Consider the following 72,089-nt stretch of genomic DNA (forward strand, 5'->3'; position numbering starts at 1 on the left):
TACTCACATTAATGCAACGTCTTATTGTGAAGTCTGTGCTTTTTTAAAACACAGTGAAGGACATCTGCATGTGATGCCCAACACTGAACTTTATTTACCAAAGTTTAGTCTCTTTTAAATTCAACATGTCGCTGAAACAATCAGACAGTAAACACTTCATGTTTTCATTGGATTTAAAGGATTTCATGTGATTTGACATTCTTAGATTTGTGTCTACTGTGTGGTTATTTAACTGTTAACCATTTAGGCTTTGAACTTTTCTGTGTGTTAAAGCATGTTAACAATGTAAAACTATCACAGCCATCATTGGACGGTTCTGATCAGCTGATTAGTCGTATATTCTAACTGTGGATTTTCAGTGACTCTGACCTACACATGTTCATGTTCTTCCTGTAACACAGACGTGCACAATTCTCACATTAACTCCATGAACTCTTCTGGCTTCAACATGTCGAGCGACCAGAGATATCGAGACTCGTTCCAAACTGCTGTGGTCAAAAATGTGATTCTTCTGGCTGTTGGTCTGACAATCAGCTACATCAATGGGACCCTGATTCACACCTTCAGAAAACACCAGGTGAGAACGATTCTTTATTTTTTAAAGTTATTATTGCTGATGTTATTGCAGAGATGATTTTTATTTCATTCAATCTTTCACTGCAAAAACTTAAAATCTTACCAAGTATATTCTTCTAATTTCTAGTCAAAATATCTCATCACACTTAATATAAGACACAATTACCTAAACGGTAACATTTCAGTAAGATATTTGAACTTGTTTCTAGACGGATCATCTTGAAAACATCTTGATTTGAGTCAGATCTCAGATGAAACAAGCTTTTATTGACATGTCATAAGGTTTTTAAGCTGCTGAGTTATTTGTTTAAGATAAATCATCTTTGTTTCAAGAAACCGACTTTGCTTGAATTAAGATTAAGAAACAAATTGCTTTATTTAAGTCTGCAGGTCAACAACTCACACATTGCATGATGACTTATCCTAAGTACAGTGTGGCCATTTCCATCAAACCATGTCCATGTGATATGGAAAAAAAGACAGAGGCAAAAGCTGGAATTACGTTTCCTTTTCTGTTCTGTTGCACTCTGAACAAACTACACCAGATTATTCAAAAATGCTTAAAAACACCCACACTCTCTACAGACTCAAGAATGATGTTTGATGATGTCTGTGAGATCATACTTCACTGGAATGTACTTGTTATTATTGAAGTTTACATAGTAGTATGGTGTATAATCAACAAGACTTTTAGCATCCACAAAAATATTGGCTTGAGCTAGGTAAGGAACTTCTACCTCGTAAGCTGAATAATGATCATTCCACCCAGCTGTAGAGAAAGGTTGGCATTCAAAACAATACACTGACGCATTTACAATATAGATGTTTTTCACAAGTGCAAACTCTGGTGTATCAGTGATGACATTAGAAATAACCAAAGATTTTTCACATGTATGCTTATTTCCATGTTGCATAATCCACTTTACTGAAACTAAATGTTCAATTTGCTCTATTCCTAAAAAGTCTTGAATCTTTCCTTCAACATAGTGAACATTTTTCACCTCAGAGGCTGGGCCCATGTCAACTTCACTTGAAAAAATAGGATGTTTCTCATGCACATTCTGACTACATTCATAAAGTTGGTTGTGCTTCAGAAGAGATTTACAAATATTCTTAAAACTACTTTTCAAAGCCCACTGCTTAAAAAAAACAATGCTTTGACTCAAAGCGCATACACATATGCCTCACTGCAGGACCAAGTGCCTTAATCTGAGAAGGAAGATGCAGCAAGTAATGCTGTTTAGGAATGATATTTGCATCCAGAAACAGTTGTCTGAAATGTTTTAAGTGTTGTTCTATTAAAAGCTTCAGCCTTGAAAGAGTTGAGAAAGCAATAATAGGTGAAAACAGAATTTTGACTATCTCTAACAACTTAAGTAGCATTTGTGTGTAATCATTGTCTCCAATTTTGTCAATGAGAAATGGCAGGATCTTTAACAAAACCAGCATCTGCCCAGCTGACTGTTTCAATCTATTGTCATTTGATGACAGTGTATTGACAGATATGGGGCAAGGCTTGTCCCTCGCATCCACAGGAGAATAAGGGAAACAAATAATTGCACTGTTGAATGTGTCTAAGTCCATATCCCCTGAAAGCACAAGATGCTTAAAAACACATTTGATTTCATATGGTGCAACACCTTCAAGAATAACATGCATGATGTCCTGTGGGGTTTGATTGATTATATTAAATTGAGGAAATTCTGTTAATTTGCTTCTCCTTTTTATACCATATGTTGTTTTTAGACAGTCTTTCAGAAAGTCAGTAGTTGCCTTTTCAATGTCATTACATTGCATGTTATGACTTGCCATTGTCCTTTTAACAAACATATCTTCATTAAATTGTTTCTGCATGTCTTCAAAGTTGCATTCGCAGTGCCTGCATTTACTGTAGGCAAACCCTACTCCTTCCTTAAATCCAGCCACTTCGTGTTGAGCTAGAGTGTCTCCGCACACAGACATAAGTGCCCCATAAATTGTCCTCTCACCTTTTGCAGTGACATCCTGGACAACATCAGACAGCTCAGTTAAGTCACAGTTAATCCTCTCAAATATCTCATCAATACCACAACGGGAAAGATCTTTTGATTTTACCATGGCAAGCAATCGGATGGCAGCAAGTCTTGATCTGTATTTAGGGTTGATATTACCTAAGGTGTAATAAATCAGTAACAACCTGTTTTTTGTTCGCCCGAGATCCAAAAGGATTGCATAGCTCAATTTCATCTGTATATAAAATCAACTGCAATGCTGTGGGAACTTTCAAAAACAGTGGATGCGACTTAAAAATCTTGAAAAAATCCATCCTTGCATGGCTGTGGCCTCTCGTCAATCATTGCAAGAATTCTTGGATGTAATAGCAGCTGCTCCAAACTTTTCACCAATGGTATATAATGAAAACAATGGTCCTTAATGGTTAGAACTCTGAAGTCTCCACGTTTCGTATAACATACTGTTTGTTTTGCGACAACAATCTCGGGTTCAACTGGTTGTAACAGTTCTTTGATGGTCTTATCCTGCAAATGGTAGAAGCAATTTGACTGAAAGGGTCCACAAACTGGTCAAATACTCCAATGGCCTCACTCTTTAGTTGATCCAGGTCCCCAGAATGTCTCTCAATCATATTACTCATTTGCTGTTTTAGGTGCTCCAATAATGCAGCCTGATATTGCTGGACTCCACTCACCATTTGGTTAACAGCTCTCTGGGAAGGACACAAAAAAAAACTTCCATTAAATATTGTTAGTGACATGCAATGATCAAACTAAGTTACGTCCACCAAAACTATAATTAAATAATATTGCCTTCTGCAGCTTTTAACGTACAATATGTAAAATTTGATGACAATGTTTACATTAAAATATGTAAATTCATTAGAAATTGGCTGAAGACACATTCTTAAGTCAGGTGTTTAACTGACATACCTTAAGCTGTCCACTTGTGATTGGATCAGCCAAGATGCCAGGTCTAAACAGTGCCTAAGTCATTCTACAGTTAAAGTGCATCGCTTTTAAGCTTGCTACTAACAATTCATTGGAATTGGCTTAAATTGCTTAAATTAAATTAAATAATTTGAATGGCTTAAATTACCTGTGTCAGTCGATGGGTTTCTCTGGCTTGAAGAAGAAATGCAGTTGCATGTTTAGAAAGGTCAACATTCATGTGACCCTCACCATCTTCTTGAAATCCACTCTGAAACACATTAACAACAAACATATTTATTAAATGAAAATATTGGCATTGGTTGGTAGCTACACCAGACAATCTGACAGTAACTACCTGGGTAAGATAGATTTCTCCCTATAAAGGTACAAGATGGGTGTATTTTTACTGACTCATGTCATTATTTCAAACATGTAAAATCACAACTAAAATGGCAAATAAAATAAAACAGTACTTGAAAACAGATGAACAAGAAAAGAAAAAAGGGGAAAAAATAAAGCGAAAGGAAGAAAGGACATAGACATTTTTTATTTAATGCAGGAAAGGGAGTAGGAAAAAGGATACACTTATTTAATCCTACCCTTTTATACACTAGCTAGTTATTATCCTGAGCCTGTTTTATAATCATCTGTATATTATTTTATCTTCTTTAAATACATCTAATCGATATACAATAAACTATACATGTAAAACTGTTACAGTCATCTCTAAAAAAGTTATGACAGCTATTTAATTTTAGTGTACCTAAATTTATTTTTCTTGAAGTTACATTTGAACACATCATGATGACACTTTATATACCTTTGCCTAATAGTCATTTTACTGAGCCCACTTTGAACGCATCATTAGTAATGCTAATCACTCCTCCAGTTAGCTAATTAGCTTTTACCCTGCTGATTTCAACAATCAACACCTATTTCAATATTGGATAACTGTTCACTAAGTTTGGATGCATTTACAACAGCGGATGGATGAGTAAAAGACTGTCTGACCGGACTGCAGTTTTGTGTCTCTACCTCCTGCTGCATCTCTCATCCACTTTTCAACCAAGGTGAGTTAATCTGAGCCTCATACTGTGTGTTTGAAATCAAATGTAGGTTATGCGCTTCATTCATTGCGGAGCTGTGACCTAATGTCAAGTGACATTAGGTCACAAGTTCGATTTGGAGGGTGAGGAGTTGTAGGATGCGTTTGATGTGGTATTTAAGTCATCAGCAGCACATTGAGCTAAAAGCACATTGTGTCAAAAAAAGGGAATAATGGAGTGAGCATGTCATCAAGGACTAGTCCTCCATGTCTGACCTAAGCATATTCATGGCGTCATAACGCATATACATCTGTTTGCAAGAGTGTTTCACATTTTTATAACTAATGAACAATAATTTCTCCTTAATAAATAAATACTGGTTTATAGATGAATTGATAGGTGTTCATATAGTTGATTTCAGTTCAGTTGGTTGAGATATTCAACCTCTGAAATGGAACAGATCGTTTAGTTATACTTGTGCAGAGCTGACACTGCTACATTGCAATTTGTGTTATCACAGGGGGAAAAAGAAAAGTTGCCTTTTGCAGTAGTTCTTTATCTTTTATTTTACAGGAAACTGGCCAAGAAGACTCCAAATTACCGGCAGTTCCTCCATTAATGAATCACCCATGCGACAGACATCCAGTCCTGTGAGTGCAACTCCTGCAAAGTACGCAACCCCTGAAAAGGTTGTGAAGGTATCCTTTCCAGAATATGTATTGCACACCGACACCGAACTTGAGCAAGTCAGACAGCAATACTTTGAGTTGTCGAAGAAAGGTGAAGAGCGATGGAGAATCACACAGATATCCATCAAAACCAGAAATTACAGCAATGGCAAAGAGAATAGCACCCCATGCTGCAGGATGAAGGCATCAAGAATACATGGGTAAGTGAAGTGCATCCAGTTGATGACCAAAGTGCTTCATGTCAAGACATTTTTATTAGCGATTTGAAAAATGTATTAAATGTCTTGTGCATGTTACTGTGTATGCACAGCTATATAAAAGTTTGTAAAATGTGAGCTCCCCCAAAAAAACACTACTGGGAGACAGTCAAAGAGGTAAGGCTGCAACTAATTATTTTCATTGAAGATAAATCTGTTAATAATTTTTCAAGATTAATTGATCAGTTGTTTTATCAATAAAATGGAAGAAAGTTGTGAAAGCCCAAGGTTACGTCCTCAAATGTCTTGTTTTGTCCACAACCTATAGATATTCATTTCACGGTCATAGAGGACTAAACAAACTAGAAAATATTCACATTTCAGAAGATGAAATATAATTGGACAGTAATTTACACAAAAAAGAAAGGAATGACTCAAAATGATCAACTATGTCAAAGTACTAGGTGACTGAGTGTTCTGCCTCTAGTGATTCCTTACTTGCGATAGTGTTGTTCAGTTCCAGTATTTAATGAGTGCTCCTGTTTTAGTGTTTTATAGGACTACAAAGTGATTGCTTTCGATTTTGGTTTTTATTGTACGAAGCACTTTGTGTTACATTTTGTTTGTATGAAAAGTTCTATACAAATAAAGTTGATAGATTAATTTAATAGTTGACAACTAATTGATGAACTAACTTATCTTTGCAGCTCTACAAAGAGGCGTCGTCTTGAGCTGCCAAGAGACACAGATGAAATTGAGTCAAGTGACTCAACCATCATTCTGGATCGGTCCACAGAAGGGAGTAGCAGCCCAGACTGGAACGGTAAACAAAATGAGCTAGAAGGTGAGTTTTAACATTGCATTTACACATTTCCCCTGTGAGGTATTTATGTTTCAGATAAACTAAAAAAAAAAACATTATTGAGTCAAGATGACAGTCCTGACATGACCCAAGTAAAAGGCTTTAAAATGGACATCTGAGGATAGCCATTTACACTATATTGGTGCTGTTTTATTATCAATTCATTAATATTATTTTAGAAATTAACTCAACAGAAATCTGGCATTATACCATCAGTTTTGTGTTGTCTTGAGAAGTCAACTAAAACTATGAGGGACCTATTATGTAATTTACCGAGGGGATTTCTTGAATTAAATGACTGCTAGCTGGATTCCTTACACTATTAACTGAAATGAACTGTTAAAATTATTTGAGGGCTTCTGATAATAAGCAACTGAAATTTTTATTCTGACAGTCTAAACTTCTAAATCAAAATCAATTGTCCTCACTGTTTGGCTGTGGTAGCGAGATGTCACATCCGTAACGATCCTTAGAGTACATTATCCTGACAGAACGATGTCTGTTATGTGTTTAAGGAAAAAGAAGACCCCGAAGCCTTAGTGAAGAAGCACCCTCTCCCCTGTCCAGTCCTGATAGTGAGTTTGTCCAACTGCCTCCTACCTGTGTGTGGTGGGCGTGTGTGAATTTTTTTAGGGGTGTACTTTTGTGGCTAATTGCAATTGTATTTGACTGCATGACCATATGTGTTTATAGCAAGTTGTTATAATGCATTTAGTAAACAGAAAATAATTAAATTTTTGCTTTTTGCATTATTGAAATGAACTCGCATTCAAATGGTTAAAAATGAGAATAATGAATTAGTATTTGGTAGTAAGGATCAGGACTGAAGTTTCTTAAAATAAACTCCCTAAAAGTGTATTCTATAAATGTATGATTTTTTTATGGCAGATTTTTGACACATCTTTTGTCATTTAACAACATGAGATGAAGTTTTTTAAAGTGAGGCACATTGATTAGGTATTTTTGTATCTTCCAGCAAACAAGCCTGCAGATATTGACAGTCCAGACACTTCCAGTCCAGCAACCCTGGCCAAGCACTACAAGACCCTACAAACATTGTATAAAAGAAAAAATCCAAACCACCAAGATGTCTCTCATCTCCTGGATTTGGAATTTGTAGCTAGAAGAGCATTCATTGATTCAAATACCATTCGCGAGGAGGACAGACACGATAAAGTTCTAGAAGCATATCCTTGTTTCAAGGACATTGGACATGTAAGTCAGAAATGACTGCATGATGATGACAACCATAATGTTTAATATACCAATTTCCTCCTCCTAAGTGATACATTCAAACGTCTGTATTGGTATATTTAATAGGTGATGGAGGAGCTTCAACGCATTTTGGATAGGGATAATGGCAGCTTCATCGATGAACTGAAGGGAAGGGTGTGACTTCTGCCAGAAGGTGCAGTTTTTCGGTGTATGGAAAAAGATGCTGAAACCCTCAATGGGAATGGACCAAGGTAAGAAATGATGTTTTGGTGTTTGGTGTAGTGATCAGTATTTAGGGTGGACCTTCAGGTATGTTAATTGTCAAGTAGATGTACTAGTGTCTTGTCATCCTTTTTCATCTATGATGGCTATCCCGTCACTTGCTGAATGTTTGTTTTTTAAAGCACTGTATCGATTATATATCTTTAATCAGATTTGACAATGTGCACTTTGTCAAGTAATGAATGTTTTCCTTTACAGCTGAACAGGCTCTTGAGATCCTACGTGTGCTGCCATCACTGTTCCCCTCCATGTCTGCTCCTCCAAAGAGAGTACGGGATGCAAGTGAGGCTCTGGCGCATGTCCTTGAGGTGAGCTGTGTAAAATGTTGCAGTATTAAAAAAATTAGAACTGAAAGTGATGCCTTTGACGATTCTGTTCCTATACGGTATGTTCTAAGCCTTGTTTTTGGAAAGATGATTTTCACTGGTTACATGTCTGTGACTCTCAATGTCACAATATGTACAAAAATGGATGCATCACATGGTAGCAGATTTTATCATCCTAATAAAAGCAAGACTAGCCTAGCCTTGGTTTTCACTTCAGGCTGTAAACACTACAGAGGGTACTGGTTACAAAATACCAAAATGATCCTTGAAACAGAAGTGCATTATCCTTATAGAATGATGTCTGTGTTGTGTGTTAAAGGAAAAAGAAGACCCTAATGTCTACTTGAAGAAGCGCCCTCTCTCCTGTCCGGTCCTGATTGTGAGTCCGTCCAACTGCCTCCTAGCGGTAGGAGATGTGCCAATAACTACGTTTCCAAAAGACAAAGTTACTGAGGGTGCTTTATACCTCTTGGCGTACTATTATACACTACACCTTACGTACCCAAAGTGTGTAGCCACTCTGCTTTCAGTCATACAGATGGAGGTCCTCTTGGACAAAAGTCATGAGAGAGATCTCACATCATCTTACAAGAAGAGCATGGCTGAGTGGAGAGCTTTTATTGGCCAATAAAACCAGTGGTCAGATGTGGATGTGGTCAGAAGTGCTTCCTCTCTCCCTACAAGGCTACTACAGTCCACATTCATTGCTTTTGATTCTTGGTTGGAATTTATCCCCGTGTTAATAAGGGGCACAGGACAATGTCAACCAACATGCCGATATCCACCGTTATATCGAACTGATAAAAATATAGTGTTGTTTATTCTGTGATTAAATGCACAAGGTTAATGTTATATCTTTACAGACTGAAACTGCATATCTTGTTTAGTTTGAACAATGCAGTCCAGTCGTGCCTATCTTTAAGTTCATTTCAAGTTTTAAGTTAATGTTGAGATTTAGCAACAGTCTGTTCAACAGATGTTGCTAATTTAGGCTTTTCTAATGTGAAAGTGTTAACTGACTTAGGTTGGGATAAAATTGAACATAGCGGTATCTGTTATTGGCCAGTTGAGTTGTAAAATGTTAGCATAGCTGATATTGGAAAAAATCCATTATCGTGCATGCTTAATAGTAATAATAATACAATGGTCATTGGCGTATCGGGGACAAGTTGGTCACATGTTCATGGTAATTGAAACCTTTTAGTTTGAATGTTACAATAATAAGCACTTAGTATTAAGAATGGATGTCAGAGGCTGAGCAGTTTGTGTGCCTAGTAGTTTGTCTTGAGGGGCTCATGGGTCAGATGTTTGGATCCGACCGTAACTACTCGCTCACATATTTGGACTGTTCTGCTATGTTTACATATTGCAGTTCCATACACACAATGAGCCAAAATGTTTATAAAAAGAAAATGTCTTTCTTTATGTAGTCCTCAGTTTATGGGACTTTTTGCTGTATAAACACAAAATAAATGTGTTGGATTAATGCAAAACTAGTTTTCATTTTTTCTGTTTTGTAAGAAGTATTTGAATGTCTTGAATCTAGAACAGTATTACTATTGTAGAGCTTACAATAAGGTAGATACACTTGAAATGATTACGGGTTGGAAAATTATGGCAAAAAAAGCAATGCCTAATACTAGTAAGCAATGCTAACTTCAAGACATTTTGTCTCAAAATGCCAATTTCTAATCTTATGTCAAGTCGGTTGTGGACTTAAATCTAGAACAGTGTCACTATTATAGAACTAAAAATGAGTTTAATAGACTTCAAACGAAGAGGACAACATGCTACTTTTGAGAGGAAAAATACAAATTTTGAGCATTCTAAGCTTATTATGAGACACAAAACGTCATAATACTTGAAAAACATGGCTAAGAATGAGTTTTCCCAGCTATTTTCAAGATCTCTCCTATCTTGTAAAGCTTAAATCTAATGTCTTATTTCAAGATATCTTATCAAGTGAATTTTCACTTGTTCCACTGGCAGATTTTTTTGCTTATTACAAGCAAAAAATATCTTGTATTAATTTTTTTTAACTTATTTCTGGAGTGGCCTTTTTCAAGTGCATAAGAATAAATCTACAGCAAGCAGGTCTATTTAAAGATAAAACAGACTGTCTTAGTCGAGACCTAAAGGAGGCCTCAGAGATTAAAAGATGGAAAGCACTCCTCACTGAGATTGTTGTTGTTGTTTGTGATTTTAGTGCAAACTGAGGATGGTTTTTGACTCGTATAGAGATTTGAGGAATCAATCTTTTTGGGTGTGAAAATTCAGCTGAAGATTTATGCTAGTTGTCTGAAATAGAGATCCACATGTTTTCAGTTCCAATCTGATTCTGATTCTGATATCTTATATCATTACTATTACTATAAGACAATTACACCAATCCATGGCTCCAACAGTTGTTTTTGGTATTATGTGTGAGGCTACACAAAGCTGGAGTAAACCCAGCAGTTCGTTGCATTGTGCTGGCTTGACATACAAACAGGAAGTAGCAACAGCTGTCAAGTTTTTCAAATTAAATCTTTTTAACTGAAGTGTAAAATGTGTACTTAACATAAAGAAGGAGCGGTTCCATCTCATCTGATCGTCGTCATGGAGACGGTTTGTGGACACTTCTCTCAGTTCAGTCTGAATATCTTCAAAGTGAGACTCAGTGAGCTGAGAATGTCTGAAGAGCCCGACCATATTTCTTGATCAGTGATGTTGATCGGTGCAGTCAGTCCCATATCTGATACATAAATGACTTCAATATTGGACCAGATACCGATATAAGATCGGATCGGTCCCATCTCTACTCTGAAGGTTATCTGTATTGTTCTGGCTTTTAACTGAGGTCTTTCATGCAAAGAGACAGAGAACACTGAATGCACCATGTTGCAGACCTAGACATTTTCATTTGTCATCACTGCTGTCTTTATTGTCCTGTGAGCCCTTAAGGTGCAGGGGAAACATGTCCCGCTCTCTCTGATCAGTCCACCTCTGCTTCAACATCGGGGTTGGAAATGACCTTTTCTATCTACCTGCCACCGTGACTGGTGGATTCAGAAATCTACCAGCTACTCTTTTTTTTATTTAAATCAGCCACTTTATGTTCAGCAGTATTGTGTAAGAACATATTATTTCATAATCAAGCCTATAGTATTCAAGAATGAGGCTGTTTTATGAAGTGAAATGTTTGAGCTATATACTGACATGCTGTTTGTCTGGCTCGTAAACAGAAAGAGTTTATTATGTGTTCAGGTAGTTAGACCAGAGAAACATGTCTCTGTGTGTTAGCTTCTTACTGAAGCTGTGGGGTTTGGAGTTACTGTGGCAGCTTAGATTGGATAATGTCACACAGAGACTAAGGTGAAGACATTCAGATATGTTTGTAGCTTCATTAAAGAAAACAGGGAAAAACTATTTCTAAACGAAAAGTCCAAAAGATGATGATGATGACAGTCAACAGGAAATATTTCAGACCCACTCACTCTTTTTGTCTAGTCTCCCCTCACCCCTAATGCACAGGTAAAAATAAGGTAAGCCACGCCCACTTCTAATTACCGGAAATCCTATCAAACCCATATAAAGGAGCATAACATAACAAATAATCAACTGAGGTAAAAATACGCATTATGGCGCCTATAGGAGTTTTGTTTCTCTCCTGTGTTTGTACTTTCTGAGTTTTTTAAGTAGCTCCTGCTGAAAACATCCTATTTCCTGGTCCGGCTGCTTCAAAATAAAAGCATTTCAAAGATAGTAAATAGGGTCTTTCATGGAAAGAATTTGTTGATTTTCTATTACTCTGTCGGGAGCAACAGCATTTACAGCTGCTCCTTTGACAACAAGTCACCGCCACAGCACGTTACTTTAAATCATCTTGGACTGAAGACAACGAGACATCAGGTGAAACACCTTCAGCAGGTAGAACTGCTGAAATGGAGATGCTAACCGCGCTGCCCTGGGCTCAAGTGACACCGAGCTAAAGCATTTCAGCACAAAGCCCATGATTGTAAACACCGACACCCACTCTGACACGAGGAGGGGGCGGGGCTCTTTGGTCACTGAGCGTGCAGGATGGCCTGGATAACTTTTGTCTTCTTCTCTCCTTTAGGTATTCTACATGAATCCCCGTTACATCCTCTTCATCCACCTGGTGGTGAACGATATGATCCAGCTCACTACAACAATAAGCCTGTTTGTCTTAAGTTATATCTTCTACAGAATTAATGCTTCACTCTGCTGCCTCATCGTAACGATGGCTGTCTTCACCACTGTCAACACTCCACTAAATTTAGCCGTCATGGCGATGGAGTGCTACATCGCTGTTTGTTTACCTCTGAGACACGCTGAGTTGTGTACTATCAGAAGAACATATGCTCTGATTGGTGGGATTTGGGCCCTGAGTGCTGTCACTACACTGCCCGACGTCTTCATCTTTCTGGCAACTGAACCTGTGCAGGTGTTTCATTCTGCCATTTTCTGTGAGATTAATAACGTGTTCAGACACCCGGTACATGAGCAAAAGAAGAATGTGTGCTATACGATCTACCTGATTGGTGTTTGGCTCACACTCTTGTACACCTACGTGATGATCTTCACAGCGGCTAAAGGAGCAGACGGAGATGCAAAGAAGGCCAGGAATACAATCCTGCTCCATGGTTTCCAGCTGCTGTTGGCTATTCTCACATATGTTTACAATCTGATCAAGATGTCTCTGATCTACTGGTTTCCTAAACATTTTGTACATGTAGGCTTCGTTTTCTACATCATCATCCAGATCCTTCCCCGGTTCATCAGTCCCATCGTGTACGGCCTACGAGACAAGATGTTCAGAAAGCATTTAACTAAGTATCTGCTCTGCACAGTGAGAACAAGCATCAAACCGTGGACTGCAGCTAAACCAAGCGGCAGCATCCAGAGTTAAGAAATGAAATCAATACGGAAGTAAAAAACGCTGCAGTTCCTCAAGTTTCCACTTGGGGCTGTCAGCAGAAGTCACACACACACACACTCATGGTGAAATGCCCATTCTGACAGCAGAAATAATCAGATTCACAGCCTGGTACAAAAAACAACAACATTTGGGTCTGAAGAGTTTTGGTTAAAGCTGGCCACACACAAGACGATTCTCAAATATAAACCGATTTTAAAAATGTTGGAGACCAAAAACATGAGGACAGCTTCAGATTATTTTTAATATTAGAGTCTTCTGAACGCACACACGAGACGACTTGGCAAGAACAGGAGACCACACCTGCTGTTTGTAGAAACGACTTCACAGAAACTCGAGGGACCAAACTTCTGATTTTACATGATCAAACATGGAGGACGATCCACATTGCTAGCTGGCTCTCCTGCAGCATTCACAGGGGAAAACTGAAAAACTATACGGATGTGATCCTGGCTGGGAAGATAGATTATGAGCAGCTTTATTTAATTTGCAAGTTGAGGGTTTGTTGTCATAGTACGCAAAACCCGTTTGGTGACGGTTCCAAGTCTGCTCGCTCTCATTAGAGGTGGGAAAGAAAATCGATTCATGTAAAAATCGAGATTCTTCTTTTCTGAGATTTAAAATCGATCCAAAACGTCCAAAAATCTATTTTATTTTATCAGTCACTCCCTGCTCAGTGCTAATGCTAATGCTAGCTCTTTAACTCAGTAGAACGCCAAATGGAGAATCAAGAAGTTCAGCCAGTCTCACAGATGACTGGAGTAGATCCTGAAGTATGTACTAGGGGTGTGCACGTGTACACGTGTAACCGGTGAGTAAATCATAACCGTTTAGGAAAAATCATTCAACGAAAACCGTTTATTATTATTTTTTTTAATTATTATTTTTTATTATTTTAAAATGTTTTAGAGACACACATTCAATCATCTCTGATCAAAAATAACAAATACTATTTATTTAGAGATGAATAAAGCTACAACTGTTCCACTTTGACAACGTTACTGCACTCACAAATGCACCTATTCCGCTTCATCCGGGTAGGGGGGATTGCGCAGGGTCAGGCCCATTCGACTACGACCATATTACTAAGCGGAGGAAAAGAAACTAACGCAGAAATCCTTTGTCTCTTGTCCTTTTAAAAAATAGAGATTTCATACTCATCATGGTAGTTGTTTTATCATAGCCTTGTTATAGGCCTAAAATAAATACATACAGGTATTTGTTTTTACAAATTCTATGGCAAGTTTTCTGTGTTACTTATATAGCCTACTTCATAAAGCACAATTGTATCTGTCTGACAACTTTGAGTGGCAGCAGTGATGCGGAGGAATCTTTCTGAAAAGCGGCTGCACCCTCCATTGGTTGTATAGCATGACTGCGGTCCACTTTTCTCTTAACCGTGTACACGAAAAAAATGACGTTGTGTAACCGTTCACACCCCTAGTATGTACTCATTCATAAATAGACTTTGAATCCAGAATCGTTTTGAATCAAAAATCGAAATCAAACCGTAAGACACCCAAAGATTCCCAGCTCTACTCATTGGCTGCTTCAGGTTTTCCGTCTGAGGCAATCCGACCAGGAATCATAAATATCAGACATGTTTGACATTTATGATTCCAGAGGGGGGAGGCTCCGACTTGTTCGGGAGCAGTAATATAATCATAGTGACAACACACTCAAAAGATCGGATATGGCAGGCCTTAAATCAGAACGCGCCGCCCTGACCGTGGTGAACAGGCAAATGGGCCCAAAATCTTCAAGGGGGCCACCATCTAAAGGCTGACTGATTGAAAAAACTGGCAGTGTGATATCTTTTCTGACTGGGATAAAAAACAAAACAGGAAGTTCTACCAAATAATAAATGTAATAAATAAATGTATATTAAATGTAATGAGTTTCATGGGCTTCAATATGAGCTAAATCAACTTCATTGAACTTTACGTCTGTTACTCTTAAGGCTGCATAATATGAAAAAAAAATGTGATGTGTAATAATATTGTTGGATGTATGAAAAGTGATAAATAAACTATTATCAAGGAAACTTTGGTATTTACTTACAGCTATTTGCAACAAATTTCTCCTGAATCTAAAACAAACACGACATGGTTTTTTTTTACACTAATTTGTCTGATAACGAGCATGAACTCCATCTTACTGCATCAAAATGATTTAAGAGCCTGGCTGTTACACACTAACCTCCATTCAACATGTGAATAGTAAAGTTTAAAGATGATGAATGGAAAACAGAAATGTCAGCGTATGTGAGGAGAAGGAAAAAACTGCCAGGCGCTGCACTGATTCATGCAACCTCTCCAACACGTCTTGATGAGATTTCAACGATGAAATTTGGTTGTAAAGAGGGTCAAATCAGTCCTGAACCAGAGACTGTAGATATAACAGTCCCCTGTCTGTTCCTGCAGGGGGGCGCTGGAGTCCCATCGATGGCGGTCTCCATGTTGGAAATGCTGTCTCAGTCTAACTTTCAGTCAACCTAACGACAGGCTGAGAGCTGGAGCTGAGGCGGGTTTTCATTTTCATTTTCATTTTACCTTTATTTATTCTCGAGAAATCATTGAGGGCAACCCTCACTTACTATGACGTCGAGAGTACAATTAAAACGAATAAGAGACAAAAAGACAAAAAACAACAAAGACAAAGAAGAATAAGCAGTAAGCAGGTAACTACAGTTAATAACATTTACACTTCATGAGTACAGTGAACTGTGATCAAGTTTTAAAATTGACCCATGGTAACCATTGTATTGAGTTTGAATGTGTTTTGTATTGTGTTCCAGGTGTGTGCAGCACAATAGGTGAAGGATGTTTTCCCAAAGTTCGTTTTTACATGTGGAACCGTTAACATTAGCCAGTCACTTGATCGAGTCTGATACTGATTATCAGCCCAGATTAATAAAGAAGTGATGTATGCTGGTAGATTATCCGCAAGTGATTTATAAATAAATAGCAGCCAATGCCATTCACGTCTAACTGTTAGTGAAGGCCAACCAACTTTATCGTACAGGATGCAATGATGAGTGGAATATTTGTCACCAGTGATCTGAGGGTGGAGTGATAAACTGTGTCTAATGATTTTAGGGTGGAGGCAGAAGCATGTCTATAAATGACATCCCCGTAGTCCAGAACAGATAGGAAGATGGCTTCAATTATTCACTTTATACTCACTAAAGGGAAGTTCATTTTGTTTCTGTACAAGTATCCAATTTTCTGTCGTAGTTTAGTGGTTAATGTATCAATGTGAAATTTAAATGAAAGGGATTGATCCAACCAGATGCCAAGATATTTATAATGAGGTACTCTTTCAATATTGTGACCTTCCAGAGTTGTTATATGCAACTCATTGTCTGTGGTATTTCTGGCTCATGTAAAGAGCATGTATTTAGTTTTGTCTGCATTCAGTAATCATTTTAAGTCAAGGAGTGCATTTTGTAATTTGTGAAGTGCTTCTTGTAAAGTTTCCATTGCTAAGTGTACAGTCTCAGCAAAACAATACAAAACTGTGTCGTCAGCGTAGAGATGGGCCTTACAATTTGTAAATACAGAAGCAATATTATTAACATATAGATCGTGAACAGCACAGGACCCAATACAGAACCTTGTGGAACCCCTTTTGATAGTGGTAAGTATTCAGAGCGATCAGATCGTACAGTCACACATTGCAATCTATTAGACAGATAATTCTGGAACCATTTAAATGAGGAGTTGTCAAAACCAACATCATGTAGCCTCTGCAGGAGTATGGTGTGATCAACAGTGTCAAACGCTTTAGTTAAATCAACAAAGAGGGCAGCACAGTATTTCCCTTGATCAACAGCAGATACAATATTATTTATGACAAAGGTAATTGCTGATGTGGTGCTGTGTTTTTTTCTGAACCCAGACTGGTGAGGACTTAATATAGAATTTCTTGAAAGGAATGACATTGTTGACTAATGTCTCCAGGATTTTAGAGAGGCTGGACAGTTTGGAGATTGGCCGGTAGTTGTTGAATTTGTCTATATACACCTAGCACAGTCAATGATCTGTTACAAGAGATTTGAATTTGTAGAGCAATACATTCAAATGAGTGAGGTATAGAGACGGCATTTAAAACAGTAACAGATATAAAGTCATTTACATATATAGCCACGCCACCTCCTCGTCCCTCTCTGTCTTTTCTGTACAAATTGTAATTATTTATTGCAACTTCCGAATCATGGATACTCTTTTTAAGCCAAGTTTCTGTCAGTACAAGGATATCTGGGTCAGTTTGTGATACAAGAGTTTTCAGATGGTCTAATTTAAACTGAGCACAAAGACATCTAATATTTAAATGCATAAAACCTAAGCCATTTCTTGACTTAAAAGTCTGTGGGTTAAATAAAACTTGCTCAGAGTCACAGGAGGGCCCACTAGCAGATAGCAATGGTTTTGGTTTAATTAGAACTAAGTTATCCTGGTTACAAAACCGAGAATCTAGATCCTGTCTAATTTTAGTGGAAAGAAGTGGCTTCATGCACCAGTAGATGGAGCTAGGGAGCCATCTGGACGATGAGAGTGGTAAGGAGAGAGAGTTCCGGTCGCTAGTGTCCAGGTGTGCAGAAGGGTTAATTTGTCATTTGCATCTTGCGGAGGTGATAGCATAGAAAATGTTTGAGGCTAGCGCGTGATTGCCTTGAGGATTTGGGTGGATGCCATCTCTATTAAAAAAGGATGCACACTCCCAGAACATATTGAAGTCATCAATAAAAACAAGGTTGTTTGAGGAGCACACTGATTGTAGCCAGGTGTTCAGGCTAATCAACCTGCTGAAGCGGCCTACACCTCGATGGAATGAGGGGATCGGTCCTGAGATTAAAAACAGATTTTTTGCAGTCCTCTCTTCCTGTACAGCTCAACATGTCCATTGCATTGCATGATCAAAGAGTGTCATCTAGTGGCCAAACACTATGTTTACAACTGCAACATTTATAGACAACATTCACAAATAAAATGGAATGCACAATACTAAGTGGACTTCTCATAAATGATATAAGTGACCACCTTCCTGTTTTTGCTGTTTTTCCAAAAAAATTTGACTACAGAATGAAATCAAGTCGATCACATGCAAACTTGTTAGACTTAAAACACCAGACTACATTGCTGCCCTCAAGATGGACCTAGGGAAACAAAGTTGGAATGAGATTTGTGCTAAGGATGACCCCAAGAAAGCTTATGAGATGTTCATGACCATACTAAATGCACTATATGGAAAAAACTGTCTGTTAAGAAAACATACAAACAAACAAAACTATGCTGACAAGCCATGGATTACTAAGGGGATAGAAAACGCATGCAAAAAGAAAAAAATATTATATAAGAGATATTTAAAGAAAGAACAAAAGACTTAGAAAACAAATATAAGACTTATAAAAATAAATGAATTAGCATCATGAGATCTAGCAAGAAAGAGCATTATTATAAGTTATTGGAGCAGAATAAGAATAACATACAAGGAACATGGAGAGTGCTAAACAGTATCATTAAAAACTGAAAAAGCAGATAGCCCTATTTACTTTGTAAACGATAACAACACAATGATAAATACAACAAAAAAAATCACCAACGAATTGAATCATTATTTTGTTAATGTTTTATACAATTTAGCAAATGCTATTGTAGAGCCGACAAATAAAGAGGGAGTAGATGAAGATATTGTTTATAAAAACTCTGACACCATCTTTATTAGTGGTGTTGATGAAAAGGAAATACTTGACATCACAAACAAATTTAGAACAAAAAGTCCACTGATTGCTCTGATATTGATACTGGTCCAAGCTATTCCCGGAGCAATACAAATTAGTGTCATCAGCAAACAAAACAAATTTTAACAATTTAGACACTCAACAGATATCATTTATGTACAGTATAAATAGTTTGGGGCCATAGTTTTTCCAAAATTTTTGAGAACTGGGAAAGCAGAGAGATTGGTCTATAATTGTATGTCTATCTCCATTTTTCTAAATAGGGATGACTTTTGCTGTTTTCATTTTGTTGGGAAATATACTGTACCTGTTTGGAGGGATTGATTGCAGATATGTGTCAATGGCTTAACAATACATTCAATAATGTTTTTAACTAGCGACATATCAATATTAGGAACTTCAGGTCCGTCAATGGGTGTGGTGTGACCAAGGTTTGGAATTTTGATTTAAAGCACTTGCAGGAGCCCATTAATTGGAAAAGAGTATGGGAAAATGTATCTTTTTCATCCCGGAATTACAATTAGGGGTTAACTTACAAAAAGGGGTTAACTTGTGGAATATTTACGCCATGGAATTAAGAATGTATAGATCACTTTCCAGATTTAAATCTTTGTTTAAAAAAATGGTGTTTAACAAATATAAAAGGTCGGTTTGATTATTTTTTTGTGTAACTTCTGTTTTGTTTTTGTTTGTTTCATTTTTTTTTGTAACCAAACTAGTAGTGTCTTAAATAATAAGATTTGTAACAAGGGTAGGTGTAATAAGCTAAAGCTTCAGCCTACACCTTTTCGGTCAAAATGTATTTTTTCTTGTCTTTTCATGATTGCAAATGCCTTTATACATTTCTTTTTTTTATTCTAGCATTTCAACGCATTTCCTAATGGAAACTTTATATTAAAAGTGCGTCTGATACGGCAGATTTTAGGATAAATCCTTAGTCAGGGACAGTTTACTTTTAACCATATAGCCTAATCTGAATCTTTACGACTTTAGGGGGTGCTGGAGGCCTCCACTCTCCTGTCTCTAAAAAAGGCAGAAAAAGCCCCAAAAGGGGCGCTGGTGGATCAGTGGTTAGTGCGTGCGCCCTATGTGTGGAGGTTGTAGTCCTCAAAGTGGGCGGCCCAGGTTCAATTCCAGTGGCTCCTTTCCTGCATGTCATTCCCTACTCTCTCTCTCTCTCATTTCTGACTCTATCCACTCTCTATCCATTAAAGGCACAAAAACGCCCAAAAATACATCTTAAAAAAAAAGAAAACGCCACAAAAATTAGTCATAAAAAAATGACAACTTTATTCTCGTACTATTACGACTTTAATCTCGAAATGTGGTTTTCTCCCTGTCGGGGCCCTAATGCTTCTTCTGTAGTGGGTAAACTTTCTCTTTGTGAGGTCATCATGTTACAAACTAAACTCTGAATGCTCCGATGAGTCCCCTGATGACTGAAGTGTGTTTTCCTCTTGGAGGGGGAACAGACGGCGTTCTTCTTTAAAGGTTAAAGAGACGTGGCGGTGAGTGAAGCCTCTGATAGGAGAAACTCCTGGAGGATTCTGATTAAAGATCAGCTCCACAGGGATCAAACCCAGAGACTCATTACTGACACTGACCTTCTGAACGCCTCTCTGTGGACGCTGATGCAACGCCAGTTTGTTCATCTTTGTTTTTGACTCTGAGCTGGATAAACACGGCGCCATTTTAGGCGAGCAGAGCGGGAAGTGAGTGTCGCTAACCGGATGTTACGTCACTTTTACCGCTCACAAACACAGCTGAGCCCCCAGCGTAGAGGAACAGTGAAGAAGAAGAAGAGCAGCCTGTGTAACTATGGCAACAACATGAGTAACCTGTATAACCTGACCACGCCCATCGTCCTCCATGTTTGTTTCTAATCTGAAGTCACATTTGATCACGTGAGATTCTGTGAGATCTCATGTCTGTAACATCGTTACTAACAGCAGGCGTGTGGTCTCGTAGTCAGGCAGAATCGTCTAGTGCAGGGATTTCCCGCCTTTTTCCTTGGAGAGAAAAGCATTCCTCTCACAAAAACAAACATTTATCATTCTGGTAAAAGGTCAAAGGTCATTCAGGTGGGTTCAGTCTGCAGCAGGTTGTGTTCTTTACCTTTTCTCTCACTGCTCCTCCTCTACTCTGAGGAGTCTCATTGGTCAACAGAGCTGTCAATCATGGTGTTTTATAAACATATCGTTTTATACCGTTATTTTAGAGATAGGAGAGTGGATCGAGTGAGAAACCGGGGAGCGAGGGTGCATGCAGGAAAGGAGCCACATGATTACGATCTGATGGCACATTAATGAAGGAATTAATTATTTAAAGATATCTAAAAGAAAAGTCTTAATTGCTTATTTGGTTAAAAATTAAAGCTAAGGGGCGCCAGTGGACTAGCGGTTAGTGCATGTGCTCCATGTACAGAGGCTTAAGTCCTCAAGAGAGGGTGGCACGGGTTTGAATCCGACCTGTGGCTCCTCTCCTGCATGTCGTCCCCCTCTCTCTCTCTCTCTCCCTGATTTCTGACTCTATCCACTGTCCTGTCTGTAAAACTTAAATGTATTCAAAGCCCAGAAATAAAGCTCGTAATAAAGATGTTCTTCACAGCTTTAAGGTTTCTAAACTCAACTTGACGTTAAAGTCTGTCATCATTAGGATCAAACTTTCATCTCCTCAGAGGTCAGTGAAGTTCACTGATTCATGTTAAAGTTTATAAAAGAGTACAAACATGAGGAACGAAGCTGTCCTCTTCTGGGACCGTCATTAGATCATGATCACGTCTCCAGAGAGCGTTTAGTTTTATAACCTCTGATCAGCTGTTCTCTGTGAGGACGCTGCAGCTCGTAATGATCTGAGTCCTCACAGATCATTATTAAAGGTTATCTTAATGACAAAGAAGAGAGACGAGGGTAATAACTCCCTCTGATGCTGTGTGTGTGACCTTTACTAACAGACTCTAATGAGGGCTGATGGGAGAGATGCTCGTTTGTCCTGCAGCATCGTTCACTTCCTGAACACACCGAGGACTCGTGAAAATGTCAGCAGGTCCCTAAAGTCCACCATGAGCGACTGCTCTGAAGAAAGTCTGAGGAGGTTTTGTTTCAAGAGTCAGGCTGAGACACAGAGGATGTTTCTATTGTTGTTTACAAGAGTAAAGAAGTTCAAGAATGAAGAAGAAGAAGACAGACTCTAATCAAACTAATTCAGCAGTAAGAGCCTGAATCTTGTCCTTCATCCTTTCAGAGCCTGAAAACCCACAAAGTTAGAAAAGACATCAGGCCCTGTGTCCACCTGGCGTTTGTTCCAGGCAGAAAAGTGCTGACTGTGCGTTCAGGAGTTCTAGCATCAAGTGTTGCATAAATAGAAAAGCGCTGCACGTCCGTCCCGTCTCCATGACAACAGTCTGGTGACGACGGCCGCTGTATGAGCGACACTGCTCCGTTACTTTTTACAGCATGTTCTATATTTGAGATTGTTTATTTCCCGATCAGACACGGAGCGAGGAGGACGAGGGTACAAGACACAATTTGTAAGAGGGAATATCAAACTTTTGGAAAAGAGCACCGGTTATGTCTACAGCGCCTTTCTGAAAAGTTAAAAGAATTACAACTTGAGCGCTCGGAGCAGTTGCACAAAAAAGGTGCTCGGAAAAAAGACGCTGGGCGCTGTGACTTTTCTCCAGCTGAGAACGCTCTCTACTCATTTAAAACAACTGAAAAAAGACGCTCAGATAAAAAGCACTCAGTGGACACGATGTATGAATGATCCGGTGTCAGCAGCTCTGTGGAAGTTCAGACGTAGCCTAGCTTGTACCTGATGTCAAATAAAGGAGGAAGTTCACGCTCTACATTAAAGAGATAGTTCCAACGTAGGCTTGAACTTCAACTTTAACCATGGGTTCTCAACTGGTGGGTCAGGACCCAAAAGTGGGCCTTTGAGTTTTATCATGGTGATCTTAGTTTAACTGTTAGGATGGTTACGTTCCATATCTTCACATGAAGCAGAGCTGAAGGGCTTTTCAGTTAGGTGTTTAAAAGTGAAGCCAATCCTGAAGTGTAACATCCTGCAGTTCCTGGAGTGTCCACTAGAGGCTGGCTGCAGAAGCACAGGAAGTCACATACACACCCATTCTAAAAAGCCTGTTTTTACAGCAGAGATGAACATGTTTACAGCCTGGTTCAAAAAACCAAATAGGTGTGATTAGCTCATGTCTGGATGGACACACACTGTACGGGGGGTGAATGTTTTGATGACTCATCAGTTTTGATTTGATGAAGGATAAGAGTTATTCACAATAAGGCGTGTAGCTGACCTGATTGACAGGTGGGCGCGGTGTAACGGTTTGTCAGGAGGTTTAAAACCCGCCTCAGCTCCAGCTCTCAGCCTGTCGTTAGGTTGACTGAAAGTTAGACTGAGACAGCATTTCCAGCATGGAGACCGCCATCGATGGGACTCCAGCGCCCCCTGCAGGAACAGACGGGGGACGTCACTCAGGCTTTATACATTTATATTTACAGTCTCTGGTCGGAACACAAAAGTGGGCCTTTGAGTTTTCTCATGGTAATCTAGTTTAACTGTTAGCATGTTAGCGTGAAGCAGAGCTGAAGAGCGTTCCTGTTAGGACGCGGTGAGCGCTGCGTGATATGGAGTAGAGCAGGCGGGGAGCACACACACACCACAAGAGAGAGAGATGAACCGACAGCAGAAGATCGTAGGGGGTCTTTGGTACCAGCAACAGGTTTCCACCAATCAGTGACGTCACTGTGACACTCCAGTATCAAGGATTGTGGGTAATGTAGTTCTATTCCTGATATTGTGAATAAACAATGTTTCTCTTGAAACGAGATAGATGGGTAGATATTAGATGAACTTGTGTCTCCTACAGGAGCATAAACTATCGTTTCACACTCAGGTAGCTCATGGTCAGTCTACCTGTGATGGTTATGACATCATGTCTCATAATCAAATCCACTAAGGAGAACATCCAGGACTTTTGGAAAGACAAACATGGCCTAAAAAATATCTAAAAAAACATATAACCTATGCTAGTAAACCCCTCCCCCTCCCAGATAAAGTCATGTAATGGTTTGAGTGACAGGCCTCCATTAATAACCAGACTTAACTGTTTTTATAAATGGATGTCACAATGAAACGGACTGTCAGTCTGCAGAACTCGAGACTCACCCTCCTCCTCATAAAAAGCCGTCAGACTTTCTCTCAGACTCTATCTGCGACTTCTCAAAGTGGAGACTCAAAGACACCGTCCGAGGTAGGAAAGTTAGGAATGTGTTCACGCTGCTGCGCTGTGATGTAAGAATGTTGTTTACTCTGCATGTTGTATTCTTTCATGTAAACTGTGTTTATGGTGTTTTACTGCTTTAACACTTCCTCTTCACCGCTGTCTGTTTTGAACTCTTAAAGTCAGAACATTTCTAGAATCATTGAACAGCTGAGAGTGTGACAGATCGCAGGAGGGTCTCGTGTCTTTAGAAAAACTCAACAAGTTGATATGGTTCAGATAATGTTTCAAGGTAAAGTCGGGCACACTCTGACCTTCAAACAAACACTGAATGGTCTCAGCTCTACACCGTCATCAGTCTGTTGCTCTCCTTCACTCCTGTCTTATGAACTGAATGTGCACAAGTGTTTTTATATTCAGCGAGTTAGACTGAAACAACTGAAAGAGTTCATTTTGTGTTTTCCTTCTATTAGTTTGAATTTCTATGTTTTCATCCAAGATGGTTGTTCTCATCTTCTTTTGAAAGACAATGGCTGGGCATCTAATCCAATCTCAGTTGTGATTGTATCTTCCCACGATGGTTTAATCTGCATTATCTAATTTTCATGATCACTGTGCCTCATGATCTCAAGTCGTGTTCGTCTTGTCTGCATGTTTTGTTTCTAGAGGGAACGATCAGTGCAGCATAGCATCGCAATGTTTTGAGTGGAGATATTTTATTGATTCATGGTTTGCCAAGTATCGGAATGTTTTATGATATTAACAGCAAATATGCTTCTTTTTTTATTTTAATTGTTGAAGGGGTTTACTGCAGTTATTCAGTCGTTCATGTTTACGTTTCAGTTCAGTTCCATCAGACTGAAACACCAACAGTTTAGAGTGTGAGGTGCATGCAGCCTCACAGGGTTTAACTTTAATCACAGTCAGTCTGAGGGCTCGACTCCCAATGTGTAGAAATAAAAAGATTGAAGTGAGATGAATACGCTGAGAGTGTTTTCTAATTTGACAACACAGTTCTTGATTTAGTTTGAGTTTGTGTTCATAACATGCAGTTAAAAAAGTTGAATCGTAATATAAAAAATATTCCAGTAGAAAACAGACTTTATGAGATGTGTGAGTTGGACAGTTGAAACAGAGTCCCATTTTCTTTTGCATTGTTACAAAATCTGATGATTTAAGAGAATTATTGTTTCATGAAATAAAATCTGAAATATTGGAGCGGACAGATGTGCAGAAACTGGAATGGCTGTTTAAGTTTCATGTGTTTAAACTTGATAATTTTGTTTCAAAAGTTTGGAAAAGAAGACAGGATATTCTGTTTAATTAGTTTGACTTCTTGCTTTCTCTTTCTGTTTCTTGAGAATGATTATAGTTTACCTAGTGCACTCTGATCCGGGAACATTTTTCAATTATGGTGTCATGTAAGCCCAGCGTGCAGAGACCGTAAACAAAGTGCATCATGAGAAGAGCAATAACAACGAGTTCTCTTAGAAGTCTTCTTATCTCTTAGAAGAACATTTTATTGAAGCAGATTTGATCAGTTTTGTAACTTGGTAATCGATTGCTGCTCCCTCGTTTCACTCTGTGCATAGTGGCTGACAGGGTCCGAAATTAACACCCGGCAAGCGCCAAGTGCGGGTAGATTTTCTGTTTGGCGAGTACTTTTCAGAGGCGGGTAAATGTTTTATCAAAAAGTCAGAATAACTATGCTGTAAGTATTCAGCACGTTTGATGTAGCCTAGCTGCAGCTACTTTTCCCTGCTCCTCTCTCTGCTGTCATGACTGTGAGCATCACGGGGCACGCTGAGACACACCAACATACACTGCAGCGCGCACACACACACGCGCACGCGCACACGCACACGCACACACACACGCACACACACACACACACACACACCGGAGCGCCAGCCACCACGCGCACCGGTTTACTTCTCGTGCTTCAGTAAACAGTTGATCCGTGATCCGTACGGACCGAGTCAGGAACACGTGATCCAGTCAAACGGTCGGTTCCCTAACCCTCCGTTCACTCTCACCGTGTCTGCAGCTAACTTAGCGAAAGCAACATCATGAGTCTGTGAACATCTCCACACAGACTCTGTGAAACAGCGCTGTGTTACAAACACTTTAGATAGGCTAGCGGACGCTGAATGCACGCTCCACTTTTCTCTTCCATCACGTGCAGCAGGAGCAGTCAGAGATAAACACACGTCCCATAACGAACAGGCTGATTATATTAAGTGTCTAATATTGTCAAAGCTAAATCAGGAGAAAACTTGTTTTGAGGATTAATAATTTATTATTCGCTGATGGATTTTTGTTTTTAGTCTGTAATGTTGTAATGCAGGGGCGGTTCAGAGGGGAGTGGGATGGGGGGGGGGGTCTGGGAACTACTGCCTACAAATAATACAAAAAGAAAGGCCAGGTGGCAGGAGGCAGACCCTGGTGGCTGATATAAGCGGTCCAGCTTGGAGAGTGGCTGGTGTTGATGAATATCAGGTTGTAGCTCTCCGTCTACCCGGCTGTCTTTAGAAAGAGGTGATGGTTTTGTTACAGAAATACATACTGATGAGAAATCGACCAGAGAAGCTGCTGAACTTTAGCGATAACTCCTGAAAACGTTTGGGATCTCACATAAACTTTCATAAGGTCTCCAAAAAGTACGTAATTTAAAGGACTCTGTAACTTTCTATGGACGGAAGACCCGAAGAGAAAACATTATGTTGGATTTCTGATTTACAGAAGACGATTAGGGCCACTGAAAAACATTTTTTGGTTCTGACTTTTTTTTGGAGATTCTGGTTCTGAGAAAAAAGTCAGAATTCAGAGATTATGTTTGAGGTTTAGGTTTACAGCATGCACCGAAATAAAAACCTTTAAATATTGTTTCTCTCCCACAGACGCCTCAGATGAACTCGATGAACGCCTCATCTAACGTCCGTAACGTGACAGGTGCTGTGAGTTATCCAGACGTTTACAGCAATGCTGTGGCCAAAAATGTGATCATTTTAGCTCTGGGCATAACCATCAACTACATCAACGGTGCGCTGATCCACACCTTCAGGAAGCACCAGGTCAGAGTGTGTTTGTGTTTGAACCAATCAGCTTCAGCTTTAAAACAAAATGTTTTCAGTGACAACGATCGTCTTCTTCTCTGCTTCAGGTCCTGAACGTGAATCCCCGTTACATCCTCTTCATCCACCTGGTGGTGAACGATATGATCCAGCTCACTACAACAATAAGCCTGTTTGTCTTAAGTTATATCTTCTACAGAATTAATGCTTCACTCTGCTGCCTCATCATAATGATGGCTGTCTTCACCACTCTCAACACTCCGCTAAATTTAGCCGTCATGGCGATGGAGTGCTACATCGCTGTTTGTTTACCTCTGAGACACACTGAGTTGTGTACTATCAGAAGAACATATGCTCTGATTGGTGGGATTTGGGCCCTGAGTGCCGTCACTACACTGCCCGACGTCTTCATCTTTCTGGCAACTGAACCTGTGCAGGTGTTTCATTCGGCCATTTTCTGTGAGATTAATAACGTGTTCAGACACCCGGTACATGAGCAAAAGAAGAATGTGTGCTACACGATCTACCTGATTGGTGTTTGGCTCACACTCTTGTACACCTACGTGATGATCTTCACAGCGGCTAAAGGAGCAGACGGAGATGCAAAGAAGGCCAGGAATACAATCCTGCTCCATGGTTTCCAGCTGCTGTTGGCTATTCTCACATATGTTTACAATCTGATGAAGATGTCTCTGATCTACTGGTTTCCTAAACATTTTGTACATGTAGGCTTCGTTTTCTACATCATCATCCAGATCCTTCCCCGGTTCATCAGTCCCATCGTGTACGGCCTACGAGACAAGATGTTCAGAAAGCATTTAACTAAGTATCTGCTCTGCACAGTGAGAACAAGCATCAAACCCTGGACTGCAGCTAAACCAAGCGGCAGCATCCAGAGTTAAGAAATGAAATCAATACGGAAGTAAAAAACGCTGCAGTTCCTCAAGTTTCCACTTGGGGGTGTCAGCAGAAGTCACACACACACACACTCATGGTGAAATGCCCATTCTGACAGCAGAAATAATCAGATTCACAGCCTGGTACAAAAAACAACAACAAATGGGTCTGAAGAGTTTTGGTTAAAGCTGGCCACACACAAGACGATTCTCAAATATAAACCGATTTAAAAATGTTGGAGACCAAAAACATGAGGACAGCTTCAGATTATTTTTAATATTAGAGTCTTCTGAACGCACACACGAGACGACTTGGCAAGAACAGGAGACCACACCTGCTGTTTGTAGAAACGACTTCATAGAAACTCGAGGGACCAAACTTCTGATTTTACATGATCAAACATGGAGGACGATCCACATTGCTAGCTGGCTCTCCTGCAGCATTCACAGGGGAAAACTGAAAAACTATACGGATGTGATCCTGGCTGGGAAGATAGATTATGAGCAGCTTTATTTAATTTGCAAGTTGAGGGTTTGTTGTCATAGTACGCAAAACCCGGTTGGTGACGGTTCCAAGTCTGCTCGCTCTCATTAGAGGTGGGAAAGAAAATCGATTTATGTAAAAATCGAGATTCTTCTTTTCTGAGATTTAAAATCGATCCAAAACGTCCAAAAATCAATTTTATTTTATCAGTCACTCCCTGCTCAGTGCTAATGCTAATGCTAGCTCTTTAACTCAGTAGAACGCCAAATGGAGAATCAAGAAGTTCAGCCAGTCTCACAGATGACTGGAGTAGATCCTGAAGTATGTACTAGGGGTGTGCACGTGTACACGTGTAACCGGTGAGTAAATCATAACCGTTTAGGAAAAATCGTTCAACGAAAAACGTTTATTATTATTTTTTTTAATTATTATTATTTTTTATTATTTTAAAATGTTTTAGAGACACACATTCAATCATCTCTGATCAAAAATAACAAATACTATTTATTTAGAGATGAATAAAGCTACAACTGTTCCACTTTGACAACGTTACTGCACTCACAAATGCACCTATTCCGCTTCATCCGGGTAGGGGGGATTGCGCAGGGTCAGGCCCATTCGACTACGACCATATTACTAAGCGGAGGAAAAGAAACTAACGCAGAAATCCTTTGTCTCTTGTCCTTTTAAAAAATAGAGATTTCATACTCATCATGGTAGTTGTTTTATCATAGCCTTGTTATAGGCCTAAAATAAATACATACAGGTATTTGTTTTTACAAATTCTATGGCAAGTTTTCTGTGTTACTTATATAGCCTACTTTATAAAGCACAATTGTATCTGTCTGACAACTTTGAGTGGCAGCAGTGATGCGGAGGAATCTTTCTGAAAAGCGGCTGCACCCTCCATTGGTTGTATAGCATGACTGCGGTCCACTTTTCTCTTTTTTCTTTTTTTCTTAATAAAAAAAAAAAAAAAAACGGTTAACCGTGTACACGAAAAAAATGACGTTGTGTAACCGTTCACACCCCTAGTATGTACTCATTCATAAATAGACTTTGAATCCAGAATCGTTTTGAATCGAAAATCGAAATCAAACCGTAAGACACCCAAAGATTCCCAGCTCTACTCATTGGCTGCTTCAGGTTTTCCGTCTGAGGCAATCCGACCAGGAATCATAAATATCAGACATGTTTGATATTTATGATTCCAGAGGGGGGAGGCTCCGACTTGTTCGGGAGCAGTAATATAATCATAGTGACAACACACTCAAAAGATCGGATACGGCAGGCCTTAAATCAGAACGCGCCGCCCTGACCGTGGTGAACAGGCAAATGGGCCCAAAATCTTCAAGGGGGCCACCATCTAAAGGCTGACTGATTGAAAAAACTGGCAGTGTGATATCTTTTCTGACTGGGATAAAAAACAAAACAGGAAGTTCTACCAAATAATAAATGTAATAAATAAATGTATATTAAATGTAATGAGTTTCATGGGCTTCAATATGAGCTAAATCAACTTCATTGAACTTTACGTCTGTTACTCTTAAGGCTGCATAATATGAAAAAAAAATGTGATGTGTAATAATATTGTTGGATGTATGAAAAGTGATAAATAAACTATTATCAAGGAAACTTTGGTATTTACTTACAGCTATTTGCAACAAATTTCTCCTGAATCTAAAACAAACACGACATGGTTTTTTTTTACACTAATTTGTCTGATAACGAGCATGAACTCCATCTTACTGCATCAAAATGATTTAAGAGCCTGGCTGTTACACACTAACCTCCATTCAACATGTGAATAGTAAAGTTTAAAGATGATGAATGGAAAACAGAAATGTCAGCGTATGTGAGGAGAAGGAAAAAACTGCCAGGCGCTGCACTGATTCATACAACCTCTCCAACACGTCTTGATGAGATTTCAACGATGAAATTTGGTTGTAAAGAGGGTCAAATCAGTCCTGAACCAGAGACTATAGATATAACAGTCCCCCGTCTGTTCCTGCAGGGGGGCGCTGGAGTCCCATCGATGGCGGTCTCCATGTTGGAAATGCTGTCTCAGTCTAACTTTCAGTTAACCTAACGACAGGCTGAGAGCTGGAGCTGAGGCGGGTTTTCATTTTCATTTTCATTTTACCTTTATTTATTCTCGAGAAATCATTGAGGGCAACCCTCACTTACTATGACGTCGAGAGTACAATTAAAACGAATAAGAGACAAAAAGACAAAAAACAACAAAGACAAAGAAGAATAAGCAGTAAGCAGGTAACTACAGTTAATAACATTTACACTTCATGAGTACAGTGAACTGTGATCAAGTTTTAAAATTGACCCATGGTAACCATTGTATTGAGTTTGAATGTGTTTTGTATTGTGTTCCAGGTGTGTGCAGCACAATAGGTGAAGGATGTTTTCCCAAAGTTTGTTTTTACATGTGGAACCGTTAACATTAGCCAGTCACTTGATCGAGTCTGATACTGATTATCAGCCCAGATTAATAAAGAAGTGATGTATGCTGGTAGATTATCCGCAAGTGATTTATAAATAAATAGCAGCCAATGCCGTTCACGTCTAACTGTTAGTGAAGGCCAACCAACTTTATCGTACAGGATGCAATGATGAGTGGAATATTTGTCACCAGTGATCTGAGGGTGGAGTGATAAACTGTGTCTAATGATTTTAGGGTGGAGGCAGAAGCATGTCTATAAATGACATCCCCGTAGTCCAGAACAGATAGGAAGATGGCTTCAATTATTCACTTTATACTCACTAAAGGGAAGTTCATTTTGTTTCTGTACAAGTATCCAATTTTCTGTCGTAGTTTAGTGGTTAATGTATCAATGTGAAATTTAAATGAAAGGGATTGATCCAACCAGATGCCAAGATATTTATAATGAGGTACTCTTTCAATATTGTGACCTTCCAGAGTTGTTATATGCAACTCATTGTCTGTGGTATTTCTGGCTCATGTAAAGAGCATGTATTTAGTTTTGTCTGCATTCAGTAATAATTTTAAGTCAAGGAGTGCATTTTGTAATTTGTGAAGTGCTTCTTGTAAAGTTTCCATTGCTAAGTGTACAGTCTCAGCAAAACAATACAAAACTGTGTCGTCAGCGTAGAGATGGGCCTTACAATTTGTAAATACAGAAGCAATATTATTAACATATAGATCGTGAACAGCACAGGACCCAATACAGAACCTTGTGGAACCCCTTTTGATAGTGGTAAGTATTCAGAGTGATCAGATTGTACAGTCACACATTGCAATCTATTAGACAGATAATTCTGGAACCATTTAAATGAGGAGTTGTCAAAACCAACATCATGTAGCCTCTGCAGGAGTATGGTGTGATCAACAGTGTCAAACGCTTTAGTTAAATCAACACAGAGGGCAGCACAGTATTTCCCTTGATCAACAGCAGATACAATATTATTTATGACAAAGGTAATTGCTGATGTGGTGCTGTGTTTTTTTCTGAACCCAGACTGGTGAGGACTTAATATAGAATTTCTTGAAAGGAATGACATTGTTGACTAATGTCTCCAGGATTTTAGAGAGGCTGGACAGTTTGGAGATTGGCCGGTAGTTGTTGAATTTGTCTATATACACCTAGCACAGTCAATGATCTGTTACAAGAGATTTGAATTTGTAGAGCAATACATTCAAATGAGTGAGGTATAGAGACGGCATTTAAAACAGTAACAGATATAAAGTCATTTACATATATAGCCACGCCACCTCCTCGTCCCTCTCTGTCTTTTCTGTACAAATTGTAATTATTTATTGCAACTTCCGAATCATGGATACTCTTTTTAAGCCAAGTTTCTGTCAGTACAAGGATATCTGGGTCAGTTTGTGATACAAGAGTTTTCAGATGGTCTAATTTAAACTGAGCACAAAGACATCTAATATTTAAATGCATAAAACCTAAGCCATTTCTTGACTTAAAAGTCTGTGGGTTAAATAAAACTTGCTCAGAGTCACAGGAGGGCCCACTAGCAGATAGCAATGGTTTTGGTTTAATTAGAACTAAGTTATCCTGGTTACAAAACCGAGAATCTAGATCCTGTCTAATTTTAGTGGAAAGAAGTGGCTTCATGCACCAGTAGATGGAGCTAGGGAGCCATCTGGATGATGAGAGTGGTAAGGAGAGAGAGTTCCGGTCGCTAGTGTCCAGGTGTGCAGAAGGGTTAATTTGTCATTTGCATCTTGCGGAGGTGATAGCATAGAAAATGTTTGAGGCTAGTGCGTGATTGCCTTGAGGATTTGGGTGGATGCCATCTCTATTAAAAAAGGATGCACACTCCCAGAACATATTGAAGTCATCAATAAAAACAAGGTTGTTTGAGGAGCACACTGATTGTAGCCAGGTGTTCAGGCTAATCAACCTGCTGAAGCGGCCTACACCTCGATGGAATGAGGGGATCGGTCCTGAGATTAAAAACTGATTTTTTGCAGTCCTCTCTTCCTGTACAGCTCAACATGTCCATTGCATTGCATGATCAAAGAGTGTCATCTAGTGGCCAAACACTATATTTACAACTGCAGCATTTATAGACAACATTCACAAATAAAATGGAATGCACAATACTAAGTGGACTTCTCATAAATGATATAAGTGACCACCTTCCTGTTTTTGCTTTTTTTCCAAAAAAATTGACTACAGAATGAAATCAAGTCGATCACATGCAAACTTGTTAGACTTAAAACACCAGACTACATTGCTGCCCTCAAGATGGACCTAGGGAAACAAAGTTGGAATGAGGTTTGTGCTGAGGATGACCCCAAGAAAGCTTATGAGATGTTCATGACCATACTAAATGCACTATATGGAAAAAACGGTCTGTTAAGAAAACATACAAACAAACAAAACTATGCTGACAAGCCATGGATTACTAAGGGGATAGAAAACGCATGCAAAAAGAAAAATGTATGATATGAGAGATATTTAAAGAAAGAACAAAAGACTTAGAAAACAAATATAAGACTTATAAAAATAAATTAATTAGCATCATGAGATCTAGCAAGAAAGAGCATTATTATAAGTTATTGGAGCAGAATAAGAATAACATACAAGGAACATGGAGAGTGCTAAACAGTATCATTAAAAACTGAAAAAGCAGATAGCCCTATTTACTTTGTAAAAGATAACAACACAATGATAAATACAACAAAAAAAATCACCAACAAATTAAATCATTATTTTGTTAATGTTTTATACAATTTAGCAAATGCTATTGTAGAGCCGACAAATAAAGAGGGAGTAGATGAAGATATTGTTTATAAAAACTCTGACACCATCTTTATTAGTGGTGTTGATGAAAAGGAAATACTTGACATCACAAACAAATTTAGAACAAAAAGTCCACTGATTGCTCTGATATTGATACTGGTCCAAGCTATTCCCGGAGCAATACAAATTAGTGTCATCAGCAAACAAAACAAATTTTAACAATTTAGACACTCAACAGATATCATTTATGTACAGTATAAATAATTTGGGGCCATAGTTTTTCCAAAATTTTTGAGAACTGGGAAAGCAGAGAGATTGGTCTATAATTGTATGTCTATCTCCATTTTTCTAAATAGGGATGACTTTTGCTGTTTTCATTTTGTTGGGAAATATACTGTACCTGTTTGGAGGGATTGATTGCAGCTATGCGTCAATAGCTTAACAATACATTCAATAATGTTTTTAACTAGCGACATATCAATATTAGGAACTTCAGGTCCGTCAATGGGTGTGGTGTGACCAAGGTTTGGAATTTTGATTTAAAGCACTTGCAGGAGCCCATTAATTGGAAAAGAGTATGGGAAAATGTATCTTTTTCATCCCGGAATTACAATTAGGGGTTAACTTACAAAAAGGGGTTAACTTGTGGAATATTTACGCCATGGAATTAAGAATGTATAGATCACTTTCCAGATTTAAATCTTTGTTTAAAGCAATGGTGTTTAACAAATATAAAAGGTCGGTTTGATTATTTTTTTGTGTAACTTCTGTTTTGTTTTTGTTTGTTTCATTTTTTTTTGTAACCAAACTAGTAGTGTCTTAAATAATAAGATTTGTAACAAGGGTAGGTGTAATAAGCTAAAGCTTCAGCCTACACCTTTTCGGTCAAAATGTATTTTTTCTTGTCTTTTCATGATTGCAAATGCCTTTATACATTTCTTTTTTTTATTCTAGCATTTCAACGCATTTCCTAATGGAAACTTTATATTAAAAGTGCGTCTGATACGGCAGATTTTAGGATAAATCCTTAGTCAGGGACAGTTTACTTTTAACCATATAGCCTAATCTGAATCTTTACGACTTTAGGGGGTGCTGGAGGCCTCCACTCTCCTGTCTCTAAAAAAGGCAGAAAAAGCCCCAAAAGGGGCGCTGGTGGATCAGTGGTTAGTGCGTGCGCCCTATGTGTGGAGGTTGTAGTCCTCAAAGTGGGCGGCCCAGGTTCAATTCCAGTGGCTCCTTTCCTGCATGTCATTCCCTACTCTCTCTCTCTCTCATTTCTGACTCTATCCACTCTCTATCCATTAAAGGCACAAAAACGCCCAAAAATACATCTTAAAAAAAAAGAAAACGCCACAAAAATTAGTCATAAAAAAATGACAACTTTATTCTCGTACTATTACGACTTTAATCTCGAAATGTGGTTTTCTCGCTGTCGGGGCCCTAATGCTTCTTCTGTAGTGGGTAAACTTTCTCTTTGTGAGGTCATCATGTTACAAACTAAACTCTGAATGCTCCGATGAGTCCCCTGATGACTGAAGTGTGTTTTCCTCTTGGAGGGGGAACAGACGGCGTTCTTCTTTAAAGGTTAAAGAGACGTGGCGGTGAGTGAAGCCTCTGATAGGAGAAACTCCTGGAGGATTCTGATTAAAGATCAGCTCCACAGGGATCAAACCCAGAGACTCATTACTGACACTGACCTTCTGAACGCCTCTCTGTGGACGCTGATGCAACGCCAGTTTGTTCATCTTTGTTTTTGACTCTGAGCTGGATAAACACGGCGCCATTTTAGGCGAGCAGAGCGGGAAGTGAGTGTCGCTAACCGGATGTTACGTCACTTTTACCGCTCACAAACACAGCTGAGCCCCCAGCGTAGAGGAACAGTGAAGAAGAAGAGCAGCCTGTGTAACTATGGCAACAACATGAGTAACCTGTATAACGCCTCATGAAGACAAACCACACCGCCAGCTGACCACGCCCATCGTCCTCCATGTTTGTTTCTAATCTGAAGTCACATTTGATCACGTGAGATTCTGTGAGATCTCATGTCTGTAACATCGTTACTAACAGCAGGCGTGTGGTCTCGTAGTCAGGCAGTCTAGTGCAGGGATTTCCCGCCTTTTTCCTTGGAGAGAAAAGCATTCCTCTCACAAAAACAAACATTTATCATTCTGGTAAAAGGTCAAAGGTCATTCAGGTGGGTTCAGTCTGCAGCAGGTTGTGTTCTTTACCTTTTCTCTCACTGCTCCTCCTCTACTCTGAGGAGTCTCATTGGTCAACAGAGCTGTCAATCATGGTGTTTTATAAACATACTATTTTATACCGTTATTTTAGAGATAGGAGAGTGGATCGAGTGAGAAACCGGGGAGCGAGGGTGCATGCAGGAAAGGAGCCACATGATTACGATCTGATGGCACATTAATGAAGGAATTAATTATTTAAAGATATCTAAAAGAAAAGTCTTAATTGCTTATTTGGTTAAAAATTAAAGCTAAGGGGCGCCAGTGGACTAGCGGTTAGTGCATGTGCTCCATGTACAGAGGCTTAAGTCCTCAAGAGAGGGTGGCATGGGTTTGAATCCGACCTGTGGCTCCTCTCCTGCATGTCGTCCCCCTCTCTCTCTCTCTCTCTCTCTCCCTGGTTTCTGACTCTATCCACTGTCCTGTCTGTAAAACTTAAATGTATTCAAAGCCCAGAAATAAAGCTCGTAATAAAGATGTTCTTCACAGCTTTAAGGTTTCTAAACTCAACTTGACGTTAAAGTCTGTCATCATTAGGATCAAACTTTCATCTCCTCAGAGGTCAGTGAAGTTCACTGATTCATGTTAAAGTTTATAAAAGAGTACAAACATGAGGAACGAAGCTGTCCTCTTCTGGGACCGTCATTAGATCATGATCACGTCTCCAGAGAGCGTTTAGTTTTATAACCTCTGATCAGCTGTTCTCTGTGAGGACGCTGCAGCTCGTAATGATCTGAGTCCTCACAGATCATTATTAAAGGTTATCTTAATGACAAAGAAGAGAGACGAGGGTAATAACTCCCTCTGATGCTGTGTGTGTGACCTTTACTAACAGACTCTAATGAGGGCTGATGGGAGAGATGCTCATTTGTCCTGCAGCATCGTTCACTTCCTGAACACACCGAGGACTCGTGAAAATGTCAGCAGGTCCCTAAAGTCCACCATGAGCGACTGCTCTGAAGAAAGTCTGAGGAGGTTTTGTTTCAAGAGTCAGGCTGAGACACAGAGGATGTTTCTATTGTTGTTTACAAGAGTAAAAAAGTTCAAGAATGAAGAAGAAGAAGACAGACTCTAATCAAACTAATTCAGCAGTAAGAGCCTGAATCTTGTCCTTCATCCTTTCAGAGCCTGAAAACCCACAAAGTTAGAAAAGACATCAGGCCCTGTGTCCACCTGGCGTTTGTTCCAGGCAGAAAAGTGCTGACTGTGCGTTCAGGAGTTCTAGCATCAAGTGTTGCATAAACTATATTTGAGATTGTTTATTTCCCGATCAGACACGGAGCGAGGACGACGAGGGTACAAGACACAATTTTGTAAGAGGGAATATCAAACTTTTGGAAAAGAGCACCGGTTATGTCAACAGCGCCTTTCTGAAAAGTTAAAAGAATTACAACTTGAGCGCTCGGAGCAGTCGCACCAAAAAGGTGCTCGGAAAAAAGACGCTGGGCGCTGTGACTTTTCTCCAGCTGAGAACGCTCTCTACTCATTTAAAACAACTGAAAAAAGACGCTGGGCGCTGTGACTTTTCTCCAGCTGAGAACGCTCTCTACTCATTTAAAACAACTGAAAAAAGACGCTCAGATAAAAAGCACTCAGTGGACACGATGTATGAATGATCCGGTGTCAGCAGCTCTGTGGAAGTTCAGACGTAGCCTAGCTTGTACCTGATGTCAAATAAAGGAGGAAGTTCACGCTCTACATTAAAGAGATAGTTCCAACGTAGGCTTGAACTTCAACTTTAACCATGGGTTCTCAACTGGTGGGTCAGGACCCAAAAGTGGGCCTTTGAGTTTTATCATGGTGATCTTAGTTTAACTGTTAGGATGGTTACGTTCCATATCTTCACATGAAGCAGAGCTGAAGGGCTTTTCAGTTAGGTGTTTAAAAGTGAAGCCAATCCTGAAGTGTAACATCCTGCAGTTCCTGGAGTGTCCACTAGAGGCTGGCTGCAGAAGCACAGGAAGTCACATACACACCCATTGTAAAAAGCCTGTTTTTACAGCAGAGATGAACATGTTTACAGCCTGGTTCAAAAAACCAAATAGGTGTGATTAGCTCATGTCTGGATGGACACACACTGTACAGGGGGTGAATGTTTTGATGACTCATCAGTTTTGATTTGGATAGGATAATACTTTATTGATCCCCAGAAGGGAATTTCGGGCGTTACAGCAGCACAGACAAGAAAGCTCAAAAATACACATTAAACAGAATAGATAAGATAAAAAAAAAAAAAAAAAAAAATAGGGGGTATATACAAGTACAAAATGAATGATGAAGTTAACTATGCAGGGAATTGAGACAGTATTTGCAGAGAATGACAAGATAAAGTGACAAGTGATTAAAGTGACTTGGTATGATAAATAGCAGCAAGTAATGTAAACAGCAGAGAAGAGAGGCAGTGTTGTACCACAGTAATGCAGAGTGCAGCTATATAATATAATGTAGGATAATATATTAGTGCAATATGAACAATATAGTGTAATATAATGAAATGTTATATAATATAGACTAATATAATAAAAATATATAGAATGTACAGTATATATGTATATATATATATTGATGCTAAATAATTATTATAATAATAATAATAAAACAATGTTAGTAATGATAATAATAATGAAGCAGGTCATGTGGGTAGTGTCGTCGTCATCAGTGATGCACCCAACAATGGAGGAGTCGTAAGAAAACTTTTGGAGGTGGCAGGAACCAGAGTTAAACCTGAAGTCTGATGTGAAGAGAGTGAGGAAAGGCGCCAGAACAGTTCCTTGAGGTACTCCTGTGTTGCCCATCACTACATACTGTGGCCAGCCCGTGAGGGAGTTAAAAATCCAAGCTGTGGTGACAGGGTGCAGCTGCATATCCAGCAGTTTGTCTCTCAGGAGGCAGGGCTGGATGGTATTGAAAGCACTGGAGAAGTCAAAGAACATGACTCTCACAGTGCTTCCCTTCGTCTCCAGGTGTGACAGGGCTTTGTGGGTCAGGAAGATGATAGCATCCTCCACACCAATGTGCCTCTGATATGCAAACTGCAACAGATCCTGGAAAGCAGTGAGCAGGGTCCTCAGGTGCTGGAGAACCAGCCTCTCAAATGTCTTCATGACATGTGACGTGAGTGTCACAGGTCTGTAGTCATTGAGAGCGCTGGGACGACCTTTCTTTGGAATTGGGACGATGCAGGAGGTCTTCCACAGGTCAGGCACCTTCATCTGAAAGACTCCTGCAAGCTGCCCAGCACACACCTTGAGGATCCTGGGACTGATGTTGTCTGGTCCACTGGCTTTTCTGATGTGGAGTCTGGAAAGTTCTCTTTGTACCTGGCTGGTAGTAAGAGTTAGAGTGGGACAGTGAGCGGGGGAGGGGTGTGGAGAACTGTCTATTGTCATGCAGGTACCTGAAGGGAGGGAGCTGGGGGGTGAGGGGGGGCTGTCCTTTGAAGCTGCTGGTGAGGAGCTGAGAGAGGGGGGGGGAGGTCGTCAGGACCTTGATGGGAGGAAGAGCAGAGTCTCCAGCAGAGGTGTGAATGGGGGCTGAGGTGGTGGGGGGAGACCTAGACCCACTATTTGAGCTCACTGGGTCAGGGGATGTCATCTGCTTCATGCCATTCCACACCTCCTTTGAGTTGTTCTTGGCCTCTCTCAGCTTCTTCTTTAACTCCTTTTGGACAGCCTTGAGCTCCTCACGATCCCTAGTCATGAAGGCCCTCTTCTTTCTGTTGAGGAGAGCTTTAATGTCTTTATTGATCCATGGTTTGTTGTTTGAGAAGCAGCGGACCTTTTTGGTAGGGACTATGGTGTCCTCACAGAAACGGATGTAGTCTGTAATACAATGAGAGAGACCTTCAATGTCATCACCATATTCCTCCTTAAACAGTTCCCAGTCTGTGACATTGAAGCACTCCTGCAGGGCCTCCTCTGTATCCTTAGACCAAACCTTCAAAGTCCTTGTGTTGGCCCCCTGCTGCTTCACCAGGGGCCTGTAGGTGGTCTCAAGGTGGATAAGGTTGTGGTCTGATTCCCCAAGAGGGGGGAGAGAAGAAGAGCTGTATGCTCCCTTCACGTTGGCATACAGGATTTTATTTTTTAGGTTTTAGGTTTTATTCCCTCTTGTAGCACAGTGCACATACTGTTTAAAGTTCGTCAGGACAGGGGAGAGAGAGACATGATTAAAGTCCCCGCTGATCAGTATGAGGGCGCTGGGATGCTGGGTTTGTAGTCCCGCGATCATAGTGTGGATGACGTCACTCGCGCTAGCGGCTACAGCTGATGGTAAAGATAAAGATAAAGATAAAGATAAACTTTATTGATCCCCCGTGGGGGAAATTTGTGCATTACAGCAGCTCCAGAAAACAGGGGACGGGAATATAATTATTAAAAATAAAAATAGAAGTTAAAAACAGATCAAACATATTTACATCATTTAAATAAAAATGACATAAACAGCAACAGCAATAGCATGTGAGAACTCCTGTGGCAGATAGTACGGGTGTAATCCCATCACCAGCATTTCAACGTCTGGGGTACAGACACAGTCCTTCACAGTTACACGTCCGGGATTACACCATTTAGAGTTAATAAAGACAGCAAGACCTCCTCCTCTCTTCTTACCGCTCTGTCTCCCCCTGTCCGCTCGTACCAGCGTGAAGCCAGCCAGATCGATGTGACTGTCCGGTATATTCCCATGTAGCCATGTCTCCGTGAAGCAAAGTAAACTGCACTCCCTGTAGACACTCTGGCTGTTTACTAAAGCTGTAAGTTCGTCCGCTTTGTTGGCGAGTGACCTGACGTTCCCCATGATGACCGATGGTAGAAATGGTTTAAATTTCCTGTCTCTCTCGATCCGCTCCCTGACTTTAGCGCAGGCTGTCTTCCCCCGGCGGACACCTCTCCATAACTCCTCAGGGATGCATGTAGGAGGAACACCGGCTCCATGCCTGAAGCTCAGTAGTTCCTCACGAGTGTACGTGATCATTCTAACAGTAGAAAAAAAGTCCCGAAAGAAACATGTAATTCCACGAGTAATACCGCAACTAAAACGCTGCAGCAGTGTCCAACAATAAACACCGAAACAGTGCAAAAATACTTAATAAAAGCAAGAAAATAGACGAAATAAAGAAAAAAGAGTCGGAGCTGCTGCAACAGGCTGCCGACTCTCAGCGCCCGTTGAGAGTAAAAGAGGATTTGATGAAGGATAAGAGTTATTCACAATAAGGCGTGTAGCTGACCTGATTGACAGGTGGGCGCGGTGTAACGGTTTGTCAGGAGGTTTAAAACCCGCCTCAGCTCCAGCTCTCAGCCTGTCGTTAGGTTGACTGAAAGTTAGACTGAGACAGCATTTCCAGCATGGGACTCCAGCGCCCCCTGCAGGAACAGACGGGGACGCCACTCAGGCTTCAAACATTTATATTTACAGTCTCTGGTCGGAACACAAAAGTGGGCCTTTGAGTTTTCTCATGGTAATCTAGTTTAACTGTTAGCATGTTAGCGTGAAGCAGAGCTGAAGAGCGTTCCTGTTAGGACGCGGTGAGCGCTGCGTGATATGGAGTAGAGCAGGCGGGGAGCACACACACACCACATCGTAGGGGGTCTTTGGTACCAGCAACAGGTTTCCACCAATCAGTGACGTCACTGTGACACTCCAGTATCAAGGATTGTGGGTAATGTAGTTCTATTCCTGATATTGTGAATAAACAATGTTTCTCTTGAAACGAGATAGATGGGTAGATATTAGATGAACTTGTGTCTCCTACAGGAGCATAAACTATCGTTTCACACTCAGGTAGCTCATGGTCAGTCTACCTGTGATGGTTATGACATCATGTCTCATAATCAAATCCACTAAGGAGAACATCCAGGACTTTTACTTCTGGAACCACACTATTGAGCTCTACTGACTTTGATACTTCTTATTAAAGAATGGTGTGAAGCGCAAGCACCCACGCACGCGCACACGCACACACGCGCACACACACACACACACACACACTCATAAAGCTTGGCTGCGCTCTCCGCTCTGAATGCATCGACTCAGGTAAGACCTCCACAGTCACATAGTGTGTAAAGGTCTGATGTGTGTATCTTCTGCTTGCTCGGTGTGTTATTAACAAAGGAAACATCAAACAGTGTGTGAGTGTGTAACTTCTGTTTTTATCTTCTAAATGTTTCAGGTGATTCTTCTTTCATCTGTGGCAGGACACTTTTAACTTTTGTCTGTTCAAGTCTAAAATCTGCAGAAAGGTCTGCACTCTATTCAGCTCCCAAAGAGGAAGCAACGTTTGGCTGTAAAGATCTTCTTCAGGGGTCTTTGGATCCACACGTTGACCCTCATGAAGTCGCTCATTGAGAGATGAACAGAGTGAGGGACGTTCTCTTTAGTCTGCGGTTTAAACAATTTTTGTCCTGCAGCTGTGTTTGGCTTGGGTGTGCACAAACTATTTTATTGTCTGGTTTTAAAGTCTAACATAAAACACAAACAGGACATGAGGGTTGATGGTCCAAAATAAACACTCGTGCTGCTTCAGAGTGGCTAACATGATTCATATTTTTAATTAAATGTGAACTTCTTATGATGATGAACTTCTTATAAACACTGCTGATTATATTTGACTTCATATTCATAAATGTGCTGATGTTTAAATCACAGTTCAGACAACAAATGGTTAAAGTTACTGAAGGAGATCAACTGAATATCTAAACTTCAGATCAACACATCTTATGTTGATCTCAGCTACTGCTTTTTTTAACAGCATGCTGCATGTTCACATCTACATCATTCTTCACTTATTCATGTGGATGGTTTGAACATCAGTGTGAGTATCTGTGACTGGATGGCGAGCTCATGATGTTTGAAGCGTTCAGGTGCTCGTGTGTGTTTGAAAACGAGCCGCTTGTCGGGAACAAACCTCTGAATGTTTTGTGATGACGGTTTTAATAGTGAAACTTCTGATGAGAATATCTTTAATGATTGTTTATTAAAATGTGAGACTACGATGCACCATGTGTTTTTTTTTTTTTAAGTTGTTTTTCGAGCCTTTTTACATTTATTGGAGAGGACAGCTGAAGAGAGAGGAAATGTTGGGAAGAGAGAGAGTGGAGGATGAAGTGCAGAAAAGAGCGAAAGTCGGATATGAACCAACTATAGCCTCGGTTCATGGGGCGTGCAACATAACCACTAGTCTATCAGCGCTCTGATCTCAGTTGTTTTCTGATTGATTTGAAGTGTTTGTTGTTTTCTTTCTAACTTTAATGTGCTTGTAATATCGACAGCATTGAAACGAGGGAAACCTTGACGTCCTATCAAGAATAAATAAAGGTTTGAGTTGAATTTTAATGAACAATAGAATCGTGCTGCATGCTTGAAAAGCAAACTCAAGACCTACCTTTTTAGTAGAGCTTTTAACTGAATCTCATTTTATCTAGTTTTATTACATTTTGAACCTCCTGTGTTTCGTCATTTATAATAAATGATAGCGTTTCCTCAGTACCTGTTCTTATCTAGTTATTTTTACCTTAGTTTTTGGATTGTGTGTTAGGGGTGGGGGAAGGGAGTCATGTTGTCGCTGTTTGATTTATGTTGATCAATCAATTTTTATTTGTATAGCGTCAACTCATAAGTGTTATCTCAAGACACTTTACAAAAAGCAGGTAAAATACCTTACTCTTTGTCTGTTAACATTACAAAAGAGCAGGTACCTTACTTATTGCTATATTACAAAGTTTATAGCTATATCCATCATGAGCACTTTAGCAAAGCAGCAAAAGTTACAGTGGTAAGAAAAAACTGCCTTATTAAAAGGCAGAAATCTTCAGCTGGATCCCCGGCTCATGACGAAACAGCCTTCACAGGTCTAGACTGCACCGGGCTTGGAAAAGTGATGGGGAGAGATGGGATAAAAATGAGATGGGAGATGCTTGATGTAAAGCACTTTGGGATACATTTGTTGTATGAAAAGTGCTATACAAATAAAGTTTGATTGATTGATTGATGCTGGTGCAGGGTCTAGCCCTGAGGAGGTTCCTGGTTCAATCCCAGGGAGTGGAGTCTGCATGTTCTCCCCGTTCTCTCCGGGTACTCCGGCTTCCTCCCACAGTCCAAAGACATGCTCGTTAGGTTAACTGCTGACTCTAAATTGTCCGTAGGTGTGAATGAGTGTGGCTGGTTGTCTGTCTCTTTATGTCAGCCCTGTGATTGGCTGGTGAACAGTCCACGGTGTAACCCCGCCTCTCGTCCAGTGACCGCTGGGATCGACTCCTGACCCCCGCGACCCTGTACTGGTAAATGTGGTTTTGTTGATGGATGGATGGGAGAGTATCAGCTTTTACACAACATCAGATTTTCACGAGAGAGAGCACAAATTGAAGAAACAAGAAATTACAGAATATCAGCTGTCTTTTTGTTGCCATGGCATCCAAACAGGTATGGTAGTTTTGTAGTAAAGTTAAAGATTCTGGTGTCAGACATGTTTCATTTGAGGACTCCACGTGTTGGAGAACGAGACGTCATAAACGTGACTGGATACTTCATCATCAAGGTTAACTCTGATGTGTCCTGTTTTATCAGACCTGAGAGATGAACGTGTCGTCTGTGACTAATGTGACCGTGGTTATCGAGTACCGAGACTCCCTCACCAAAGCCGTGGCCAAGAATGTGATCGTGGTCGTCCTCAGCATCTCGCTCAACTACATCCATGTAGGACTCATACACACCTTCCGCAAACACCAGGTACGACGTTCTTCACATTGTACTATAACACGATTAACACTTTAACCAAAGAAATCATTCTGTCGTAGTGGGCGATGGTGGTGTTCAAGGTTCAAGGTATCTTTATTATCCCCGAGGGGCAATTTGATGTCCAATTTGGTGTTGGACTGGAGAGCTTTAAACTGGAAGTTGTCCCGAATGTTTTGTCCCCTCAATTAACATTCACAAGGGGAGCAAAGTATTAGGAAGTAGGAACACCGCCAATATTTACAACAGAAGGAACAAAGGCGGTTTTACAAAGAGGCAAAGGTTGGAAAATTCCTGGCTGGGGCCTCGTGCCCAAAATAGCCTCAGGTCATTGGTCATGAACGATCGCCCGGGACACCGACCTCTGTTGGCGAGAGCCACAAACATTTAGATTTAGAATATGATTGTGAATCTACTGCCAGATTGTCGACTTCCCCTGAGATATTGAGTACTGCTGGCTGTGATTATTTAGGCCCCGTGACCACCTGGTATTTTTTTTCTTTGCATCAGAGTCTATAATCAAATTGTTCCCAATAGAGAACAAACCATATGACGTATTTTTGTAGGCCAACCCTGAAGTAGCATCACCATGGGGTCTAACGAAAATTCTCCTATGGGATTTTTTCATCAGATTTTGGATCATTACAGAAAATAATCTCTGTGGTAAACACACGTTTCTGAAGCGTAGGCATTTTGTTCAGCAGGATAATCTTCACAGATGAACGCCATTTTTATGATGTTTGAAGCGTTAATGCGGCCGACAGAAGTAAAAAGCTAACGTTATGCTAAAGCTAACTACACCACGGTCGGATGATTGTGACGTCACTACCGTTATGCTTCAGACGATCTCTGATAAACTAATCCACATAGCTTAATAAATTGTTTACTAACATAATATTTACCGTAACCAAAAGATTAAAACTCGGTTGTGTTCTTTGGATTTGTTTACTGAAAATGGGGAACAAAAACACTGACACAGAACTTCATTTACATTCTGATCAACTTAAAAAGATACAAAATATCATCAACTCGATAGTTACAGGAGGAGGAGGAGGAAGTCTCATAGTAGTCCTTATCTGGGGGCCTCCAAATCATTAAATCCACCACTGAGATGTTTAAACATTGAGATTAAAATCAACAAACTCAGTTTATAACACCTGTTGGTCCAATAAATGACTGTTGGAGTTTTCTTTAAACTCTGACATCATCCCCCTCCATGTTTCCCCTCCGTGTGTTCCTCTTTAGATTTTCTACATGAATCCTCGGTACATCCTGTTCTTTCACCTGGTGGTCAACGACATGATCCAGATGACATTGACCGTCCTCCTGTTCATCATCAGCTACACCCTCTACAAGATAAATGTCTCCGTGTGTAGCGTCTTGATCCTGCTGGCTCTCTTTGCCACCGAGAACACGCCTCTCAACCTGGCCTGCATGGCGGTGGAGTGCTACATCGCCATTTGCATGCCGCTTCGCCACGTGCAGATCTGCACCGTCAGGAGAACGTTGGTGCTGATCGGTTTGATCTGGATTACGAGCATGTTGTCGGTCCTTCCTGATCTCTTCATCACGTTGGCCACCGAGCCGCTGGACTTCTTCAGCTCCCGGGTGTTCTGCCTCAGAGAAACAGCCTTTCCAAATCCGCACATCATCAAGAAGAGAGACGTCACTTATGTCATGTATCTGGTCATCGTTTGGCTCGTCATTTTCTACACGTACTTCAGAATCCTGTTTACGGCTAAAGCGGCGAGCAAAGACGCCAAGAAGGCCAGAAACACCATTGTCCTCCACGGCTTCCAGCTGCTGCTGTGTATGGCCACGTATGCAGAGCCTCTGTTAATGACCGCTCTGTTGCAATGGTTCCCCAAGACCTTTTTAGACTCCCTGTTCGCTTGTTACATCATCATACACATCCTTCCACGCGCCATTAGTCCCATAATTTATGGCGTACGAGACAAGGCCTTCAGAAAGTATCTGAAGACGTATCTGTTGTGTAAAGTGAGCACACAGTAAGCGTTGGGGCAAATGATCATAAAACCTAAAAAAAGAATCACAAAGTGTTCTTGACTTCTTCTTCATGTTCTTGTTTTTATATTCTCTTCACTCAATAAAAACACTCCTGCTCTGTTTTTTAGATCAGTCAGAACTTCACTCCCGCAGAGCGCTTAGTCGTGTATTTTCTGGAGGTGGACCGATGAGTTCCACCAAACAAAGATGGCCGGCAGACTCAATGAAGCGGTTCACACATTTATCACTGATATCTGATGGTCACTCTGTGATGTTACCCAAACCGGAAACCAAGGTGTCCGATTAGTATCAGAACTTAAAGGGATACTTCACCCGTTGAAACATGAATCTGTATTGACATTGGGTCATATATGTAGTAGAAATAAATCTTGAAGTTGGTGCCTTCTTGGCCGAGGAAAGGCAGAAAGTGTCTTTTGGCCGCCCCAGCTAGAGCCGGCCCGGGCTCCTCGTCTGCAATATAGCCCAGAGACGGTTGCTGCCGACAGGCCGTTCTTCTGTCGCAACAGCCCTGGTGGCCAGCGGCGACCAGAGGACGCAGCAGCCGAAACACAAGTCGGCAGCAACCGTCTCGCCCATCTCAGGGGAAAATGAGGGCAGGATGCACGAACATTCAAAAATACTACCAGGTTTCTAATGATACAAAGCTTAATGCAAATGGGTGAAGTATCCCTTTAAAAAGATGGATCGCTGCATCGGGGTCGAACACTAGCACCCGCCACTCGCCTGACGCTTGTCAAACTATCGTTTTGCGAGTAAAGGCAGGGTGGCTCTGGCGGTTGGCCTGATCAGTAATAAACATATTGTGATGACCATGTTATGTTTAGACTGCACGTTGCTGCGTGCGACTGTCAATCATTGTTTAATGCTACTTCGATTGACCCTTGCTGTCTACCGTTGGCTCGGCCCTGCCTTCTTTATTCAGCAAGTCACGTTCATCACACGAGTCTGCGGTGGGCCTTGTTACAGGTTACAAACAGGTTACAAACAGAGCAAGTGTTAGAAAATGAACTCCAAGTAGAGCTCAATATTGTGGATCCGGAAGTAAAAATCCCGTTGACTTTCTCCATAGCGGTAGCGTTCGAGCGAGGGGTCATTTTGTTTGTTTTGGCGGAAAAACTCAACCAGCAGTGATCTGGAGTGATAACGGAGTTTGCGATGACGGAAAGGTGTTTTGCCTGTTTTGTGGAACTCATTTGAGCCAGATTAGTCAGTTTTGCTTTTCATTTGGACAGTCTCTCGAACTTTTGAAGGACACCTATGAGACGGAAGGACGAGATATGCACTTCTGGCATTTGGTACATTCCCTTTCCGTCAAGATTTTGTCATTTGTAAATTTGTTTGGGGACAAGTAAAAGTGTAAATTTGTCTCACATATTGTAAAAGTGTTTCACATCTTGTAAATTTTTTTGTCCTCTGTAAAACTGTTTTGATTTTGTAATTTTGTTTTATAAAATGTCAATTTGTCTCAAACTTTGTTTAAGTGTTTTACACTTTGTAATTTTGTTTTGCACTTCCCAGCCAATGTAGTTTTGATTAAACGAATGATGTGTGTTATCCATAGTTAGGTGTGTAGCTAACCTGATTGACAGGTGGGCGCGGTGTAACAGTGGTCGTTGGGTTGACTGAAAGTTAGACTGAGACAGCATTTCCAACATGGAGGCCGCCATCGATGGGACTCCAGCGCCCGCTGCAGGAACAGACGGGTGACCTCACTCAGGCTTCATCCAGTAATATTCACAGTGGATGGTAAGACACCATATATAAAGTCAGACACTTACTGAAGCCATACTCTTGACGTACTCGTCTTATTGTATGAACTAGGTAAGAACCAACTTCTCTTCTCTGCTCTCATGTTGTTCATCTTTCAAACTTCTCATAGTCTGACTTAAACATTTTGCAGATTTTTCATGAATCTTCTTTCTGTCAAATGTGATTCATATTTTATCTAAACAGTTTGTCCAATTGCTCCAACATCCTTCTCTTCAAACTGAAGAATTGGTTTAAACGAACGTGTTTGCTGTTGATGAAAGACTTTAACAACTTGATTGTCTGACTGAGTGATTTACATTTTTCTGTCACCTTTTTTTTTAATCAATGATTCCCGATGCGTTGGTATCTCTTCTTGTAGCTACGTGTATGATCTGTGTGTCTTTATTACAGCTCGATGCTCTGAGGCGAGTTTCTCTTTGCAGAATGAATCTGTATAAACTTCATCTCACCATCAGGTTGTGATTGACAGCTGGCCTGAGGAGGGGAAATGTGCACTGATGTTTTTTCTTTCAATAGCAGATTCTGAGCTTTATTCAAAGATTTTGATGCTACCATGTAGAAAAAGGTCATTTTATATGCATGAGTAGACCTTGCTGTCTGATATGAAATAGTAAACCAGCCTTCATGAGAACATTGAGCTGCTGTATGTAAACATTCACACATTATATTTGTTGAGTCAGGCTTTAAGCTCTTTACATTCAGCACAGGTTGTTCACCAGTATGTTTAACAAACACCATCAAGATAAAACCTCACATTTAAGTCCTGCTAACATGTTTCATAGAGGCACGTGGACCTCTTTACTGTCATGAAACACGGACGTGCACACTTCTCTGTTGATGTTTTTTTGATGTTAATAAGACGAGGACTAAGTGAAGAGGGGATTGTGTCCTCGTTCACACGTCTGCTTGTGACAGAAATAAAGACCTGCTCGTAGGTTTCTCTGAGTGGAGGACATCTTCTCTGAGATGTTCTGTTAGAAAACCAAACATCTGGTGAATGTCCATTACTCAGAGTTCTTTATGTTGAAATGAAAATAGTAGGTTTGTTATTTGTAGATTACTATACTTTTAGATAATAGTTAAGTTCTGTTGTTATAGTTCTGGTATTCTGAAAGTTTTCAATGTTTCCTTAAAAGCACATTTCCTGAAATAGGTGCTGTTAAATTGTCCTATTATTAACATTTAAGGTCCAATCAGTAAGATGTGTAGAGAGTGAAATGATAAAGTGAGCTTACTATATGATCAGACATTAAGGAAACATGCTATGTTGAAGTGCTGACTTCTCTGACAACAATGCAGCAGCCAGTATGTCCTCCTTCTAACTTTAGATTCTGCTCCTGAATGCTCTGGATTTGTTTGGACCAGAGAAGATAGGTGGTTTTAAGGCACCCCCTCGGTTTGTCAGATATGAGAGCAGTTATCAGGTCAACAGGTGTTGCAGTGATGGAAGCGGTCAAGAGAAGTGGTTCAGATAGAAGTGATTGTACCCGACCTAAAAAGCCTCTGCATGTTTCTAATAAGCTCCACGAGCAGAAACGTGCTCAAACTAGGATCAATATTGGAGATGCTTTTGAAAAATGGAGAGAGGTTAGAACACAGAAAGGTTTACAGACCCATGCAGAGCTGGATAAACACTGAAGCTTCAGTGTCCACTTTGTCCATTTTAAACACTACGTGTCAGAGTTATAGCTCCTTTAACTTGTTTTCCTTTAGATCAGATTATTTACTGTATTCTGTTATCATTTTGATGACAAATATCATTTAACTAATATGATGCTTTCTCCTTTGTAGAAATTACTTTTTCATATTAGAGATGAACAGCTTAGTGGCCAACACAACCGTGGTCGTTTGGTATCAAGACTCCCTCTCTACAGCTGTGACCAAGAATGTGATCGTCGTGTGTCTCGGGATCTCCATCAACTACATCAATGCCTGCCTCTTCCACACCTTCAGCAAACACCAGGTCTCCATGACAGTCTGTTGACAACGGCCGCTGTATGGCCGACACTGCTTCGTTACTTTTTACTTCATGCTTTTTTATTTTAAATTGTTTATTTCCCGATCAGACACATTTGGAACAGAGCACCGGTGATGTCAACGCTGTCTTTCTGAAAAGTTTAAAGATTTTCAACTATAGCCTTTGGAGCAGCCGTACAGAAACTCCTGTCGGCCATCTGCTGCTCTGAACACTCTCTACTCATTGAAAAAAATTGAACAAAGACGCTGGTGCTCTGGACAAAAACGCTAGGTGGTACAGCTGTTTCTTTTATAACTGTTCTATAACTCATGTTTAGTTATTCAAAGCTAAATCCAAAAGGTAACTGGACCTGGTTGAATCTTGAACCAAGTCTCTCAACCAGGTCCTGTTGCCTTTTGGATGTAACTATGATCTACCATGAAGACTGAAAACCTTCACAGATGTGTTTTGCTTCCCTCCCTCAGATCTTCTACAGAAACTCTCGGTACATCCTCTTCATTCACCTGGTGGTCAACGACATGATCCAGGTGACGCTGACTATAACCCTGTTCATCATCAGCTACACCATCCACAGTGTGCATGTCCCCGTCTGTTGGGTCATAATCCTGCTGGCTCTCTTTGCCACCGAGAACACGCCTCTCAACCTGGCCTGCATGGCGGTGGAGTGCTACATCGCCATCTGCATGCCGCTGCGCCACGTGCAGATCTGCACCGTCAGGAGAACGTTGGTGCTGATCGGTTTGATCTGGTTTACAAGCGTGTTGTCCGTACTTCCTGATCTCTTCATCACATTGGCCACCGAGCCGCTGGACTTCTTCGGCTCCCAGGTGTTCTGCCTCAGAGAAACAGCCTTTCCAAATCCGCTCATAATCAAGAAGCGAGACGTCATCCATTCAGTGCTTCTCGTTACAGTTTGGATCACTATCTTCTTCACTTACTTTAAGATCCTGTTCACGGCTAAAGCAGCGAGCAAAGGTGCTAACAAGGCCAGAAATACCATCCTGCTGCACGGGTTCCAGCTGCTGCTGGGAATGGCAAAATACATCGGCCCTCCATTATTATCTTTTCTAGGCAAAAGGTTTCCTCGGAATTATACAGACAGTCTCTTTGCTTGTTATATTATTGTACAAATCCTGCCCAGGTCCATTAGTCCGATTATTTACGGCATACGAGACAACACCTTCAGGAGGTACCTGAAAAGGTATCTGTTTTGTAAAGTCACCATCCAGTAACCATTCAGAACCTACATCAACAAAAAGAAGGTATGTCCCAAAAATAAAGTAAAGCTTAAGCTTAGCAAAACTCCTGGCTCTCACTCCATCTCTTCAATTATTCAAAGTCCTCCAAGTAACACGCATGAGGTTTAAAACAAAAGTTTGCCCTGTGGAACCCCAAACTGATATCTAGAAACTTCATGTGAACAGTTTTAAAAGTACGTAGACTAGAAATCTTCATGGACAAACATGAAATGACCAGAAACGGGTTGTTAAGGTCGAAGTGGCTCATAAGGGCCTGGGTCCACCAACAGGGTTTTTTAAGTGCTGGCAGCGTCTTTTCAAACCAATACAGCTCATATATTAGTTCAGACACTTTGTATGTTTTATGTTTTGTCTGTGTTGTACTAAGTGACTCTCCCTGCAACCAAATTTACCTGCGGGTACAAACAAAGTAACCTGAACCTGAACCTGAGTTCTTCATTTTTAAAAATCAGCGTCCTAAGGGCCAATACTCCTCAGTGTCACCTGTTTTTTGTCGTTGCACTCAAAGGTTAAAAAAAAATGTTTTACATTTATATTTCTATCGTTAGGTTGACTGAAAGTTAGGCAATACGGAAGTGAAATACGCCGCAGTTCCTCAAGTTTCCACTTGGGGCTGTCAGCAGAAGTCACACACACACACACACTCATGGTGAAATGCCCATTCTGACAGCAGAAATAATCAGATTCACAGCCTGGTACAAAAAACAACAACATTTGGGTCTGAAGAGTTTTGGTTAAAGCTGGCCACACACAAGACGATTCTCAAAAATAAACCGATTTTAAAAATGTTGGAGACCAAAAACATGAGGACAGCTTCAGATTATTTTTAATATTAGAGTCTTCTGAACGCACACACGAGACGACTTGGCAAGAACAGGAGACCACACCTGCTGTTTGTAGAAACGACTGATTTTAAACAAACATGAGGATTGACATCGTTCGCTGGCTCTCCTGCCGCATTTACAGGGGAAAACTGAAAAACTATACGGATGTGATCTTGGCTGGGAAGATAGATTATGAGCAGCTTTATTTAATTTGCAAGTTGAGGGTTTGTTGTCAGAGTACACAAAACCCGGTTGGTGACGGTTCCAAGTCTGCTCGCTCTCATTAGAGGTGGGAAAGAAAATCGATTTATGTAAAAATCGAGATTCTTCTTTTCTGAGATTTAAAATCGATCCAAAACGTCCAAAAATCTATTTTATTTTTTAATTTCATTTGGGCTAATCAGTCACTCCCTGCTCAGTGCTAATGCTAATGCTAGCTCTTTAACTCAGTAGAACGCCAAATGGAGAATCAAGAAGTTCAGCCAGTCTCACAGATGACTGGAGTAGATCCTGAAGTATGTACTCATTCATAAATAGACTTCGAATCCACAAATCAATGAATCCAGAATCGTGAGACACCCAAAGATTCCCAGCTCTCCTCATTGGCTGCTTTAGGTTTTCGGCAGACCAGGAATCATAAATATCAGACATGTTTGATATTTATGATTCCAGAGCAGGGAGGCTCCGACTTGTTCGGGAGCAGTTATCAGATACGGCAGACCTTAAATCAAGACGCGCCCCCCTGACCGTGGTGAACGAGCAAATGGGCAAAAATCTTCAAGGGTGGCGCCATCTAAAGGCTGACTGATTGAAAAAACTGGCAGTGTGATATCTTTTCTGTCTGGGATAAAAAACAAAACAGGAAGTTATACCAAATAATAAATGCATAATAAATGTATTATAAATGTAATGAGTTTTATGGGCTTCAATATAAATCATAACTTTATTGAACTATACGTCTGTTACTCTTAAGGCTGCATAATATGAAAAAAAAATGTGATGTGCAATAAAATTGTTGGATGTATGAAAAGTTATGAATAAACTATTATCAAGAAAACTTTGGTTTTTACTTACAGCTATTTGCAACAAGTTTCTCCTGAATCTAAAACAAACACAATATGTTTTTTTTACCACTGAATTAGCTGATAACGAGCGTGAACTCCACTTTACTGCATCAAAATTGTACAATTGTACAATGACTGTGACACACTAACCTCCATTCAACATGTGAATACTAAAGTTAAAAGATGATGACTGGAAAACAGAAATGTCAGCGTATATGAGGAGAAGGAAAAAACTGTGCCAGGTGCTTCGCTGATTTATGAAACACGTCTTGATGAGATTTAAACGTTTAGATTTGTTCGTAAAGAGGGTCAAATCAGCCCTGACTGATCGACTGTAAACATTAATATACGAGGCCTGAGTGAGGTCACTCGTCTGTTCCTGCAGGGGGCGCTGGAGTCCCATCGATGGTGGTCTCCATGCTGGAAATGCTGTCTCAGTCTAACTTTCAGTCAACCTAATGGCAGGCTGAGAGCTTTTCAAACATTTTCTAAACTGCTATGATACGGTTACTAGACCTTGTCTCAAAAAGACGACATGGCAATAATTGCATCAATGCAGATTTGACAGAATTGATACAGACGCAGAGCCGTGATGGCAGCTTAGAAAGACACAATGCCGAAGGTGCAGTTCACAATAAAGCCAACAGGCGGCAGTAGAAGCCAAACTCCATGGTCCAAAGGCACGTCCTTCAATGAGAAACTCGATCCAACGCCAGCAAAACTGAAACCAAAGATTATGGGAACATTTTGGATTTTTAGAAACACTACAGAGCTTTGCAAAAACAAGGTAAAATTCTGTTGCATCATGGCCGACGTCTCTGTCTACACATGACAGATACCGACAACTGCTCGCTACACAGGCTCAGTGTACACCAACTCTGAATGATGCTTTCTACTCTAACCTGGATGATGTTGTTAGGGGTTGATTTCCTGTATTCATCTCAATCAGACCCAAATTGGCCCAAGGTGTTCTGAGCATGCTCCACAAAACCCCACCCTGGACTTTGACCCAGAAGTCAAACAACGTTTTTGTCCCTCCAGAATCAAGTATCACTGACGTCCCTCACTTGGACGCAGGCAACACATTAGCGTGCAAAGAAAAAATAAGGGATCCCTTGAATGTGTGCGTGACACAACACACATATAAAGTGGGAGATTAACAGAGGCCTTCCTGACGATGAGCTAGTCTCCACAGGTCGTCTGAGGTGAGCAGCGACATCTTTTCACTGCACTCATATCTCATCTATGAAATCAGAGCGGTTCATTTAATGTGGCTTTAAACTTTCAGACTGGCTGTTTGCATTAGACTACAAAGACAGGAACATGTGATGCATGTTTAGTGTTTTTAATGGTTTGCTTTCTGACGTTTCTGAGGAATCATTGAGACTGCTGAATTAGAAACTGTTTCATTCTGTGATGTTTAAATATTCCTCGAGTCTGCCTACATCGATATCTAAATTTACATTTGTATATTTTTTTATTCAATCTTGATGCTCTGATGTTCCTCTGAGGTGAGTCTCTCTCTTCTTCTGGGATTATAGTCTAACAGCTGCCTGTATTTTCACTCACAGGAGCGTTTGAGTGAATGTTCTTAAAGCTGTTAATAATGAGGCAACGTGCTTCAGGGCTCATTATACTCTACTTAATGAAACAGTTATCCACTCTTATTTAAAGCTAGATTACCTCCAACATGTGGAAGTTTCACATCACTCTGAACTGTGTACGTTTGTAAGTTTTATAACTCATGAACATTCAGATACAGTCTTACATTAATGACTTAAACTTGTCCTTTAAAATGTTATAAACGTGAAACTCTAAACAGACGAGCTGGTAGGAGAGATGAATGGAAAGAGGAGAGATGTTGTTCTACATATTTATTATAAATGAGCATATTTACTTGTAACACAGCCGACCTCAGCCCGGTATGAAGACATTAAAGATCAACAGGAGCTCTTAAACACTGAGCGCTTTAATATGGATCAGCAGGCAACAGAGAAACAAACCTGATGAGGTCTTTGAACCTAACATTCATTGTTACTGAGGAGCGTTGGACAAACGTCCGTCAACATGTTTCACACTGATGAAAGTCGAGATGTGCATCAGCCACAAATCAAACAAGCAGCTTAGAATAAAGTAAAATGTGTTATCTTCAGAAGAAAGCCTCAAAGGTGTCATCACAGAAGGTCACTTCTGGTTGCACATGACGCTCGGCTGAAACAAAGGGGAGACCGGGCCTTTGCAGTTGTGGAACCAGTTGCTCCCCCAGGTTAGGCTGGCACCCACGTTGCCCGTGTTTAAATCACCTCTAACAGTTTATCTGAATGCTTTGGCGTTCTTAGACCCAGTATAAGAGCTTGTCTGGTTCCTTTTTTCTCTTTTATGCTTTTATCTATTTTGTTGTAAAGCACTTTGGTCAACTCTGTTGTTTTTAAATGTGCTCTATAAATACAGTCTCTCTCATCAGGGTTTACACACCAGGCAGGAAGTTGGTCTTTGAGGTCAAATGCTCGTAGGCCCGTTTTAGTGGGATACTATAATAAATCTACGTCCCTCTGTTCTCCTGAACAAACATTATAAAATATCAGAATTCATTTTTTTTCTCTTAAAAAGTGTCAGTGCTCCTAATACTTGAACATCGTGCTCCACTTTCTTGTTTCCTATAATCATTGATTGATTTGTTGTGTTTCTCTTTTGGACATTTCTTTGTCTTCAGAGATGAATGTGTCGTCTGCCAACGTGACCGTGGTCGTTCGGTTTCCAGACTCCCTCTCTAAAGCCGTCACCAAGAACGTGATCGTCGTGTTCCTGGTGATCTCCATCAACTACATCAATGCCAGCCTTGTCCACACCTTCAGCAAACACCAGGTATGACCTTCATGTCATGATAGCAGGAACAAGTCTTTTGTGTTTTTTGATTTTTTTATATTTTACATTTTTATATTCTATTTTATATATTTTAATATCTTCTTATACTGTATTATTTAAGTTGTTGCTAGTTCTGCTTCATTTCCTTGTTAATTGTTTAGCACCAATACACCAAGTCAAATTCCTTGTTTGTGTTTGTACTTGGCAATAAACCCCAATTCTGATTCTGATTCTGACTTTAGATTTGTAACATGAAATCAATATCATCATCATCATCCAGGCAGCTGTCTCTTGATGTATTTTTACTCATTATATTTGGGCGATTCCATTCATTCATTCAGTCAGATGAAACGTTTTCATTGTGAAAACTGAGCAGGTATCATTTGAAAAAAGAATCTCATTAATGGAGGCGACTGTATTCACAGACTCCAGAGGAATATCTGTTATCATATTGACCTGCAGAAAGAAGCCCAGTTCACTGGATGTCAGTCTGTTTAGTGTGGAGAAAAAAAGAGAATAGTGCTTCAACTTCAGGCAGGAAGAGAGAAATCTACCAAACAGACGACGGCACATGAAGAAATAAACGGAACAAAATGTGGTTTTGGAGATGAACATGAACAATAGTGGTGTGAAACGATATTATCTCCATACTTGAGTCACAATTCTATATATTGCAAGTAAGCTTTTTTAACTGCATATTATAATGTATTGTTTTGAACTGTTTTGTCAAATAAGAAACAATTCTCAGTCCGTTCACTTCAGTCTTTTTATTTCTACACAGAGGGAGTCGAGCCCTCAGACTGACCAACATGATCAAAGTTAAACCCTGTGAGGCTGCATGGACCTCATAATCTGAACTGTTGGTACTTCAGTCTCATGGAATTTTAAGATGAACTCTTAACAATGCAACTCGTTACAATTGAATTGTGCAACCCCTTCAGCAAATAAAATTTTAAAAAAGCATATTTCCTATTAAGATAAAAAAATATCGATACTTGGCCATGAGATGATATAATATTGCCACACAACATATTGCGATACCATGCAGAATCGATTTCTTTCCCACCTCTAATGAACAACAGATGAAGAACCTCCATTTAGAGAAATATCTGTTTGATTTTTACTGTAACTAAAATGTCCAGCCATTGTACAGCAGGCTGGTCACTTCTGGACACAGTGTTCATTTTCCTTTAATGTCAGATCTGTTTAGATTTGTACCACAACAACTCCAGGGGTTATCCGTCTCCTCAAAACAGTCATTTCTAAAGACAACGACAGTCGTCTGTGTCCATTGCCTGTTTCAAATGAGAGGAATTTTCCCTCTTTTGTTGAACCTCCTCGACCTTTACTTTTTTAAAAGTTGAACCAAAACTGGACTCGGCTGAAGTTCAACCACATCAACGTTATCCAAGTCCAGGTGATTTAAACTTTGGATCACCTAAAGGCCCTGACACACCAACGAGATTAGCGGCCGTCTGTCCTAGTTGGACAGTTGGTGAGCGGTTCTCACCCTAGTTTTTGCGGTGTGTCCAACTCTACCCGTCTGCCTTTTTTTGGCCAATTTCGAAATGTTGAATCGGCGTCAACGGTCGGTGAAAGGAATCTCTCAGATTTGCTGTTTTGAAGGTTTCATTTCTCTCCAGCTCTCAACACAGGTTCAGGGGCAGCTGTGGCTCAGTTGGTAGAGTCATCACCTCTCAACTGGAAGGTTAAGGGTTCGATCCCCAGCTGGGCAACATGTCGGCTGTGTCCTTGGGCAAGACACTTAACCCCCAGTTGCTCCATGTCACACCCATTCACACACTTATGGTAGTAGTATCATCCATCAGAAGTAACTAATACATTCATACACCGCCACAGAAGCAGCAGGAGTGTAAAAAGTGCTATGAGTAGTCAGAAGACTAGAAAAGCGCTATATAAGCTAAGGTCCATTTACCATTCAGGAAAGCCCCTTGAGCATGCCGCTGTAGTATCCATGCTTTCACCCATTAGTGCGGTTTCTCCTTATTTGTCGCCTCCGCCTCTTCTTTTAATTTTCCACTCAAAGACCAAGGGCTGACAACGCCAGCGCCATTTTCAACTTTTTATCAGACATTATTCTGGATTAGTAGGCTACCTATAATACGACGTGAAGCAACGCAACAGGCAGCCTTCATTTACCACTAGTTCTTTGCCGTCGGCTTGGTGTGTCAGGGCCTAAATGACTGAAAACCTTCACAGATATATTTTGCTTCCCTCCCTCAGATCTTCTACAGAAACCCTCGGTACATCCTCTTCATTCACCTGGTGGTCAACGACATGATCCAGGTGACGCTGACTATTATCATGTTCATCATCAGCTACACCATCCACAGAATAAACGTCTCCGTCTGTTCTTTCTTGATGCTAACGGCTCTCTTTGCCACCGAGAACACGCCTCTCAATCTGGCCTGCATGGCAGTGGAGTGCTACATTGCTATCTGCATGCCGCTGCGCCACGTGCAGATCTGCACCATCAGGAGAACGTTGATTCTGATCGGTTTGATCTGGATTACGAGCATGTTGTCGGTTCTTCCTGATCTCTTTGTGACCTTGGCCACCGAGCCGCTGGACTTCTTCGGCTCCCGGGTCTTCTGCCTCAGACAAACGGTCTTTCCAAATCCAGTTAACACAAAAAGGAGGAACGCCCTGTATTCAGTGTTTTTAGTCGTAATCTGGATCACTATCTTCTTCACTTACTTTAAGATCCTGTTCACGGCTAAAGCAGCGAGCAAAGATGCTAAGAAAGCCAGAAACACCATCCTGCTGCACGGGTTCCAGCTGCTGCTGTGTATGTCCACGTATGTCGGCCCTCCATTATTAACTATCATAAAGCAATGGTTGCCTCGAGACTACACAGACCATCTGTTCGCTTATTATATCACTATACAAATCCTGCCCAGATCCATTATTCCGTTCATCTATGGCGTACGAGACAACACCTTCAGGAGGTACCTGAAAAGGTATCTGTGTTGTAAAGTCACAGTGCGGTCCTCAACCATCCGTAACCTCCATTAGAGCGGGGTCACAAAAACATTCTTACAATGACAGCTATTCATATTAAAGGTCGACACACTTTCAAATACAGAGGTGAACTAAAGCCCCGTGTCCACATAGTGTGTTTTTCTGAGCACCATAGTCTTTTTTAAATTGTTTTCCATGAGGAGAGAGTGTTTGCAGCAGCCGGCCGCCTAGAGAAAAAACCCTGTAGCGGGTTTGACAAGGTTTTAATTTTGGGGTGCCAGTCAGAGTCAAGTTTGACAAATAAAAATTAAATGCAAACAAAAAATAGTCAACCTGCACAAAATAGGACATCATCCACACTGCAAACAAAATGATGTGTGCACTGTGTGTGCGTGTTTCACAGTCTGTGTTTGTAAAGCAAAGTTCACTCCCGTTCCGAAAAAAGTCCGCTCCGGTATACCCACAACCCACAGTTCAGTCCATTTCAGTTCAATGTTCAATTACAAAACAAAAACTCTGCTCCGGGTTTACCACGGGCCTCGAAAACAAATAAGGAAACAAACTCAAAAGAAAACCAGCGTCTCTCTTTGCGGTGCGACAATCAAAACACAAAGAAACAAAAGACACACCAGGTACTCACGGTACCAAAGTTTTTTAAGTCAGTCAGTAGGTTAAGTCAGTTGGCTTTGATCCATTGCGACCGGCATCTCCTGACTCCAGGGAACAGCTGATCCGCCAGAAACAGGGAAATAAACAAATCCAACAGGTAATCGGCCTGACAGCAACGGACCTCCAGCGACGAAGATGTCACACAAAATGGATATAACACGGACTTTCAAACACGCTCTATGCCGAGTTAACACTTCTCCTTCACTGACTTTCTTTCAATGACTCTCTGCCTCGATCACCGGTGACTTGCACCTATACAAATGCCCTTCCTGTGTGTGCAACCATCACATCTGCCTCTCCAAAACCATCAAAAGTGCTTCCCATCTCAATTGAGACCCTTGTGGAAGGCACAACAGGAAGACCCAGAATGTCAGGTTCTTTATCAAAAAGTGGTAGAAACTGGACAAGTCAATAATTCAAACCCTTCATACACCATCATGGATGATCTCCTCTACCGTCTCGTCACCCTCCCATACAAAACCATCTACCAACTCTACATACCTCCTAGCTTCCGTACACAGTTACTGGACTACTTCCACCAAGATCCTCTCTCTGGACATCTTGGCAGGCACAAAACCTACCGAAGACTTCAACATCTTGTCTATTGGCCAAAGCTGAGCTTGGATGCCAGAGAACATGTAAAAAATTGTCAAACGTGTCAACTCTACAAACCAGAAAACAGAAAACTTGCAGGAAAACTCCAACAAACTCAAACTCACCGCCCACAGGAAATGCTTGGAATGGATTTAATGGGTCCCTTCCCCAAAAGCTCTCAATAAAATGTTTATCTCCTGGTTTTCGTTGATTATTTCTCCCGTGGGGTTGAACTGTTCCCAATCATAAATGCCACGGCTGAAACCATCTCTCAAGTCATGGTCAAAGACATCTTGACCAGGTGGGGCATTCCTGACTACATCCTGTCTGACCGTGGAACACAGTTTGTTTCATCAGTTTTCCAAACTGTATGCAGAACCTGGAATGTGTTAACCTCAGCCTACCACCCCCAAACCAACCTTATAGAGAGACTGAACCGTGTTCTTAAATCAATGATAGCATCCTATGTAGGGGACAATCACAAACACTGGGACAAGCATCTGTCTGAGTTTCGGTTTGCGATTAACTCTGCAGTCCAGGAGTCAACAGGCGTTACTCCTGCAGAGCTTAATCTTGGTTGCTCCCTTAGAGGACCTCTGGATGCAATGTTTGAACCTCATGAAACTGCTCCAGACACCCCTTGCTACACAAAAATTGCACGGCTAAAAGATCTTTGTTCGTTTGTTTCTAAAAATCTGGACTCTGCTCGTCAACGGCAGAAAAGAAACTACAACAAACACAGACGTGACCTTGAGTTTCAGGAAAAGGACAGAGTCTGGTTGAGAGCCCATCCTCTCTCCAAGGCAGAGAAATCGTTTCCGCCAAATTAGCCCCAAAATGGCAAGGACCATATCGGGTAGTGGAACAAGTTGGGCCTGTGAATTATAAAGTTGTTCTCGAAGAGACAGGCAAGGACTTAAAAGTTGTCCACATTGCCCGTCTTAAACGTTGTTATCCGACTGCTCAGGGTCTAGAGGAGCAGGAGAAAAAACGCATTCTTGAAATCTTGAATGAGGAGTCGGATGAACAAAATAGGACATAAGCAAGAGCCACAAAACAATCAAACAAAACAGCAATGTGATTTCAATAATATATATTTTCACAGGTTCTTTATTTTCACCACACTGCAAACAAAATGAATGTGCGTACTGTGTGTGCGTGTTCACTCCTGTGCCGAAAAAGTTCACTCCGGTACACCCACAACCCACAGTTCAGTCCATGTCAGTTCAATGGTCAAGTACAAAACAAAAACTCTGCTCTGGGCTTTACCACGGGCCTCGAAAACAAATAAGGAAACAAACTCAAAAGAAAACCAGCGTCTCTCTTCGTGGTGCGAAAATCAAAACACAAAAAAACAAAAGCCACAAGTTTTTTAAGTCAGTCAGTAGGTTAAGTCAGTTGGCTTTGATCCATTGCGACCAGCATCTCCTGACTCCAGGGAACAGCTGATCCGCCAGGAACAGGGAAATAAACAAATCCAACAGGTAATCGGCCTGACAGCAACGGACCTCCAACGACGAAGATGTCACACAAAATGGATATAACATGGACTTTCAAACACGCTCTATGCCGAGGTAACACTTCTCCTTCACTGACTTTCTTTAAATGACTCTTTGCCTCGATCACTGGTGACTTGCACCTGTACAAATGCCCTTCCTGGAGGACGGATTCAGACTTTGCGGCACTGTGGCTGTTTTTCATTGGCGTGTGAGATGAATGTGGGTGGATGACGGAGGAAGCAATGAATGGAGGTGTGTAGAAAGAGGATTCTGACTCTTCAGGCACTACAACCCTTTTTCCAAGTATTCCGCCTTTTTTCTACCGCAGCTCCATGTACCCAAGTTGTCAGTTCCAAATGTTTGATATTCCCCGTAGTATTTGCCACCTACAGATCGTGTCTTGTACCCACATCCTTCTCGCTTCGTGTCTGATCTGGAAATAAACGATCTCAAATAGAAAACATGCAGTAAAAAGTAACGGAGCCGTAGACTGTTGACAACCACTGCTTCAGGCGCGGACGCTAGGGTTGGCTTGTTCCGATGTTCTCCTGGACCTCTTCTTGATAGCCAAGTTTTTCGCTGTAGGTTAAGCAATAGGTGACATAGCCTCAATGAATGCACCTGATTGGATAAACGTGCGGCTAGTCTGGGCGGTCCCTGGACTCATATGGAGGGAATAGAGCTCTGGACTGCCTCTCCGGCTCTCCAAAGGAAATGAATAGAAAGCGTTGAGAAGCTATCCGTTGTCACCAGTGGAACCGTACTGTAAGAAAAACACAACTAACATATCCTATTTGTGTGCACAGAGAGTCAATATCTTCATTTAATTTTATGTATATGGGCTTGCCTAGTTTTCATTAGTTCTCGATGCCTCAGTGATTAGTCGAGTAATCGTGTCCTCATGACCTTCATCAGACAGAAAAGGGGAGGGCCTTGAAGAGAGGGTCCAAAGCTGAGGCTAAGGAGAGTTTGTCCTTAACGTCGCCGAGACGGGTATGGCTGCAGACCTGGCGCTTTCTCGTCTCATGTGATGTGGCACCCGCTCCTCCCGAAATATACAACGGCAAGTGCGCTGGGTCAAGAAGCAGTTTCCAAACTCGTGCATTAATTCAAACATTACCACCGCGCCAAAAGAAGACAAGGGCATGTGTGAGTGCGCATACAGCACACAAGAATGGAAAAAAAAATGTATTTAGTCTTGAATGTACGAAAGTGGGTAAACCATAAAACTCGCTAGCTAGCTTAAATTCGTTGAAAAACACATTAAATGCTAACGCAGTTACAAATGCTAATATCGTCTATAATAATAATATACGCTAACCCCAGAAACACAACAATTAGAGTGCATATACAGCACAAAAGAATTGGAAATTGCTTATTTTTTATTTACTCTTGTTGGGCCACGCAGGCTTAGGACAGTCAAACAATGGACTTGGGCCTGTACCTCTGTAAAAGCCTCATTTGAGTTATTCACTGAGATCACAAAGAGGCCTAAAAGGACTCTTAATCCCAGAATCCCCTGCGGTACTTCACACCTACGCGTGAAGTAAAGGGGGGACCGGAACCTCTCTCTCCTCATTGGAGGGGATCTGAGGTAGACCCCCCATGGAGCAGGCCAGGCTACAAAGCTCCAAGACTTCCATTGCTCGCCCTCTTTCATGCGCTGATCTTTGGTGCTCGGAGACCCAAGAAGATCTCCTGTTTCCTGCAACAATCTTCCTTTGTTTTAAGTTTTGGCGCGCAGGTAATCCGCGGCCGGCAGTGTTCTAAATTCCGAGCTCGGATTGTCCAGTGAACGCATCTCAGTTTCTCGGAGAGCGTCAGACTATAACAGATTATCAGAAAGATAACGGTCTTATTCCATCCTGCAACGAAAGGACATCAAAAGGACATCTTTCCACTCGACGGAGAACCAACGAAGCCGCTCTCACCGTAAGGGACCCTCGCCGCCATCAGACGCCTCTGCACCAGGACGGACAGAAGATCTGCTCCATCGCCGGACTCTTTTCCTTTCACCAATCGCGGACAAAGCGATTCACAAGTGAGGCTTAGTTAGGTCTGGGCAGAATTAGCTTTAGAGAGTGTTTTTAACAATTGTTGATCGAAGCAGAAACTGTAATTTTTATCTTTGTTGGACCTGCGTCCTGAGTTTTAACCGTTTAAAACTTTTGTTGTTTCGGACCGCTGCGTCCTATATGTGTTTAGTGTAACAGCGTTATAACCGGGTATTACTCTTCTGATCAGAAAGGCCAGTGTAAGCTGTATTAACCTGAATTCGGCTATTGGTTTGTTTCTGTGAATGAAAATCTTGTGTCCATACCATTAAATTCTTAAAGGAACCACAGATCTGTCACTTTATCTTGCCATTCTCTGCACATACTGTCCTTGCATAGTTAACTTCATCATTCATTTTGTACTTGTACCCCCTATTTTTATTTATCTTAACTAATCTATTCTGTTTAATGTGTATTTTGTATTTTGACCTTAATTGTCTGTGTTGTTGCAAAGCCCGAATTTCCCCTCTGGGTATCAATAAAGTATTATCCTATTCTATCACGACTGGCTAAGGTGCTTCGGTCAAAGAAGCTGTGCGACAGCAGAGCAGCCGACATCTCACACGCTCCAACAGTCTTATAGCACGTAGCATGTTGGCAGCATTGTCAGTGACCATTGAAGGTTCTTCTCGTTCAACATTCATTCATTGCTTCTGTTAACAAGTCCGCCATATTGCTTCCTGTGTGACGTCTGCATAACTCCGGTCTGTACAACATTTGACACTGATTACCACTTATGATGGTTAAATAGGGGTCGGTCACTCTGGAGTTCCAACCATCGCACGCAAGTGCCGCTCTCTCTGTCGACTTTTTATTTTTTTAATATTTAATGATAAGAGACATAAGAGGCTAGCTAACAGGACAGAGGAGAATACTTTGGGTGACACGGGATGGCAGCAACAGTAAGAGAGAAATAATGAATAAATAATAAATAAAAGCAAAAAGGCAAACAAAGAACAGACAATCATCTGGATGTGGTAGTTATTAAAAAAAAGATAAGAAATAATAATAATAGTAAAGGGAGCTAAATTGAGCATGAAAATAAAAGTGGATGTGTCGAGAAGTCCTCGATGGTGAATATGATGTGAGTATAACGGGGAAGAGAGAGGAAATAAGTATAAGTAATAATAATAATAAAGTGGTGGCTAGTAGGGCGGGTTTAAAAAATGTATTCATAAATGCATTGCAGTTATTATTTCTCCAATTCAAATTTGATTCAGGGAAATCCTGACATCTATTTTTTTGTTGTTGTAATGACGCAGAAGTGGGGCTTCATTAAAACGGAAATTATTGATTATTGAAGATTTTTCTGGATCAATATTGAATCAGAATAAATATATTGCAATGCATTGATGTTTTTACTCAGCCCTAGTTAGTTGACCAGACACAGAACGTCTTCACCCTACCATATCATTTCTTCTGCTGTGAAAACGGGCACGTTGATGGGTGTGTATGGCACTTTGGGCCTTTTGGAGCCAGCTCCGAGTGGACACCTGAGGTACTACAGTTTGCACTTTGGCTTCATGGTTCAACAGGTTTAAAAATACAATGTTTTGAGTTTTTTTTTTGTTGAACATTCCACATTAACTATGAGCGTCAAGGACAAACGCTCCAATAAAAGCCATCTATTGGCTGAGCGACATGTTGACTTCCATGCAGATATCTGTATCCAACTTTTAATATTAATTACCATGACCACGTATGCATCCTGAAACAAACACGACCACAACATCTGGGTGACATCAGCTCTGACATCCTGTCTAATAAAAAGCCATCGAACTGTTTCACACTCAGTCGGTGAGCGAGGAGGCTGAAGTGAAACATCCAGGTGAGGAACTATTCCATACTCACATTAATGCAACGTCTTATTGTGAAGTCTGTGCTTTTTTAAAACACAGTGAAGGACATCTGCATGTGATGCCCAACACTGAACTTTATTTACCAAAGTTTAGTCTCTTTTAAATTCAACATGTCGCTGAAACAATCAGACAGTAAACACGTCATGTTTTCATTGGATTTAAAGGATTTCATGTGATTTGACATTCTTAGATTTGTGTCTACTGTGTGGTTATTTAACTGTTAACCATTTAGGCTTTGAACTTTTCTGTGTGTTAAAGCATGTTAACAATGTAAAACTATCACAGCCATCATTGGACGGTTCTGATCAGCTGATTAGTCGTATATTCTAACTGTGGATTTTCAGTGACTCTGACCTACACATGTTCATGTTCTTCCTGTAACACAGACGTGCACAATCCTCACATTAACTCCATGAACTCTTCTGGCTTCAACATGTCGAGCGACCAGAGATATCGAGACTCGTTCCAAACTGCTGTGGTCAAAAATGTGATTCTTCTGGCTGTTGGTCTGACAATCAGCTACATCAATGGGACCCTGATTCACACCTTCAGAAAACACCAGGTGAGAACGATTCTTTATTTTTTAAAGTTATTATTGCTGATGTTATTGCAGAGATGATTTTTATTTCATTCAATCTTTCACTGCAAAAACTCAAAATCTTACCAAGTATATTCTTCTAATTTCTAGTCAAAATATCTCATCACACTTAATATAAGACACAATTACCTAAACGGTAACATTTCAGTAAGATATTTGAACTTGTTTCTAGACGGATCATCTTGAAAACATCTTGATTTGAGTCAGATCTCAGATGAAACAAGCTTTTATTGACATGTCATAAGGTTTTTAAGCTGCTGAGTTATTTGTTTAAGATAAATCATCTTTGTTTCAAGAAACCGACTTTGCTTGAATTAAGATTAAGAAACAAATTGCTTTATTTAAGTCTGCAGGTCAACAACTCACACATTGCATGATGACTTATCCTAAGTACAGTGTGGCCATTTCCATCAAACCATGTCCATGTGATATGGAAAAAAAGACAGAGGCAAAAGCTGGAATTACGTTTCCTTTTCTGTTCTGTTGCACTCTGAACAAACTACACCAGATTATTCAAAAATGCTTAAAAACACCCACACTCTCTACAGACTCAAGAATGATGTTTGATGATGTCTGTGAGATCATACTTCACTGGAATGTACTTGTTATTATTGAAGTTTACATAGTAGTATGGTGTATAATCAACAAGACTTTTAGCATCCACAAAAATATTGGCTTGAGCTAGGTAAGGAACTTCTACCTCGTAAGCTGAATAATGATCATTCCACCCAGCTGTAGAGAAAGGTTGGCATTCAAAACAATACACTGACGCATTTACAATATAGATGTTTTTCACAAGTGCAAACTCTGGTGTATCAGTGATGACATTAGAAATAACCAAAGATTTTTCACATGTATGCTTATTTCCATGTTGCATAATCCACTTTACTGAAACTAAATGTTCAATTTGCTCTATTCCTAAAAAGTCTTTAATCTTTCCTTCAACATAGTGAACATTTTTCACCTCAGAGGCTGGGCCCATGTCAACTTCACTTGAAAAAATAGGATGTTTCTCATGCACATTCTGACTACATTCATAAAGTTGGTTGTGCTTCAGAAGAGATTTACAAATATTCTTAAAACTACTTTTCAAAGCCCACTGCTTAAAAAAAACAATGCTTTGACTCAAAGCGCATACACATATGCCTCACTGCAGGACCAAGTGCCTTAATCTGAGAAGGAAGATGCAGCAAGTAATGCTGTTTAGGAATGATATTTGCATCCAGAAACAGTTGTCTGAAATGTTTTAAGTGTTGTTCTATTAAAAGCTTCAGCCTTGAAAGAGTTGAGAAAGCAATAATAGGTGAAAACAGAATTTTGACTATCTCTAACAACTTAAGTAGCATTTGTGTGTAATCATTGTCTCCAATTTTGTCAATGAGAAATGGCAGGATCTTTAACAAAACCAGCATCTGCCCAGCTGACTGTTTCAATCTATTGTCATTTGATGACAGTGTATTGACAGATATGGGGCAAGGCTTGTCCCTCGCATCCACAGGAGAATAAGGGAAACAAATAATTGCACTGTTGAATGTGTCTAAGTCCATATCCCCTGAAAGCACAAGATGCTTAAAAACACATTTGATTTCATATGGTGCAACACCTTCAAGAATAACATGCATGATGTCCTGTGGGGTTTGATTGATTATATTAAATTGAGGAAATTCTGTTAATTTGCTTCTCCTTTTTATACCATATGTTGTTTTTAGACAGTCTTTCAGAAAGTCAGTAGTTGCCTTTTCAATGTCATTACATTGCATGTTATGACTTGCCATTGTCCTTTTAACAAACATATCTTCATTAAATTGTTTCTGCATGTCTTCAAAGTTGCATTCGCAGTGCCTGCATTTACTGTAGGCAAACCCTACTCCTTCCTTAAATCCAGCCACTTCGTGTTGAGCTAGAGTGTCTCCGCACACAGACATAAGTGCCCCATAAATTGTCCTCTCACCTTTTGCAGTGACATCCTGGACAACATCAGACAGCTCAGTTAAGTCACAGTTAATCCTCTCAAATATCTCATCAATACCACAACGGGAAAGATCTTTTGATTTTACCATGGCAAGCAATCGGATGGCAGCAAGTCTTGATCTGTATTTAGGGTTGATATTACCTAAGGTGTAATAAATCAGTAACAACCTGTTTTTTGTTCGCCCGAGATCCAAAAGGATTGCATAGCTCAATTTCATCTGTATATAAAATCAACTGCAATGCTGTGGGAACTTTCAAAAACAGTGGATGCGACTTAAAAATCTTGAAAAAATCCATCCTTGCATGGCTGTGGCCTCTCGTCAATCATTGCAAGAATTCTTGGATGTAATAGCAGCTGCTCCAAACTTTTCACCAATGGTATATAATGAAAACAATGGTCCTTAATGGTTAGAACTCTGAAGTCTCCACGTTTCATATAACATACTGTTTGTTTTGCGACAACAATCTCGGGTTCAACTGGTTGTAACAGTTCTTTGATGGTCTTATCCTGCAAATGGTAGAAGCAATTTGACTGAAAGGGTCCACAAACTGGTCAAATACTCCAATGGCCTCACTCTTTAGTTGATCCAGGTCCCCAGAATGTCTCTCAATCATATTACTCATTTGCTGTTTTAGGTGCTCCAATAATGCAGCCTGATATTGCTGGACTCCACTCACCATTTGGTTAACAGCTCTCTGGGAAGGACACAAAAAAAAACTTCCATTAAATATTGTTAGTGACATGCAATGATCAAACTAAGTTACGTCCACCAAAACTATAATTAAATAATATTGCCTTCTGCAGCTTTTAACGTACAATATGTAAAATTTGATGACAATGTTTACATTAAAATATGTAAATTCATTAGAAATTGGCTGAAGACACATTCTTAAGTCAGGTGTTTAACTGACATACCTTAAGCTGTCCACTTGTGATTGGATCAGCCAAGATGCCAGGTCTAAACAGTGCCTAAGTCATTCTACAGTTAAAGTGCATCGCTTTTAAGCTTGCTACTAACAATTCATTGGAATTGGCTTAAATTGCTTAAATTAAATTAAATAATTTGAATGGCTTAAATTACCTGTGTCAGTCGATGGGTTTCTCTGGCTTGAAGAAGAAATGCAGTTGCATGTTTAGAAAGGTCAACATTCATGTGACCCTCACCATCTTCTTGAAATCCACTCTGAAACACATTAACAACAAACATATTTATTAAATGAAAATATTGGCATTGGTTGGTAGCTACACCAGACAATCTGACAGTAACTACCTGGGTAAGATAGATTTCTCCCTATAAAGGTACAAGATGGGTGTATTTTTACTGACTCATGTCATTATTTCAAACATGTAAAATCACAACTAAAATGGCAAATAAAATAAAACAGTACTTGAAAACAGATGAACAAGAAAAGAAAAAAGGGGAAAAAATAAAGCGAAAGGAAGAAAGGACATAGACATTTTTTATTTAATGCAGGAAAGGGAGTAGGAAAAAGGATACACTTATTTAATCCTACCCTTTTATACACTAGCTAGTTATTATCCTGAGCCTGTTTTATAATCATCTGTATATTATTTTATCTTCTTTAAATACATCTAATCGATATACATTAAACTATACATGTAAAACTGTTACAGTCATCTCTAAAAAAGTTATGACAGCTATTTAATTTTAGTGTACCTAAATTTATTTTTCTTGAAGTTACATTTGAACACATCATGATGACACTTTATATACCTTTGCCTAATAGTCATTTTACTGAGCCCACTTTGAACGCATCATTAGTAATGCTAATCACTCCTCCAGTTAGCTAACTAGCTTTTACCCTGCTGATTTCAACAATCAACACCTATTTCAATATTGGATAACTGTTCACTAAGTTTGGATGCATTTACAACAGCGGATGGATGAGTAAAAGACTGTCTGACCGGACTGCAGTTTTGTGTCTCTACCTCCTGCTGCATCTCTCATCCACTTTTCAACCAAGGTGAGTTAATCTGAGCCTCATACTGTGTGTTTGAAATCAAATGTAGGTTATGCGCTTCATTCATTGCGGAGCTGTGACCTAATGTCAAGTGACATTAGGTCACAAGTTCGATTTGGAGGGTGAGGAGTTGTAGGATGCGTTTGATGTGGTATTTAAGTCATCAGCAGCACATTGAGCTAAAAGCACATTGTGTCAAAAAAAGGGAATAATGGAGTGAGCATGTTATCAAGGACTAGTCCTCCATGTCTGACCTAAGCATATTCATGGCGTCATAACGCATATACATCTGTTTGCAAGAGTGTTTCACATTTTTATAACTAATGAACAATAATTTCTCCTTAATAAATAAATACTGGTTTATAGATGAATTGATAGGTGTTCATATAGTTGATTTCAGTTCAGTTGGTTGAGATATTCAACCTCTGAAATGGAACAGATCGTTTAGTTATACTTGTGCAGAGCTGACACTGCTACATTGCAATTTGTGTTATCACAGGGGGAAAAAGAAAAGTTGCCTTTTGCAGTAGTTCTTTATCTTTTATTTTACAGGAAACTGGCCAAGAAGACTCCAAATTACCGGCAGTTCCTCCATTAATGAATCACCCATGCGACAGACATCCAGTCCTGTGAGTGCAACTCCTGCAAAGTACGCAACCCCTGAAAAGGTTGTGAAGGTATCCTTTCCAGAATATGTATTGCACACCGACACCGAACTTGAGCAAGTCAGACAGCAATACTTTGAGTTGTCGAAGAAAGGTGAAGAGCGATGGAGAATCACACAGATATCCATCAAAACCAGAAATTACAGCAATGGCAAAGAGAATAGCACCCCATGCTGCAGGATGAAGGCATCAAGAATACATGGGTAAGTGAAGTGCATCCAGTTGATGACCAAAGTGCTTCATGTCAAGACATTTTTATTAGCGATTTGAAAAATGTATTAAATGTCTTGTGCATGTTACTGTGTATGCACAGCTATATAAAAGTTTGTAAAATGTGAGCTCCCCCCCAAAAAACACTACTGGGAGACAGTCAAAGAGGTAAGGCTGCAACTAATTATTTTCATTGAAGATAAATCTGTTAATAATTTTTCAAGATTAATTGATCAGTTGTTTTATCAATAAAATGGAAGAAAGTTGTGAAAGCCCAAGGTTACGTCCTCAAATGTCTTGTTTTGTCCACAACCTATAGATATTCATTTCACGGTCATAGAGGACTAAACAAACTAGAAAATATTCACATTTCAGAAGATGAAATATAATTGGACAGTAATTTACACAAAAAAGAAAGGAATGACTCAAAATGATCAACTATGTCAAAGTACTAGGTGACTGAGTGTTCTGCCTCTAGTGATTCCTTACTTGCGATAGTGTTGTTCAGTTCCAGTATT

At 40.3% G+C, this 72,089-nt stretch overlaps 4 protein-coding genes and 1 pseudogene across 4 annotated transcripts; all 5 read left to right on the forward strand.

The window, feature by feature from the left end:
• The first annotated feature begins 26,956 nt into the window (after nt 1-26,956).
• On the forward strand, nt 26,957-28,103 carry LOC136179363 (odorant receptor 131-2-like). Its single transcript, XM_065955537.1, has 2 exons — nt 26,957-27,112; nt 27,202-28,103. The coding sequence occupies exons 1-2, from the start codon at nt 26,957-26,959 to the stop codon at nt 28,012-28,014; spliced, it is 969 nt and encodes a 322-aa protein (XP_065811609.1). The 3' UTR covers nt 28,015-28,103.
• Nucleotides 28,104-44,540: 16,437 nt separating this feature from the next.
• On the forward strand, nt 44,541-46,712 carry LOC136179293 (odorant receptor 131-2-like). The gene is made up of 2 exons (XM_065955401.1): nt 44,541-44,693; nt 45,945-46,712. Exons 1-2 carry the CDS (start codon nt 44,541-44,543, stop codon nt 46,710-46,712), a joined length of 921 nt encoding a protein of 306 aa, XP_065811473.1.
• Nucleotides 46,713-50,300: 3,588 nt separating this feature from the next.
• LOC136179364 (odorant receptor 131-2-like) lies at nt 50,301-52,202 on the forward strand. Its single transcript, XM_065955538.1, has 2 exons — nt 50,301-50,460; nt 50,940-52,202. The coding sequence occupies exons 1-2, from the start codon at nt 50,311-50,313 to the stop codon at nt 51,705-51,707; spliced, it is 918 nt and encodes a 305-aa protein (XP_065811610.1). The 5' UTR covers nt 50,301-50,310; the 3' UTR covers nt 51,708-52,202.
• Nucleotides 52,203-56,337: 4,135 nt separating this feature from the next.
• LOC136179294 (odorant receptor 131-2-like) lies at nt 56,338-59,523 on the forward strand. The gene is made up of 2 exons (XM_065955402.1): nt 56,338-56,487; nt 58,732-59,523. The coding sequence occupies exons 1-2, from the start codon at nt 56,338-56,340 to the stop codon at nt 59,521-59,523; spliced, it is 942 nt and encodes a 313-aa protein (XP_065811474.1).
• Nucleotides 59,524-66,577: 7,054 nt separating this feature from the next.
• The window catches only part of LOC136179295 (odorant receptor 131-2-like), a 12,580-nt pseudogene continuing 7,068 nt past the window's right edge, over nt 66,578-72,089 (forward strand).

Source organism: Labrus bergylta, chromosome 5 (genome assembly GCF_963930695.1).
Source record: "Labrus bergylta chromosome 5, fLabBer1.1, whole genome shotgun sequence".
NCBI classification, from domain to species: domain Eukaryota; kingdom Metazoa; phylum Chordata; class Actinopteri; order Labriformes; family Labridae; genus Labrus; species Labrus bergylta.

What these genes read in the sequence shown, in the direction of transcription:
- LOC136179363 (XM_065955537.1), top strand. Translation starts at nt 26,957, where the DNA reads ATGAACGCCTCATCTAACGTCCGTAACGTGACAGGTGCTGTGAGTTAT. An exon ending in ACACCTTCAGGAAGCACCAG is followed by an intron (nt 27,113 to 27,201) that starts GTCAGAGTGTGT and finishes TCTCTGCTTCAG; the next exon opens with GTCCTGAACGTGAATCCCCG.
- LOC136179293 (XM_065955401.1), top strand. Translation starts at nt 44,541, where the DNA reads ATGAACGTGTCGTCTGTGACTAATGTGACCGTGGTTATCGAGTACCGA. An exon ending in ACACCTTCCGCAAACACCAG is followed by an intron (nt 44,694 to 45,944) that starts GTACGACGTTCT and finishes GTTCCTCTTTAG; the next exon opens with ATTTTCTACATGAATCCTCG.
- LOC136179364 (XM_065955538.1), top strand. Translation starts at nt 50,311, where the DNA reads ATGAACAGCTTAGTGGCCAACACAACCGTGGTCGTTTGGTATCAAGAC. An exon ending in ACACCTTCAGCAAACACCAG is followed by an intron (nt 50,461 to 50,939) that starts GTCTCCATGACA and finishes TCCCTCCCTCAG; the next exon opens with ATCTTCTACAGAAACTCTCG.
- LOC136179294 (XM_065955402.1), top strand. Translation starts at nt 56,338, where the DNA reads ATGAATGTGTCGTCTGCCAACGTGACCGTGGTCGTTCGGTTTCCAGAC. An exon ending in ACACCTTCAGCAAACACCAG is followed by an intron (nt 56,488 to 58,731) that starts GTATGACCTTCA and finishes TCCCTCCCTCAG; the next exon opens with ATCTTCTACAGAAACCCTCG.